Source organism: Bombus terrestris, chromosome 7, assembly GCF_910591885.1.
Source record: "Bombus terrestris chromosome 7, iyBomTerr1.2, whole genome shotgun sequence".
NCBI classification, from domain to species: Eukaryota; Metazoa; Arthropoda; class Insecta; order Hymenoptera; family Apidae; genus Bombus; species Bombus terrestris.
The window spans coordinates 9,800,014-9,872,102 of NC_063275.1; positions in this window are offsets into that span (position 1 = coordinate 9,800,014).

The following is a 72,089-nucleotide window of genomic DNA, read 5'->3' on the forward strand; positions in this document are numbered from 1 at the left end:
GTAATGCTATATAACGTTATAACTTATATCGTAATAATATATAACGTTATACGTTATATCGTAATAGTATATAACGTTATACGTTATATCCTAATACTATGTAACGTTATACGATATAACGTAATACAATATAACATGATACGATATATCCTAATGCTATATAACTTTATACATTGAATCGCAATAGTATATAACGTTATAACTCATATCGTAATAACATATAACGTTATACGTTATATCGTAGTAGTATATAACGTTATACGTTATATCGTAATTCTATATAACGTTGTACGTTTTATCGTACTACTATATAACGTTATACGTTATATGGTAATAGTATATAACATTGTACGATATACGGCAATGCTATATAACGTTATACCTTGTATGGTAGTAGTATATAACGATATACGTTATATCGCAATAGTATATAACGCTATACGCTATATCGTTATACTATATATCGTTATACGTTATATCGTAACAGTATATAACGCTATACGTTATATCGTAATACTATATAACGTTATACGTTGTTACGTAATACTATATAACGTTATACGTTATATCGTAATTGTATATAACATGATACGATATATCCTAATGCTATATAACGTTATTCCCTGTATCGTAATAGTACATATCGTTATACGTTATATCGTAACTGTATATAATGTTATACGTTGTGACGTATTACTATATAACGTGATACGATATATCGTAATGCCATATAACGTTATACCTTATATCGTAATAGTACATAACGTTATACGTTATATGTAATAGTATATAACGTTATACGTTATATCGTAACCATATATAACGTTATACGTTATATCGTAACTGTATATAACGTTATACGTTGTAACGTATTACTATATAACGTGATACGATATATCGTAATGATATATAAGGTTATACCTTGTTTCGTAATAGTATATAACGCTATACGTTATATCGTAATTTTATATAACGTTATTCGTTATATCGCAACAGTATATAACGTTATACGTTATATCGCAATACTCTGTAGCGATATACGTTATAAAGTAATACTATATAACGCTATACGATATAACGCAATACTATATAACATGATACGATATATCCTAATGCTATATTACGTTATTTCCTTTATCGTAATAGTATATATCGTTATACGTTATATCGTAACTGTATATAATGTTATACGTTGTAACGTATTACTATATAACGGGATACGATATATCGTAATGCCATATAACGTTATACCTTATGTTGTAGTAGTATATAACGTTATACGTTATAGCGTAACAGTATATAACGTTATACGTTATATCGTAACTGTATATAACGTTATACGTTGTAACGTATTACTATATAACGTGATACGATATATCGTAATGATATGTAAGGTTATACCTTGTTTCGTAATAGTATATAACGCTATACGTTATATCGTAATTTTATATAACGTTATTCGTTATATCGCAACAGTATATAACGTTATACGTTATATTGCAATACTCTGTAGCGATATACGTTATAACGTAATACTATATAACGCTATACGATATAACGCAATACTATATAACATGATACGATATATCCTAATGCTATATTACGTTATTTCCTTTATCGTAATAGTATATATCGTTATACGTTATATCGTAACTGTATATAATGTTATACGTTGTAACGTATTACTATATAACGGGATACGATATATCGTAATGCCATATAACGTTATACCTTATGTTGTAGTAGTATATAACGTTATACGTTATAGCGTAACAGTATATAACGTTATACGTTATATCGTAATACTATATAACGTTATACGTTGTTACGTAATACTATATAACGTTACACGTTATATCGTAATATTATATAACGTTATACGTTATATCGTAACCATATATAACGTTATACGTTATATCGTAATTTTATATAACGTTATACGTTATAACGTAATACTTTATAACATGATACGGTATATCGTAATGCTATATAACTTTATACCTTGTATCGTAATATTATATAACGCTATGCGTTATATCGTAATTTTATATAACGCTATTCGTTATATCGTAACAGTATATAACGCTATACGTTATATCGTTATACTCTATAGCGATATACGTTATAACGTAATACTATATAACGGTATACGATATAACGCAATACTATATAACATGATACGATATATCCTAATGCTATATAACGTTATTCCCTGTATCGTAATAGTACATATCGTTATACGTTATATCGTAACTGTATATAATGTTATACGTTGTGACGTATTACTATATAACGAGATACGATATAGCGTAATGCTATATATCGTTATAACTTATATCGTAATAATATATAACGTTATACGTTATATCGTAATAGTATATAACGTTATACGTTATATCCTAATACTATGTAACGTTATACGATATCACGTAATACTATATAACATGATACGATATATCCTAATGCTATATAACGTTACACCTTGTATCGTAATAGTATATAACGTTATACGTTATATCGTAACCGTATAACGTTATACGTAATATCGTAATACTATATTACGATATACGTTATAACGTAATACTATATAACGTGATACGATATATCGTAATGCTATATAACGTTATACCATGTATCGTAATAGTATATAACGCTATACGTTATATCGCAATAGAATATAACGTTATACGATATAACGTAATACTATATAACATGATACGATATATCCTAATGCTATATAACGTTATACCTTGAATCGCAATAGTATATAACGTTATACGTTATACCGTAACAGTATATAACGTTATACGTTATATCGTAATACCATATAACGTTATACGTTATATCGTAATAGTATATAACGTTATACGTTATATCGTAATAGTATATAACATGATACGATATATCATAATTTTATATAACGTTACACCTTGTATCGTAATAGTATATAACGTTATATGTTATATCGTAACAGTATTTAACGTTATACGTTATATCGTAATACTATATAACGATATACGTTATAACGTATTACTACATAACGAGATACGATATAGCGTAATGCTATATAACGTTATAACTTATATCGTAATAATATATAACGTTATACGTTATATCGTAATAGTATATAACGTTATACGTTATATCCTAATACTATGTAACGTTATACGATATAACGTAATACAATATAACATGATACGATATATCCTAATGCTATATAACTTTATACATTGAATCGCAATAGTATATAACGTTATAACTCATATCGTAATAACATATAACGTTATACGTTATATCGTAGTAGTATATAACGTTATACGTTATATCGTAATTCTATATAACGTTGTACGTTTTATCGTACTACTATATAACGTTATACGTTATATGGTAATAGTATATAACATTGTACGATATACGGCAATGCTATATAACGTTATACCTTGTATGGTAGTAGTATATAACGATATACGTTATATCGCAATAGTATATAACGCTATACGCTATATCGTTATACTATATATCGTTATACGTTATATCGTAACAGTATATAACGCTATACGTTATATCGTAATACTATATAACGTTATACGTTGTTACGTAATACTATATAACGTTATACGTTATATCGTAATTGTATATAACATGATACGATATATCCTAATGCTATATAACGTTATTCCCTGTATCGTAATAGTACATATCGTTATACGTTATATCGTAACTGTATATAATGTTATACGTTGTGACGTATTACTATATAACGTGATACGATATATCGTAATGCCATATAACGTTATACCTTATATCGTAATAGTACATAACGTTATACGTTATATGTAATAGTATATAACGTTATACGTTATATCGTAACCATATATAACGTTATACGTTATATCGTAACTGTATATAACGTTATACGTTGTAACGTATTACTATATAACGTGATACGATATATCGTAATGATATATAAGGTTATACCTTGTTTCGTAATAGTATATAACGCTATACGTTATATCGTAATTTTATATAACGTTATTCGTTATATCGCAACAGTATATAACGTTATACGTTATATCGCAATACTCTGTAGCGATATACGTTATAAAGTAATACTATATAACGCTATACGATATAACGCAATACTATATAACATGATACGATATATCCTAATGCTATATTACGTTATTTCCTTTATCGTAATAGTATATATCGTTATACGTTATATCGTAACTGTATATAATGTTATACGTTGTAACGTATTACTATATAACGGGATACGATATATCGTAATGCCATATAACGTTATACCTTATGTTGTAGTAGTATATAACGTTATACGTTATAGCGTAACAGTATATAACGTTATACGTTATATCGTAATATTATATAACGTTATACGTTATATCGTAACCATATATAACGTTATACGTTATATCGCAATTGTATATAACGTTATACGTTATAACGTAATACTTTATAACATGATACGGTATATCGTAATGCTATATAACGTTATACCTTGTATCGTAATATTATATAACGCTATGCGTTATATCGTAATTTTATATAACGCTATTCGTTATATCGTAACAGTATATAACGCTATACGTTATATCGTTATACTCTATGGCGATATACGTTATAACGTAATACTATATAACGGTATACGATATAACGCAATACTATATAACATGATACGATATATCCTAATGCTATATAACGTTATTCCCTGTATCGTAATAGTACATATCGTTATACGTTATATCGTAACTGTATATAATGTTATACGTTGTGACGTATTGCTATATAACGGGATACGATATAGCGTAATGCTATATATCGTTATAACTTATATCGTAATAATATATAACGTTATACGTTATATCGTAATAGTATATAACGTTATACGTTATATCCTAATACTATGTAACGTTATACGATATAACGTAATACTATATAACATGATACGATATATCCTAATGCTATATAACGTTACACCTTGTATCGTAATAGTATATAACGTTATACGTTATATCGTAACCGTATTTAACGTTATACGTAATATCGTAATACTATATTACGATATACGTTATAACGTAATACTATATAACGTGATACGATATATCGTAATGCTATATAACGTTATACCACGTATCGTAATAGTATATAACGCTATACGTTATATCGCAATAGAATATAACGTTATACGATATAACGTAATACTATATAACATGATACGATATATCCTAATGCTATATAACGTTATACCTTGAATCGCAATAGTATATAACGTTATACGTTATACCGTAACAGTATATAACGTTATACGTTATATCGTAATACCATATAACGTTATACGTTATATGGTAATAGTATATAATGTTATACGTTATATCGTAATAGTATATAACATGATACGATATATCATAATGCTATATAACGTTACACCTTGTATCGTAATAGTATATAACGTTGTATGTTATATCGTTACAGTATTTAACGTTACACGTTATATCGTAATACTATATAACGATATACGTTATAACGTATTACTATATAACGAGATACTTTATAGCGTAATGCTATATAACGTTATAACTTATATCGTAATAATATATAACGTTATACGTTATACCGTAGTAGTATATAACGTTATACGTTATATCGTAATTCTATATAACGTTGTACGTTTTATCGTAATACTATATAACGTTATACGTTATATGGTAATAGTATATAACGTTGTACGATATACGGCAATGTTATATAACGTTATACCCTGTATGGTAATAGTATATAACGATATACGTTATATCGCAATAGTATATAACGTTATACGTTATATCCTAATACTATGTAACGTTATACGTTATATCGTAATAGTATATAACATGATACGATATATCCTAATGCTATATAACTTTATACATTGAATCGCAATAGTATATAACGTTATAACTTATATCGTAATAATATATAACGTTATACGTTATACCGTAGTAGTATATAACGTTATACGTTATATCGTAATTCTATATAACGTTGTACGTTTTATCGTTATACTATATAACGTTATACGTTATATGGTAATAGTATATAACGTTGTACGATATACGGCAATGTTATATAACGTTATACCTTGTATGGTAATAGTATATAACGATATACGTTATATCGCAATAGTATATAACGTTGTACGTTATAACGTATTACTATATAACATGATACGATATATCGTAATTCTATATAACGTTATAACTTATATCGTAATAGTATATAACGTTATACGTTATATCGTAATTGTATATAACGTTGTACGTTTTATCGTAATACCATACAACGTTATACGTTGTATGGTAATAGTATATAACATGATACGATATATCCTAATGCTATATAACGTTATGCATTGAATCGCAATAGTATATAACGTTATAACTTATATCGTAATAGTATATAACGTTATACGTTATAACGTATTACTATATAACATGATACGATATATCGTAATGCTATATAACGTTATAACTTATATCGTAATAGTATATAACGTTATACGTTATATCGTAATAGTATATAACATGATACGATATAACCTAATCCTATATAACGTTACACCTTGTATGGTAATAGTATATAACGTTATACGTAATATCGGAACAGTATTTAACGTTATGCGTTATATCGTAATAGTATATAACGTTATACGTTATATCGTAATAGTATATAACATGATACGATATCTCGTAATGCTATATAACATGATACGATGTATCCTAATGCTATATAACGTTATAACATATATCGTAATAGTATATAACGTTATACGTTATATCGTAACAGTATATAACGTTGTACGTTATAACGTATTACTATATAACATGATACGATATATCGTAATTCTATATAACGTTATAACTTATATCGTAATAGTATATAACGTTATACGTTATATCGTAATTGTATATAACGTTGTACGTTTTATCGTAATACCATACAACGTTATACGTTGTATGGTAATAGTATATAACATGATACGATATATCCTAATGCTATATAACGTTATGCATTGAATCGCAATAGTATATAACGTTATAACTTATATCGTAATAGTATATAACGTTATACGTTATAACGTATTACTATATAACATGATACGATATATCGTAATGCTATATAACGTTATAACTTATATCGTAATAGTATATAACGTTATACGTTATATCGTAATTGTATATAACGTTGTACGTTTTATCGTAATACCATACAACGTTATACGTTGTATCGTAATAGTATCTAACGTTGTACGATATACGGCAATGCTATATAACGTTATACCTTGTATAGTAATAGTATATAACGATATACGTTATATCGTTATACTATATAACGTTATACGTTATATCGTAACAGTATATAACGTTATAACTTATATCGTAATAGTATATAACGTTATACGTTATAACGTATTACTATATAACATGATACGATATAACGTAATGCTATATAACGTTATACGTTATATCGCAATTGTATATAACGTTGTACGATATAACGTAATACTATATAACATGATACGATATATCCTAATGCTATATAACGTTACACCTTGTATCGTAACAGTATTTAACGTTATGCGTTATACCGTAACAGTATATAACGTTATACGTTATATCGTAATAGCATATAACGCTATACGTTCTATCCTAATACTACATAACGTTATACAATATAACGTAATACTATATAACATGATACGATATATCCTAATGCTATATAACGTTACACCTTGTATCGTAGTAGTACATAACGTTATACGTTATATCCTAATACTATGTAACGTTATACGATATAATGTAATACTATATAACATGATACGATATATCCTAATGCTATATAACGTTATAACTTATATCGTAATAGTATATAACGTTATACGTTATATCGTAACAGTATATAACGTTATACGTTATATCGTAATACTATATAACTTTATACGTTGTGACATAATACTATAAAACGTGATACGATATATCGTAATGCCATATAACGTTATACGTTATATCGCAATAGTATATAACGTTATACGTTATAACGTATTACTATATAACGCGATACGACACAACGTAATACTATATAACATGATACGATATATCCTAATGCTATATACCGTTATACCCTGAATCGCTATAGTATATAACGTTATACGTTATATCGTAATTGTATATAACGTTATACGTTATACCGTAACAGTATATAACGTTATACGTTATAACGTATTACTATATAACGTAATACGATATATCGTAATGCTATATAACGTTATACATTATATCGTAATAGTATATACCGTTATACGTTATATCCTAATACTATGTAACGTTATACGATATAACGTAATACTATATAACATGATACGATATATCCTAATGCTATAAAACGTTATACATTGAATCGCAATAGCATATAACGTTATACGTTATAACGTATTACTATATAACGAGATACGATATAGCGTAATGCTATATAACGTTATAATTTATATCGTAATAATATATAACCTTATACGTTATATCGTAATAGTATATAACATGATACGATATATCGTAATGCTATATAACGTTATAACTTATATCGTAATAGTATATAACCATATACGATATAACGTAATACTATATAACGTTATACGTTATATCGTAATAGTATATAACGTTATACGTCATATCGTAATAGTATATAACATGATACGATATATCATAATGCTATATAACGTTATACCATGTATCGTAGTAGTATATAACGTTATACGTTATATCGCAAAAGTATATAATGTTATACGATATAACGTAATACTATATAACATGATACGATATATCCTAATGCTATATAACGTTATACGTTATATCAGAATTGTATATAACGTTATACGTTATATCGTAATTGTACATAACGTTATACGTTAAATAGCAATAGTATATACCGTTATACGTTACAACGTATTACTATATATCGAGATACGATATATCTTAATGCTATATAACGTTATAACTTATATCGTAATAGTATATAACATTATACGTTATATCGTAACAGTATATAACATTATACGATATAACGTAATACTATATAACATGATACGATATATCCTAATGCTATATAACGTTACACCTTGTATCGTAACAGTATTTAACGTTATACTTTATATCGTAATAGTATATAACATGATACGATATATCATAATGCTATATAACGTTATACCATGTATCGTAATAGTATATAACGTTATACGATATAACGTAATACTATATAACATGATACGATATATCCTAATGCTATATAACGTTTTACCGTAACAGTATATAACGTTATACGTTATATCGTAATAGTATATAACGCTATACGTTCTATCCTAATACTATATAACGTTATACGATATAACGTAATACTATATAACATGATACGATATATCCTAATGCTATATAACGTTACACCTTGTATCGTAATAGTACATAACGTTATACGTTATATCGTAACAGTATTTGACGTTATACGTTATATCGTAATACTATATAATGATATACGTTATAACGTAATACTATAAAACGTGATACGATATATCGTAATGCTATATAATGTTATACGTTATACCGCAATAGTATATAACGTTATACGTTATATCGTAATAGTATATAACATGATACGATCTATCCTAATGCTATATAACGTTACACCTTGTATCGTAACAGTATTTAACGTTATACGTTATATCGTAACAGTATTTGACGTTATACGTTATATCGTAATACTATATAACGTTATACGATATAACGTAATACTATATAACATGATACGATATATCATTATGCTATATAACGTTATACCATGTATCGTAAAAGTATATAACGTTATACGTTATAACGTAACAGTATTTAACGTTATACGTTATATCGTAATACTATGTAACGATATACGTTATAACGTAATACTATATAACGTGATACGATATATCGTAATGCTATATAACGTTATACGTTATATCGTAATAGTATATAACGTTATACGTTATATCCTAATACTATGTAACGTTATTCGATAAAATGTAATAGTATATAACATGATACGATATATCCTAGGGCTATATAACGTTACACCTTGTATCGTAATAGTACATAACGTTATACGTTATATCGTAACAGTATTTAACGTTATACGTTATATCGTAATACTATATTGCGATATACGTCATAACGTAATACTATATGACGTGATGCGATATATCGTAATGCTATATAACGTTATACCATGTATCGTAATAGTATATAACGTTATAACTTATATCGTTATATATAATATATAACGTTGTACGTTATATCGTAACAGTATTTAACGTTATACGTTATATCGTAATACTGTATAACGATATACGTTATAACGTAGTACTATATAACGTGATACGATATATCGTAATGCTATATAACGTTATACGTTATATCGTAATTGTACATACCGTTATACGTTATATCGCAATAGTATATACCGTTATACGTTATAACGTATTACTATATAACGAGATACGATATATCGTAATGTTATATAACGTTATAACTTATATCATAATAGTATATAACGTTATACGTTATATCCTAATACTATATAACGTTATACGATATAACGTAATACTATATAACATGATACGATATATCTTAATGCTACATAACGTTATACCTTGAATCGCAATAGTATATAACGTTATACGTTATATCGTAATTGTATATAACGTTATACGATAAAACGTAATACTATATAACATGATGCGATATCTCGTAATGTTATATAACGTTATACGTTATATCGTAACAGTATAAAACATGATACGATATATCGTAATGCTATATACCGTTATACGTTCTAGCGCAATAGTATATAACGTTATACAGTATAACGTAATACTATATAACATGACGCGATATCTCGTAATGTTATATAACGTTATACGTTGTATAGTAATAGTGTATAACGTTATACGATATATCGTTATACTATATAACGTTATACGTGATATCGTTATACTATATAACGTTATACGTTATATCGTTACAGTATATAACGTTATAACTTATATCGTAATAGTATATAACGTTATACGTTATAACGAATTACTATATAACATGATACGATATTTCGTAATGCTATATAACGTTATACGTTATATCGCAATAGTATATAACGTTATACGATATAACGTATTACTATATAACGAGATATGATATATCGTAATGCTATATAACGTTATAACTTATATCGTAATAATATATAACGTTATACGTTATATCGTAATAGTATAAAACGTTATACGTTATATCCTAATACTATATAACGTTATACGACATAACGTATTACTATGTAACATGATACGATATATCGTAATACTATATAACGTTATACCATGTATCGTAATAGTATATAACGTTATACGTTATATCGCAATAGTATATAACGTTATACGTTATATCGTTGTACTATACAACGTTATACGTTACATCGTTATACTATATAACGTTATGCGTTATATCGTAACAGTATATAACGTTATAACTTATATCGTAATAGTACATAACGTTATACGTTATAACGAATTACTATATAACATGATACGATATATCGTAGTGCTATATAACGTTATACCATGTATCGTAATAGTATATAACGTTATACGTTATATCGCAATAGTATATAACGTTATACGTTATATCGTAACAGTATTTAACGTTATACGTTATATCGTAATAGTATATAACATGATACGATATATCGTATTGCTATATAACGTTATACGTTATATCGCAATAGTATATAACGTTATACGTTATATCGTAATAGTATATAACACGATGCGATATATCCTAATGCTATATAACGTTACACCTTGTATCGTAATAGTGAATAACGTTATACGTAATATCGTAACAGTATTTAACGTTATACGTTATATCGTAATAGTATATAGCGTTATACGTTATATCGTAATAGTATATAACATGATACGATATATCGTAATGCTATATAACATTATACCATGTATCGTAATAGTGTATAACGTTCTACGTTATATCGCAATAGTATATAGCGTATAACGCTATATCGTAACAGTATTTAACGTTATAAGATAGCGTAATACTATATAACGTTATGTGATATAACGTAATACTATATAACATGATACGATATATCTTAATGCTACATAACGTTATACCTTGAATCGCAATAGTATATAACGTTATACGTTATATCGTAATTGTATATAACGTTATACGTTATATCGTAACAGTATTTAACGTTATACATTATAACGTAATACTATATAACGTTATACGTTATATCGTAATAGTATATAACATGATACGATATATCCTAATGCTATATAACGTTACACCTTATATCGTAATAGTATATAACGTTATACGTAATATCGTAACAGTATTTAACGTTATACGTTATATCGTAATACTATATAACGTTATATGATATAACGTAATACTATATAACATGATACGATATATCCTAATGCTACATAACGTTATACCTTGAATCGCAATAGTATATAACGTTACACGTTATATCGTAATAGTATATAACATTATACGTTATATCGTAACAGTATTTAACGTTATACGTTATATCGTAATAGTATATAAGATGATTCGATATATCGTAATGCTATATAACGTTATACGTTATATCGTAATACTATATAACGTTATACGTTGTTACGTAATACTATATAACGTTATACGTTATATCGTAATTGTATATAACATGATACGATATATCCTAATGCTATATAACGTTATTCCCTGTATCGTAATAGTACATATCGTTATACGTTATATCGTAACTGTATATAATGTTATACGTTGTGACGTATTACTATATAACGTGATACGATATATCGTAATGCCATATAACGTTATACCTTATATCGTAATAGTATATAACGTTATACGTTATATGTAATAGTATATAACGTTATACGTTATATCGCAACCATATATAACGTTATACGTTATATCGTAACTGTATATAACGTTATACGTTGTAACGTATTACTATATAACGTGATACGATATATCGTAATGATATATAAGGTTATACCTTGTTTCGTAATAGTATATAACGCTATACGTTATATCGTAATTTTATATAACGTTATTCGTTATATCGCAACAGTATATAACGTTATACGTTATATTGCAATACTCTGTAGCGATATACGTTATAACGTAATACTATATAACGCTATACGATATAACGCAATACTATATAACATGATACGATATATCCTAATGCTATATTACGTTATTTCCTTTATCGTAATAGTATATATCGTTATACGTTATATCGTAACTGTATATAATGTTATACGTTGTAACGTATTACTATATAACGGGATACGATATATCGTAATGCCATATAACGTTATACCTTATGTTGTAGTAGTATATAACGTTATACGTTATAGCGTAACAGTATATAACGTTATACGTTATATCGTAATACTATATAACGTTATACGTTGTTACGTAATACTATATAACGTTACACGTTATATCGTAATATTATATAACGTTATACGTTATATCGTAACCATATATAACGTTATACGTTATATCGTAATTGTATATAACGTTATACGTTATAACGTAATACTTTATAACATGATACGGTATATCGTAATGCTATATAACTTTATACCTTGTATCGTAATATTATATAACGCTATGCGTTATATCGTAATTTTATATAACGCTATTCGTTATATCGTAACAGTATATAACGCTATACGTTATATCGTTATACTCTATAGCGATATACGTTATAACGTAATACTATATAACGGTATACGATATAACGCAATACTATATAACATGATACGATATATCCTAATGCTATATAACGTTATTCCCTGTATCGTAATAGTACATATCGTTATACGTTATATCGTAACTGTATATAATGTTATACGTTGTGACGTATTACTATATAACGAGATACGATATAGCGTAATGCTATATATCGTTATAACTTATATCGTAATAATATATAACGTTATACGTTATATCGTAATAGTATATAACGTTATACGTTATATCCTAATACTATGTAACGTTATACGATATCACGTAATACTATATAACATGATACGATATATCCTAATGCTATATAACGTTACACCTTGTATCGTAATAGTATATAACGTTATACGTTATATCGTAACCGTATTTAACGTTATACGTAATATCGTAATACTATATTACGATATACGTTATAACGTAATACTATATAACGTGATACGATATATCGTAATGCTATATAACGTTATACCATGTATCGTAATAGTATATAACGCTATACGTTATATCGCAATAGAATATAACGTTATACGATATAACGTAATACTATATAACATGATACGATATATCCTAATGCTATATAACGTTATACCTTGAATCGCAATAGTATATAACGTTATACGTTATACCGTAACAGTATATAACGTTATACGTTATATCGTAATACCATATAACGTTATACGTTATATCGTAATAGTATATAACGTTATACGTTATATCGTAATAGTATATAACATGATACGATATATCATAATTTTATATAACGTTACACCTTGTATCGTAATAGTATATAACGTTATATGTTATATCGTAACAGTATTTAACGTTATACGTTATATCGTAATACTATATAACGATATACGTTATAACGTATTACTACATAACGAGATACGATATAGCGTAATGCTATATAACGTTATAACTTATATCGTAATAATATATAACGTTATACGTTATATCGTAATAGTATATAACGTTATACGTTATATCTTAATACTATGTAACGTTATACGATATAACGTAATACAATATAACATGATACGATATATCCTAATGCTATATAACTTTATACATTGAATCGCAATAGTATATAACGTTATAACTCATATCGTAATAACATATAACGTTATACGTTATATCGTAGTAGTATATAACGTTATACGTTATATCGTAATTCTATATAACGTTGTACGTTTTATCGTACTACTATATAACGTTATACGTTATATGGTAATAGTATATAACATTGTACGATATACGGCAATGCTATATAACGTTATACCTTGTATGGTAGTAGTATATAACGATATACGTTATATCGCAATAGTATATAACGCTATACGCTATATCGTTATACTATATATCGTTATACGTTATATCGTAACAGTATATAACGCTATACGTTATATCGTAATACTATATAACGTTATACGTTGTTACGTAATACTATATAACGTTATACGTTATATCGTAATTGTATATAACATGATACGATATATCCTAATGCTATATAACGTTATTCCCTGTATCGTAATAGTACATATCGTTATACGTTATATCGTAACTGTATATAATGTTATACGTTGTGACGTATTACTATATAACGTGATACGATATATCGTAATGCCATATAACGTTATACCTTATATCGTAATAGTACATAACGTTATACGTTATATGTAATAGTATATAACGTTATACGTTATATCGTAACCATATATAACGTTATACGTTATATCGTAACTGTATATAACGTTATACGTTGTAACGTATTACTATATAACGTGATACGATATATCGTAATGATATATAAGGTTATACCTTGTTTCGTAATAGTATATAACGCTATACGTTATATCGTAATTTTATATAACGTTATTCGTTATATCGCAACAGTATATAACGTTATACGTTATATCGCAATACTCTGTAGCGATATACGTTATAAAGTAATACTATATAACGCTATACGATATAACGCAATACTATATAACATGATACGATATATCCTAATGCTATATTACGTTATTTCCTTTATCGTAATAGTATATATCGTTATACGTTATATCGTAACTGTATATAATGTTATACGTTGTAACGTATTACTATATAACGGGATACGATATATCGTAATGCCATATAACGTTATACCTTATGTTGTAGTAGTATATATCGTTATACGTTATAGCGTAACAGTATATAACGTTATACGTTATATCGTAATACTATATAACGTTATACGTTGTTACGTAATACTATATAACGTTACACGTTATATCGTAATTGTATATAACGTTAGACGTTATAACGTAATACTATATAACGTTATACGTTATATCGTAATATTATATAACGTTATACGTTATATCGTAACCATATATAACGTTATACGTTATATCGCAATTGTATATAACGTTATACGTTATAACGTAATACTTTATAACATGATACGGTATATCGTAATGCTATATAACGTTATACCTTGTATCGTAATATTATATAACGCTATGCGTTATATCGTAATTTTATATAACGCTATTCGTTATATCGTAACAGTATATAACGCTATACGTTATATCGTTATACTCTATGGCGATATACGTTATAACGTAATACTATATAACGGTATACGATATAACGCAATACTATATAACATGATACGATATATCCTAATGCTATATAACGTTATTCCCTGTATCGTAATAGTACATATCGTTATACGTTATATCGTAACTGTATATAATGTTATACGTTGTGACGTATTGCTATATAACGAGATACGATATAGCGTAATGCTATATATCGTTATAACTTATATCGTAATAATATATAACGTTATACGTTATATCGTAATAGTATATAACGTTATACGTTATATCCTAATACTATGTAACGTTATACGATATAACGTAATACTATATAACATGATACGATATATCCTAATGCTATATAACGTTACACCTTGTATCGTAATAGTATATAACGTTATACGTTATATCGTAACCGTATTTAACGTTATACGTAATATCGTAATACTATATTACGATATACGTTATAACGTAATACTATATAACGTGATACGATATATCGTAATGCTATATAACGTTATACCACGTATCGTAATAGTATATAACGCTATACGTTATATCGCAATAGAATATAACGTTATACGATATAACGTAATACTATATAACATGATACGATATATCCTAATGCTATATAACGTTATACCTTGAATCGCAATAGTATATAACGTTATACGTTATACCGTAACAGTATATAACGTTATACGTTATATCGTAATACCATATAACGTTATACGTTATATCGTAATAGTATATAACGTTATACGTTATATCGTAATAGTATATAACATGATACGATATATCATAATGCTATATAACGTTACACCTTGTATCGTAATAGTATATAACGTTGTATGTTATATCGTAACAGTATTTAACGTTACACGTTATATCGTAATACTATATAACGATATACGTTATAACGTATTACTATATAACGAGATACTTTATAGCGTAATGCTATATAACGTTATAACTTATATCGTAATAATATATAACGTTATACGTTATACCGTAGTAGTATATAACGTTATACGTTATATCGTAATTCTATATAACGTTGTACGTTTTACCGTAATACTATATAACGTTATACGTTATATGGTAATAGTATATAACGTTGTACGATATACGGCAATGTTATATAACGTTATACCCTGTATGGTAATAGTATATAACGATATACGTTATATCGCAATAGTATATAACGTTATACGTTATATCCTAATACTATGTAACGTTATACGTTATATCGTAATAGTATATAACATGATACGATATATCCTAATGCTATATAACTTTATACATTGAATCGCAATAGTATATAACGTTATAACTTATATCGTAATAATATATAACGTTATACGTTATACCGTAGTAGTATATAACGTTATACGTTATATCGTAATTCTATATAACGTTGTACGTTTTATCGTTATACTATATAACGTTATACGTTATATGGTAATAGTATATAACGTTGTACGATATACGGCAATGTTATATAACGTTATACCTTGTATGGTAATAGTATATAACGATATACGTTATATCGCAATAGTATATAACGTTATACGCTATGTCGTTATACTATATATCGTTATACGTTATATCGTAACAGTATATAACATTATAACTTATATCGTAATAGTATATAACGTTATACGTTATATCGTAATAGTATATAACATGATACGATATAACCTAATCCTATATAACGTTACACCTTGTATGGTAATAGTATATAACGTTATACGTAATATCGGAACAGTATTTAACGTTATGCGTTATATCGTAATAGTATATAACGTTATACGCTATATCGTAATAGTATATAACATGATACGATATCTCGTAATGCTATATAACATGATACGATGTATCCTAATGCTATATAACGTTATAACATATATCGTAATAGTATATAACGTTATACGTTATATCGTAACAGTATATAACGTTGTACGTTATAACGTATTACTATATAACATGATACGATATATCGTAATGCTATATAACGTTATAACTTATATCGTAATAGTATATAACGTTATACGTTATATCGTAATTGTATATAACGTTGTACGTTTTATCGTAATACCATACAACGTTATACGTTGTATGGTAATAGTATCTAACGTTGTACGATATACGGCAATGCTATATAACGTTATACCTTGTATAGTAATAGTATATAACGATATACGTTATATCGTTATACTATATAACGTTATACGTTATATCGTAACAGTATATAACGTTATAACTTATATCGTAATAGTATATAACGTTATACGTTATAACGTATTACTATATAACATGATACGATATAACGTAATGCTATATAACGTTATACGTTATATCGCAATAGTATATAACGTTGTACGATATAACGTAATACTATATAACATGATACGATATATCCTAATGCTATATAACGTTACACCTTGTATCGTAGTAGTACATAACGTTATACGTTATATCCTAATACTATGTAACGTTATACGATATAATGTAATACTATATAACATGATACGATATATCCTAATGCTATATAACGTTATAACTTATATCGTAATAGTATATAACGTTATACATTATATCGTAACAGTATATAACGTTATACGTTATATCGGAATACTATATAACTTTATACGTTGTGACATAATACTATAAAACGTGATACGATATATCGTAATGCCATATAACGTTATACGTTATATCGCAATAGTATATAACGTTATACGTTATAACGTATTACTATATAACGCGATACGACACAACGTAATACTATATAACATGATACGATATATCCTAATGCTATATAACGTTATACCCTGAATCGCTATAGTATATAACGTTATACGTTATATCGTAATTGTATATAACGTTATACGTTATACCGTAACAGTATATAACGTTATACGTTATAACGTATTACTATATAACGTAATACGATATATCGTAATGCTATATAACGTTATACATTATATCGTAATAGTATATACCGTTATACGTTATATCCTAATACTATGTAACGTTATACGATATAACGTAATACTATATAACATGATACGATATATCCTCATGCTATAAAACGTTATACATTGAATCGCAATAGCATATAACGTTATACGTTATAACGTATTACTATATAACGAGATACGATATAGCGTAATGCTATATAACGTTATAATTTATATCGTAATAATATATAACCTTATACGTTATATCGTAATAGTATATAACATGATACGATATATCGTAATGCTATATAACGTTATAACTTATATCGTAATAGTATATAACCATATACGATATAACGTAATACTATATAACGTTATACGTTATATCGTAATAGTATATAACGTTATACGTCATATCGTAATAGTATATAACATGATACGATATATCATAATGCTATATAACGTTATACCATGTATCGTAGTAGTATATAACGTTATACGTTATATCGCAAAAGTATATAATGTTATACGATATAACGTAATACTATATAACATGATACGATATATCCTAATGCTATATAACGTTATACGTTATATCAGAATTGTATATAACGTTATACGTTATATCGTAATTGTACATAACGTTATACGTTAAATAGCAATAGTATATACCGTTATACGTTATAACGTATTACTATAAATCGAGATACGATATATCTTAATGCTATATAACGTTATAACTTATATCGTAATAGTATATAACATTATACGTTATATCGTAACAGTATATAACATTATACGATATAACGTAATACTATATAACATGATACGATATATCCTAATGCTATATAACGTTACACCTTGTATCGTAACAGTATTTAACGTTATACTTTATATCGTAATAGTATATAACATGATACGATATATCATAATGCTATATAACGTTATACCATGTATCGTAATAGTATATAACGTTATACGTTATATCGCAATAGTATATAACGTTATACGATATAACGTAATACTATATAACATGATACGATATATCCTAATGCTATATAACGTTTTACCGTAACAGTATATAACGTTATACTTTATATCGTAATAGTATATAACATGATACGATATATCATAATGCTATATAACGTTATACCATGTATCGTAATAGTATATAACGTTATACGTTATATCGCAATAGTATATAACGTTATACGATATAACGTAATACTATATAACATGATACGATATATCCTAATGCTATATAACGTTTTACCGTAACAGTATATAACGTTATACGTTATATCGTAACAGTATTTGACGTTATACGTTATATCGTAATACTATATAATGATATACGTTATAACGTAATACTATAAAACGTGATACGATATATCGTAATGCTATATAATGTTATACGTTATACCGCAATAGTATATAACGTTATACGTTATATCGTAATAGTATATAACATGATACGATCTATCCTAATGCTATATAACGTTACACCTTGTATCGTAACAGTATTTAACGTTATACGTTATATCGTAACAGTATTTGACGTTATACGTTATATCGTAATACTGCATAACGTTATACGATATAACGTAATACTATATAACATGATACGATATATCATTATGCTATATAACGTTATACCATGTATCGTAAAAGTATATAACGTTATACGTTATAACGTAACAGTATTTAACGTTATACGTTATATCGTAATACTATGTAACGATATACGTTATAACGTAATACTATATAACGTGATACGATATATCGTAATGCTATATAACGTTATACGTTATATCGTAATAGTATATAACGTTATACGTTATATCCTAATACTATGTAACGTTATTCGATAAAATGTAATAGTATATAACATGATACGATATATCCTAAGGCTATATAACGTTACACCTTGTATCGTAATAGTACATAACGTTATACGTTATATCGTAACAGTATTTAACGTTATACGTTATATCGTAATACTATATTGCGATATACGTCATAACGTAATACTATATGACGTGATACGATATATCGTAATGCTATATAACGTTATACCATGTATCGTAATAGTATATAACGTTATAACTTATATCGTTATAATATATAACGTTGTACGTTATATCGTAACAGTATTTAACGTTATACGTTATATCGTAATACTGTATAACGATATACGTTATAACGTAGTACTATATAACGTGATACGATATATCGTAATGCTATATAACGTTATACGTTATATCGTAATTGTACATACCGTTATACGTTATATCGCAATAGTATATACCGTTATACGTTATAACGTATTACTATATAACGAGATACGATATATCGAAATGTTATATAACGTTATAACTTATATCATAATAGTATATAACGTTATACGTTATATCGTAATAGTATATAACATGATACGATATACCCTAATCCTATATAACGTTACACCTTGTACGGTAATAGTATATAACGTTATACGTAATATCGTAACAGTATATAACGTTATACGTTATATCGTAATAGTATATAACGTTATACGTTATATCGTAATAGTATATAACACGATACGATATATCGTAATGCTATATAACGTTATAACTTATACCGTAATAGTATATAACCTTATACGATATAACGTAATACTATATAACGTTATACGTTGTATCGTAATAGTATATAACGTTATACGTCATATCGTAATAGTATATAACATGATACGATATATCATAATGCTATATAACGTTATACCATGTATCGTAATAGTATATAATGTTATTCGTTACATCGCAATAGTATATAATGTTATACGATATAACGCAATACTATATAACATGATACGATATATCCTAATGCTATATAACGTTATACCGTAAAAGTATATAACGTTATACGTTATATCGTAATAGTATATAACGTTATACGTTATATCCTAATACTATATAACGTTATACGATATAACGTAATACTATATAACATGATACGGTATATCTTAATGCTATATAACGTTATACTTTGAATCGCAATAGTATATAACATGATACGACATATCCTAATGCTATATAACGTTACACATTATATCGTAATAGTATATAACGTTATACGTAATATCGTAACAGTATTTAACGTTATACGTTATATCGTAATACTCTGTAACGTCGTACGATATAACGTAATACTATATAACGTTATATGATATAACGTAATACTATATAACATGATACGATATATCTTAATGCTACATAACGTTATACCTTGAATCGCAATAGTATATAACGTTATACGTTATATCGTAATTGTATATAACGTTATACGATATAACGTAATACTATATAGCATGATGCGATATCTCGTAATGTTATATAACGTTATACGTTGTATAGTAATAGTGTATAACGTTATACGTTATATCGTAACAGTATAAAACATGATACGATATATCGTAATGCTATATACCGTTATTCCTTCTAGCGCAATAGTATATAACGTTATACAGTATAACGTAATACTATATAACATGACGCGATATCTGGTAATGTTATATAACGTTATACGTTGTATAGTAATAGTGTATAACGTTATACGATATATCGTTATACTATATAACGTTATACGTGATATCGTTATACTATATAACGTTATACGTTATATCGTAACAGTATATAACGTTATAACTTATATCGTAATAGTATATAACGTTATACGTTATAACGAATTACTATATAACATGATACGATATTTCGTAATGCTATATAACGTTATACGTTATATCGCAATAGTATATAACGTTATACGACATAACGTAATACTATGTAACATGATACGATATATCGTAATACTATATAACGTTATACCATGTATCGTAATAGTATATAACGTTATACGTTATATCGCAATAGTATATAACGTTATACGTTATATCGTTGTACTATACAACGTTATACGTTAAATCGTTATACTATATAACGTTATGCGTTATATCGTAACAGTATATAACGTTATAACTTATATCGTAATAGTACATAACGTTATACGTTATAACGAATTACTATATAACATGATACGATATATCGTAGTGCTATATAACGTTATACCATGTATCGTAATAGTATATAACGTTGTACGTTATATCGCAATAGTATATAACGTTATACGTTATATCGTAACAGTATTTAACGTTATACGTTATATCGTAATAGTATATAACATGATACGATATATCGTATTGCTATATAACGTTATACGTTATATCGCAATAGTATATAACGTTATACGTTATATCGTAATAGTATATAACACGATGCGATATATCCTAATGCTATATAACGTTACACCTTGTATCGTAATAGTGAATAACGCTATACGTAATATCGTAACAGTATTTAACGTTATACGTTATATCGTAATAGTATATAGCGTTATACGTTATATCGTAATAGTATATAACATGATACGATATATCGTAATGCTATATAACATTATACCATGTATCGTAATAGTGTATAACGTTCTACGTTATATCGCAATAGTATATAGCGTTATACGCTATATCGTAACAGTATTTAACGTTATAAGATAGCGTAACACTATATAACGTTATGTGATATAACGTAATACTATATAACATGATACGATATATCTTAATGCTACATAACGTTATACCTTGAATCGCAATAGTATATAACGTTATACGTTATATCGTAATTGTATATAACGTTATACGTTATATCGTAACAGTATTTAACGTTATACGTTATAACGTAATACTATATAACGTTATACGTTATATCGTAATAGTATATAACATGATACGATATATCCTAATGCTATATAACGTTACACCTTATATCGTAATAGTATATAACGTTATACGTAATATCGTAACAGTATTTAACGTTATACGTTATATCGTAATACTATATAACGTTATATGATATAACGTAATACTATATAACATGATACGATATATCCTAATGCTACATAACGTTATACCTTGAATCGCAATAGTATATAACGTTACACGTTATATCGTAATAGTATATAACATTATACGTTATATCGTAACAGTATTTAACGTTATACGTTATATCGTAATAGTATATAAGATGATTCGATATATCGTAATGCTATATAACGTTATACGTTATATCGCAATAGTATATAACGTTATACGATATAACGTAATACTATATAACGTTATACGTTATATCGTAATAGTATATAACATGATACGATATATCCTAATGCTATATAACGTTACAGCTTATATCGTAATAGTATATAACGTTATACGTAATATCGTAACAGTATTTAACGTTATACGTTATATCGTAATACTATATAACGTTATACGATATAACGTAATACTATATAACGTTATACGATATAACGTAATACTATGTAACATGATACGATATATCCTAATGCTATATAACGTTATAACTTATATCGTAATAGTATATAACGTTATACGTTATATCGTAACAGTATATAACGTTATACGTTATATCGTATTACTATATAACTTTCTACGTTGTGACCTAATACTATAAAACGTGATACGATATATCGTAATGCCATATAACGTTATACCCTGAATCGCTATAGTATATAACGTTATACGTTATATCGTAATTGTATATAACGTTATACGTTATACCGTAACAGTATATAACGTTATACGTTATAACGTAGTACTATATAACGTAATAGGATATATCGTAATGCTATATAACGTTATACGTTATATCGTAATTGTACATACCGTTATACGTTATATCGCAATAGTATATACCGTTATACGTTATAACGTATTACTATATAACGAGATACGATATATCGTAATGTTATATAACGTTATAACTTATATCATAATAGTATATAACGTTATACGTTATATCGTAATAGTATATAACATGATACGATATACCCTAATTCTATATAACGTTACACCTTGTATGGTAATAGTATATAACGTTATACGTAATATCGTAACAGTATTTAACGTTATACGTTATATCGTAATAGTATATAACGTTATACGTTATATCGTAATAGTAAATAACACGATACGATATATCGTAATGCTATATAACGTTATAACTTATATCGTAATAGTATATAACCTTATACGATATAACGTAATACTATATAACGTTATACGTTGTATCGTAATAGTATATAACGTTATACGTCATATCGTAATAGTATATAACATGATACGATATATCATAATTCTACATAACGTTATACCATGTAGCGTAATAGTATATAATGTTATTCGTTACATCGCAATAGTATATAATGTTATACGATATAACGCAATACTATATAACATGATACGATATATCCTAATGCTATATAACGTTATACCGTAAAAGTATATAACGTTATACGTTATATCGTAATAGTATATAACGTTATACGTTATATCCTAATACTATATAACGTTATACGATACAACGTAATACTATATAACATGATACGGTATATCTTAATGCTATATAACGTTATACTTTGAATCGCAATAGTATATAACGTTATAACTTATATCGTAATAGTATATAACGTTATAGGTTATAACGAATTACTATATAACATGATACGATATTTCGTAATGCTATATAACGTTATACGTTATATCGCAATAGTATATAACGTTATACGATATAACGTATTACTATATAACGAGATATGATATATCGTAATGCTATATAACGTTATAACTTATATCGTAATAATATATAACGTTATACGTTATATCCTAATACTATATAACGTTATACGACATAACGTAATACTATGTAACATGATACGATATATCGTAATACTATATAACGTTATACCATGTATCGTAATAGTATATAACGTTATACGTTATATCGCAATAGTATATAACGTTATACGTTATATCGTTGTACTATACAACGTTATACGTTAAATCGTTATACTATATAACGTTATGCGTTATATCGTAACAGTATATAACGTTATAACTTATATCGTAATAGTACATAACGTTATACGTTATAACGAATTACTATATAACATGATACGATATATCGTAGTGCTATATAACGTTATACCATGTATCGTAATAGTATATAACGTTATACGTTATATCGCAATAGTATATAACGTTATACGTTATATCGTAACAGTATTTAACGTTATACGTTATATCGTAATAGTATATAACATGATACGATATATCGTATTGCTATATAACGTTATACGTTATATCGCAATAGTATATAACGTTATACGTTATATCGTAATAGTATATAACATGATGCGATATATCCTAATGCTATATAACGTTACACCTTGTATCGTAATAGTGAATAACGTTATACGTAATATCGTAACAGTATTTAACGTTATACGTTATATCGTAATAGTATATAGCGTTATACGTTATATCGTAATAGTATATAACATGATACGATATATCGTAATGCTATATAACATTATACCATGTATCGTAATAGTGTATAACGTTCTACGTTATATCGCAATAGTATATAGCGTTATACGCTATATCGTAACAGTATTTAACGTTATAAGATAGCGTAATACTATATAACGTTATGTGATATAACGTAGTACTATATAACATGATACGATATATCTTAATGCTACATAACGTTATACCTTGAATCGCAATAGTATATAACGTTATACGTTATATCGTAACAGTATTTAACGTTATACGTTATAACGTAATACTATATAACGTTATACGTTATATCGTAATAGTATATAACATGATAGGATATATCCTAATGCTATATAACGTTACACCTTATATCGTAATAGTATATAACGTTATACGTAATATCGTAAGAGTATTTAACGTTATACGTTATATCGTAATAGTATATAACGTTATACGATATAACGTAATAGTATATAACGTTATACGATATAACGTAATACTATATAACGTTATATGATATAACGTAATACTATATAACATGATACGATATATCCTAATGCTACATAACGTTATACCTTGAATCGCAATAGTATATAACGTTACACGTTATATCGTAATAGTATATAACATTATACGTTATATCGTAACAGTATTTAACGTTATACGTTATATCGTAATAGTATATAAGATGATTCGATATATCGTAATGCTATATAACGTTATACGTTATATCGCAATAGTATATAACGTTATACGATATAACGTAATACTATATAACGTTATACGTTATATCGTAATAGTATATAACATGATACGATATATCCTAATGCTATATAACGTTACACCTTATATCGTAATAGTATATAACGTTATACGTAATATCGTAACAGTATTTAACGTTATACGTTATATCGTAATACTATATAACGTTATACGATATAACGTAATACTATATAACGTTATACGATATAACGTAATACTATGTAACATGATACGATATATCCTAATGCTATATAACGTTATAACTTATATCGTAATAGTATATAACGTTATACGATATAACGTAATACTATATAACGTTATACGTTATATCGTATTACTATATAACTTTCTACGTTGTGACGTAATACTATAAAACGTGATACGATATATCGTAATGCCATATAACGTTATACGTTATATCGCAATAGTATATAACGTTATACGTTATAACGTATTACTATATAACGCGATACGACATAACGTAATACTATATAACATGATACGATATATCGTAATGCTATATAACGTTATACCCTGAATCGCTATAGTATATAACGTTATACGTTATATCGTAATTGTATATAACGTTATACGTTATACCGTAACAGTATATAACGTTATACGTTATAACGTAGTACTATATAACGTAATAGGATATATCGTAATGCTATATAACGTTATACATTATATCGTAATAGTATATACCGTTATACGTTATATCCTAATACTATGTAACGTTATACGATATAACGTAATACTATATAACATGATACGATATATCCTAATGCTATAAAACGTTATACATTGAATCGCAATAGCATATAACGATATACGTTATAACGTATTACTATATAACGAGAAACGATATAGCGTAATGCTATATAACGTTATAATTTATATCGTAATAATATATAACCTTATACGTTATATCGTAATAGTATATAACATGATACGATATATCGTAATGCTATATAACGTTATAACTTATATCGTAATAGTATATAACCATATACGATATAACGTAATACTATATAACGTTATACGTTATATCGTAATAGTATATAACGTTATACGTCATATCGTAATAGTATATAACATGATACGATATATCCTAATGCTATATAACGTTACACCTTGTATCGTAATAGTATATAACGTTATACGTTATATCGTAACAGTATTTAACGTTATACGTTATATCGTAATACTATATTACGATATACGTTATAACGTAATACTATATAACGTGATACGATATATCGTAATACTGTATAACATGATACGATATATGCTAATGCTATATAACGTTATACGTTATATCGTAATAGTATATAACGTTATACGTTATATCGTAACAGTATTTAACGTTATACGTTATATCGTAATAGTATATAACAGGATACGATATATCATAATGCTATATAACGATACACCTTGTATCGTAATAGTATATAACGTTATATGTTATATCGTAACAGTATTTAACGTTATACGTTATATCGTAATAGTATATAACATGATACGATATACCCTAATCCTATATAACGTTACACCTTGTATGGTAATAGTATATAACGTTATACCTAATATCGTAACAGTATTTAACGTTATACGTTATATCGTAATAGTATATAACCTTATACGATATAACGTAATACTATATAACGTTATACGTTGTATCGTAATAGTATATAACGTTATACGTCATATCGTAATAGTATATAACATGATACGATATATCATAATGCTATATAACGTTATACCATGTAGCGTAATAGTATATAATGTTATTCGTTACATCGCAATAGTATATAATGTTATAAGATATAACGCAATACTATATAACATGATACGATATATCCTAATGCTATATAACTTTATACCGTAAAAGTATATAACGTTATACGTTATATCGTAATAGTATATAACGTTATACGTTATATCCTAATACTATATAACGTTATACGATATAACGTAATACTATATAACATGATACGGTATATCTTAATGCTATATAACGTTATACTTTGAATCGCAATAGTATATAACATGATACGACATATCCTAATGCTATATAACGTTATACGTTATATCGTAATAGTATATAACATTATACGTTATATCGTAACAGTATTTAACGTTATACGTTATATCGTAATAGTATATAAGATGATTCGATATATCGTAATGCTACATAACGTTATACCTTGAATCGCAATAGTATATAACGTTATACGTTATATCGTAATTGTATATAACGTTATACGATATAACGTAATACTATATAACATGATGCGATATCTCGTAATGTTATATAACGTTATACGTTGTATAGTAATAGTGTATAACGTTATACGTTATATCGTAACAGTATATAACATGATACGATATATCGTAATGCTATATACCGTTATACGTTCTAGCGCAATAGTATATAACGTTATACGGTATAACGTAATACTATATAACATGACGCGATATCTCGTAATGTTATATAACGTTATACGTTGTATAGTAATAGTGTATAACGTTATACGATATATCGTTATACTATATAACGTTATACGTGATATCGTTATACTATATAACGTTATACGTTATATCGTAACAGTATATAACGTTATAACTTATATCGTAATAGTATATAACGTTATACGTTATAACGAATTACTATATAACATGATACGATATTTCGTAATGCTATATAACGTTATACGTTATATCGCAATAGTATATAACGTTATACGATATAACGTATTACTATATAACGAGATATGATATATCGTAATGCTATATAACGTTATAACTTATATCGTAATAATATATAACGTTATACGTTATATCCTAATACTATATAACGTTATACGACATAACGTAATACTATGTAACATGATACGATATATCGTAATACTATATAACGTTATACCATGTATCGTAATAGTATATAACGTTATACGTTATATCGCAATAGTATATAACGTTATACGTTATATCGTTGTACTATACAACGTTATACGTTAAATCGTTATACTATATAACGTTATGCGTTATATCGTAACAGTATATAACGTTATAACTTATATCGTAATAGTACATAACGTTATACGTTACAACGAATTACTATATAACATGATACGATATATCGTAGTGCTATATAACGTTATACCATGTATCGTAATAGTATATAACGTTATACGTTATATCGCAATAGTATATAACGTTATACGTTATATCGTAACAGTATTTAACGTTATACGTTATATCGTAATAGTATATAACATGATACGATATATCGTATTGCTATATAACGTTATACGTTATATCGCAATAGTATGTAACGTTATACGTTATATCGTAATAGTATATAACATGATGCGATATATCCTAATGCTATATAACGTTACACCTTGTATCGTAATAGTGAATAACGTTATACGTAATATCGTAACAGTATTTAACGTTATACGTTATATCGTAATAGTATATAGCGTTATACGTTATATCGTAATAGTATATAACATGATACGATATATCGTAATGCTATATAACATTATACCATGTATCGTAATAGTGTATAACGTTCTACGTTATATCGCAATAGTATATAGCGTTATACGCTATATCGTAACAGTATTTAACGTTATAAGATAGCGTAATACTATATAACGTTATGTGATATAACGTAATACTATATAACATGATACGATATATCTTAATGCTACATAACGTTATACCTTGAATCGCAATAGTATATAACGTTATACGTTATATCGTAACAGTATTTAACGTTATACGTTATAACGTAATACTATATAACGTTATACGTTATATCGTAATAGTATATAACATGATACGATATATCCTAATGCTATATAACGTTACACCTTATATCGTAATAGTATATAACGTTATACGTAATATCGTAAGAGTATTTAACGTTATACGTTATATCGTAATAGTATATAACGTTATACGATATAACGTAATACTATATAACGTTATATGATATAACGTAATACTATATAACATGATACGATATATCCTAGTGCTACATAACGTTATACCTTGAATCGCAATAGTATATAACGTTATACGTTATATCGTAATAGTATATAACATTATACGTTATATCGTAACAGTACTTAACGTTATACGTTATATCGTAATAGTATATAAGATGATTCGATATATCGTAATGCTATATAACGTTATACGTTATATCGCAATAGTATATAACGTTATACGATATAACGTAATACTATATAACGTTATACGTTATATCGTAATAGTATATAACATGATACGATATATCCTAATGCTATATAACGTTACACCTTATATCGTAATAGTATATAACGTTATACGTAATATCGTAACAGTATTTAACGTTATACGTTATATCGTAATACTATATAACGTTATACGATATAACGTAATACTATATAACGCGATACGACATAACGTAACACTATATAACATGATACGATATATCGTAATGCTATATAACGGTATACCCTGAATCGCTATAGTATATAACGTTATACGTTATATCGTAATTGTATATAACGTTATACGTTATACCGTAACAGTATATAACGTTATACGTTATAACGTAGTACTATATAACGTAATAGGATATATCGTAATGCTATATAACGTTATACATTATATCGTAATAGTATATACCGTTATACGTTATATCCTGATACTATGTAACGTTATACGATATAACGTAATACTATATAACATGATACGATATATCCTAATGCTATAAAACGTTATACATTGAATCGCAATAGCATATAACGATATACGTTATAACGTATTACTATATAACGAGATACGATATAGCGTAATGCTATATAACGTTATAATTTATATCGTAATAATATATAACCTTATACGTTATATCGTAATAGTATATAACATGATACGATATATCGTAATGCTATATAACGTTATAACTTATATCGTAATAGTATATAACCATATACGATATAACGTAATACTATATAACGTTATACGTTATATCGTAATAGTATATAACGTTATACGTCATATCGTAATAGTATATAACATGATACGATATATCCTAATGCTATATAACGTTACACCTTGTATCGTAATAGTATATAACGTTATACGTTATATCGTAACAGTCTTTAACGTTATACGTTATATCGTAATAGTATATAACAGGATACGATATATCATAATGCTATATAACGTTACACCTTGTATCGTAATAGTATATAACGTTATATGTTATATCGTAACAGTATTTAACGTTATACGTTATATCGTAATACTATATAACGATATACGTTATAACGTTTTACTATATAACGAGATACGATATAGCGTAATGCTATATAACGTTATAACTTATATCGTAATATTATATAACGTTATACGTCATATCGCAATAGTATATAACGTTATACGTTATATCCCAATACTATGTAACGTTATACGATATAACGTAATACTATATAACATGATACGATATATCCTAATGCTATATAACGTTATACATTGAATCGCAATAGTAAATGAGGTTATAACTTATATCGTAATAATATATAACGTTATACGTTATACCGTAACAGTATATAACGTTATATGTCATAACGTATTACTATATAACGTAATACGATATATCGTAATGCTATATAACGTTACACCTTGTATCGTAATAGTATATAACGTTATACGTTATATCGTAACAGTATTTAACGTTATACGTTATATCGTAATACTATATAACGATATACGTTATAACGTAATACTACATAACGAGATACGATATATCGTAATGCTATATAACGTTATAACTTATATCGTAATAGTATATAACGTTATACGTTATATCGTAATAGTATATAACATGATACGATATACCCTAATCCTATATAACGTTACACCTTGTATGGTAATAGTATATAACGTTATACGTAATATCGTAACAGTATTTAACGTTATACGTTATATCGTAATAGTATATAACGTTATACGTTATATCGTAATAGTATATAACATGATAAGATATATCGTAATGCTATATAACGTTATAACTTATATCGTAATAATATATAACCTTATACGATATAACGTAATACTATATAACGTTATACGTTATATCGTAATAGTATATAACGTTATACGTCATATCGCAATAGTATATAACATGATACGATATATCCTAATGCTATAAAACGTTATAACTTATATCGTAATAGTATATAACCATATACGATATAACGTAATACTATATAACGTTATACGTTATATCGTAATAGTATATAACGTTATACGTCATATCGTAATAGTATATAACATGATACGATATATCATAATGCTATATAACGTTATACCATGTATCGTAATAGTATAAAACGTTATACGTTATATCGCAATAGTATATAATGTTATACGATATAACGTAATACTATATAACATGATACGATATATCCTAATGCTATATAACGTTATACCGTAAAAGTATATAACGTTATACGTTATATCGTAATAGTATATAACATGATAAGATATATCGTAATGCTATATAACGTTATAACTTATATCGTAATAGTATATAACCTTATACGATATAACGTAATACTATATAACGTTATACGTTATATCGTAATAGTATATAACGTTATACGTCATATCGTAATAGTATATAACATGGTACGATATATCATAATGCTATATAACGTTATACCATGTATCGTAATAGTATATAATGTTATTCGTTATATCGCAATAGTATATAATGTTATACGATATAACGTAATACTATATAACATGATACGATATATCCTAATGCTATATAACGTTATACCGTAAAAGTATATAACGTTATACGTTATATCGTAATAGTATATGACGTTATACGTTATATCCTAATACTATATAACGTTATACGATATAACGTAATACTATATAACATGATACGATATATCTTAATGCTATATAACGTTATACCTTGAATCGCAATAGTATATAACGTTATACGATATATCGTAATTGTACATACCGTTATACGTTAAATAGCAATAGTATATACCGTTATACGTTATAACGTATTACTGTCTATCGAGATTCGATATATCGTAATGCTATATAACGTTATAACCTATATCGTAATAGTATATAACGTTATACGTTATATCGTAACAGTATATAACGTTATACGTTATATCGTAATACTATATAACTTTATACGTTGTGACGTATTACTATAAAACGTGATACGATATATCGTAATGCCATATTACGTTATACGTTATATCGCAATAGTATATAACGTTATACGTTATAACGTATTACTATATAACGCGATACGACATAACGTAATACTATATAACATGATACGATATATCCTTATGCTATATAATGTTATACCCTGAATCGCTATAGTATATAACGTTATACGTTATATCGTAATTGTATATAACGTTATACGTTATACCGTAACAGTGTATAACGTTATACGTTATAACGTATTACTATATAACGTAATACGATATATCGTAATGCTATATAACGTTATACATTATATAGTAATAGTATATACCGTTATACATTATATCCTAATACTATGTAACGTTATACGATATAACGTAATACTATATAACATGATACGATATATCCTAATGCTATAAAACGTTATACATTGAATCGCAATAGCATATAACGTTATACGTTATAACGTATTACTATATAACGAGATATGATATAGCGTAATGCTATATGACGTTATACGTTATATCGTTATACTATATAACGTTATACGTTATATCGTAACAGTATATAACGTTATAACTTATATCGTAATAGTATATAACGTTATACGTTATAACGAATTACTATATAACATGATACGATATTTCGTAATGCTATATAACGTTATACGTTATATCGCAATAGTATATAACGTTATACGATATAACGTATTACTATATAACGAGATATGATATATCGTAATGCTATATAACGTTATTACTTATATCGTAATAATATATAACGTTATACGTTATATCGTAATAGTATATAACATGATACGATATATCCTAATGCTATATAACGTTACACCTTGTATCGTAATAGTGAATAACGTTATACGTAATATCGTAACAGTATTTAACGTTATACGATATAACGTAATACTATATAACGTTATATGATATAACGTAATACTATATAACATGATACGATATATCCTAATGCTACATAACGTTATTCCTTGAATCGCAATAGTATATAACGTTATACGTTATATCGTAATTGTATATAACATTATACGTTATATCGTAACAGTATTTAACGTTATACGTTATATCGTAATAGTATATAACATGATACGATATATCGTAATGCTATATAATGTTATACGTTATATCGCAATAGTATATAACGTTATACGATATAACGTAATACTATATAACGTTATACGTTATATCGTAATAGTATATAACATGATACGATATATCCTAATGCTATATAACGTTACACCTTATATCGTAATAGTATATAACGTTATACGTAATATCGTAACAGTATTTAACGTTATACGTTATATCGTAATACTATATAACGTTATTCGATATATCGTAATAGTATATAACTTTATACGTTATAACGAATTACTATATAACATGATACGATATTTCGTAATGCTATATAACGTTATACGTTATATCGCAATAGTATATAACGTTATACGATATAACGTATTACTATATAACGAGATATGATATATCGTAATGCTATATAACGTTATAACTTATATCGTAATAATATATAACGTTATACGTTATATCGTAATAGTATATAAAATGATACGATATATCCTAATGCTATATAACGTTACACCTTGTATCGTAATAGTGAATAACGTTATACGTAATATCGTAACAGTATTTAACGTTATACGTTATATCGCAATAGTATATAACGTTATACGTTATATCGTAATAGTATATAACATGATACGATATATCGTAATGCTATATAACGTTATACCATGTATCGTAATAGTGTATAACGTTCTACGTTATATCGCAATAGTATATAACGTTATACGCTATATCGTAACAGTATTTAACGTTATACGATATAACGTAATACTATATAACGTTATGTGATATAACGTAATACTATATAACATGATACGATATATCTTAATGCTACATAACGTTATACCTTGAATCGCAATAGTATATAACGTTATACGTTATATCGTAATTGTATATAACGTTGTACGTTATATCGTAACAGTATTTAACGTTATACGTTATAACGTAATACTATATAACGTTATACGTTATATCGTGATAGTATATAACATGATACGATATATCCTAATGCTATATAACGTTACACCTTATATCGTAATAGTATATAACGTTATACGTAATATCGTAAGAGTATTTAACGTTATACGTTATATCGTAATAGTATATAACGTTATACGATATAACGTAATACTATATAACGTTATATGATATAACGTAATACTATATAACATGATACGATATATCCTAATGCTACATAACGTTATTCCTTGAATCGCAATAGTATATAACGTTATACGATATAACGTAATACTATATAACGTTATACGTTATATCGTAATAGTATATAACATGATACGATATATCCTAATGCTATATAACGTTACACCTTATATCGTAATAGTATATAACGTTATACGTAATATCGTAACAGTATTTAACGTTATACGTTATATCGTAATACTATATAACGTTATTCGATATAACGTAATACTATATAACGTTATACGATATAACGTAATACTATATAACATGATACGATATATCCTAATGCTATATAACGTTACACCCTGTATCGTAATGGTATATAACGTTATACGCAATATCGTAACAGTATTTAACGTTATACGTTGTATCGTAATAGTATATAACGTTATACGTTATATCGTAATAGTATATAACATGATACGATATATCGTAATGCTATATAACGTTATACCATGTATCGTAATAGTATATAACGTTATACGTTATATCTCAATAGTATATAACGTTATACGATATAACGTAACAGTATTTAACGTTATACGTTATATCGTAATACTATATAACGATTTACGTTCTAACGTAATACTATATAACGTGATACGATATATCGTAAAGCTATATAACGTTATACCATGTATCGTAGTAGTATATAACGTTATACGTAATATCGCAATAGTATATAACGTTATACGTTATACCGTAACAGTATATAACGTTATACGTTATATCGTAATACCATATAACGTTATACGTTATAACGTAATACTATATAACGTGATGCGATATATCGTAATGCTATATAACGTTATACGTAATATCGTAACAGTATTTAACGTTATACGTTATATCGTAATACTATATAACGATTTACGATATAACGTAATACTATATAACATGATACGATATATCATAATGCTATATAACGATACACCTTGTATCGTAATAGTACATAACGTTATACGTTATATCGTAACAGTATTTGACGTTATACGTTATATCGTAATACTATATAATGATATACGTTATAACGTAATACTATAAAACGTGATACGATATATCGTAATGCTATATAATGTTATACGTTATACCGCAATAGTATATAACGTTATACGTTATATCGTAATAGTATATAACATTATACGATATATCCTAATGCTATATAACGTTACACCTTGTATCGTAACAGTATTTAACGTTATACGTTATATCGTAACAGTATTTGACGTTATCCGTTATATCGTAATACTATATAACGTTATACGATATAACGTAATACTATATAACATGATACGATATATCATAATGCTATATAACGTTATACCATGTATCGTAGAAGTATATAACGTTATACGTTATAACGTAACAGTATTTAACGTTATAACTTATATCGTAATAATATATATCCTTATACGATATAACGTAATACTATATAACGTTATACGTTATATCGTAATAGTATATAACGTTATACGTCATATCGCAATAGTATATAACATGATACGATATATCCTAATGCTATAAAACGTTATAACTTATATCGTAATAGTATATAACCATATACGATATAACGTAATACTATATAACGTTATACGTTATATCGTAATAGTATATAACGTTATACATCATATCGTAATAGTATATAACATGATACGATATATCATAATGCTATATAACGTTATACCATGTATCGTAATAGTATATAACGTTATACGTTATATCGCAATAGTATATAATGTTATACGATATAACGTAATACTATATAACATGATACGATATATCCTAATGCTATATAACGTTATACGTTATATCAGAATTGTATATAACGTTATACGTTATATCGTAATTGTACATACCGTTATACGTTAAATAGCAATAGTATATACCGTTATACGTTATAACGTATTACTATATATCGAGATACGATATATCTTAATGCTATATAACGTTATAACTTATATCGTAATAGTATATAACATTATACGTTATATCGTAACAGTATATAACGTTATACGATATAACGTAATACTATATAACGTGATACGATATATCCTAATGCTATATAACGTTATACCGTAACAGTATATAACGTTATACGTTATATCGTAATAGTATATAACGCTATACGTTCTATCCTAATACTATATAACGTTATACGATGTAACGTAATACTATATAACATGATACGATATATCCTAATGCTATATAACGTTACACCTTGTATCGTAATAGTACATAACGTTATACGTTATATCGTAACAGTATTTGACGTTATACGTTATATCGTAATACTATATAATGATATACGTTATAACGTAATACTATAAAACGTGATACAATATATCGTAATGCTATATAATGATATACGTTATACCGCAATAGTATATAACGTTATACGTTATATCGTAATAGTATATAACATTATACGATATATCCTAATGCTATATAACGTTACACCTTGTATCGTAAGAGTTTTTAACGTTATACGTTATATCGTAACAGTATTTGACGTTATACGTTATATCGTAATACTATATAACGTTATACGATATAACGTAATACTATATAACATGATACGATATATCATAATGCTATATAACGTTATACCATGTATCGTAAAAGTATATAACGTTATACGTTATAACGTAACAGTATTTAACGTTATACGTTATATCGTAATACTATATAACGATATACGTTATAACGTAATACTATATAACGTGATACGATATATCGTAATGCTATATAACGCTATACGTTATATCGTAATAGTATATAACGTTATACGTTATATCCTAATACTATGTAACGTTATACGATATAATGTAATACTATATAACATGATGCGATATATCCTAATGCTATATAACGTTATAACTTATATCGTAATAGTATATAACGTTATACGTTATATCGTAATACTATATAACGTGATAGGATATATCGTAATGCTATATAACGTTATAACTTATATCGTAATAGTATATAACATGATACGATATACCCTAATCCTATATAACGTTACACTTTGTATGGTAATAGTATATAACGTTATACGTAATATCGTAACAGTATTTAACGTTATACGTTATATCGTAATAGTATATAACGTTATACGTTATATCGTAATAGTATATAACATGATAAGATATATCGTAATGCTATATAACGTTATAACTTATATCGTAATAGTATATAACCTTATACGATATAACGTAATACTATATAACGTTATACGTTATATCGTAATAGTATATAACGTTATACGTCATATCGTAATAGTATATAACATGGTACGATATATCATAATGCTATATAACGTTATACCATGTATCGTAATAGTATATAATGTTATTCGTTATATCGCAATAGTATATAATGTTATACGATATAACGTAATACTATATAACATGATACGATATATCCTAATGCTATATAACGTTATACCGTAAAAGTATATAACGTTATACGTTATATCGTAATAGTATATGACGTTATACGTTATATCCTAATACTATATAACGTTATACGATATAACGTAATACTATATAACATGATACGATATATCTTAATGCTATATAACGTTATACTTTGAATCGCAATAGTATATAACGTTATACGTTATATCGTAATTGTACATACCGTTATACGTTAAATAGCAATAGTATATACCGTTATACGTTATAACGTATTACTATCTATCGAGATTCGATATATCGTAATGCTATATAACGTTATAACCTATATCGTAATAGTATATAACGTTATACGTTATATCGTAACAGTATATAACGTTATACGTTATATCGTAACAGTATATAACGTTATACGTTATATCGTAATACTATATAACTTTATACGTTGTGACGTATTACTATAAAACGTGATACGATATATCGTAATGCCATATTACGTTATACGTTATATCGCAATAGTATATAACGTTATACGTTATAACGTATTACTATATAACGCGATACGACATAACGTAATACTATATAACATGATACGATATATCCTTATGCTATATAATGTTATACCCTGAATCGCTATAGTATATAACGTTATACGTTATATCGTAATTGTATATAACGTTATACGTTATACCGTAACAGTGTATAACGTTATACGTTATAACGTATTACTATATAACGTAATACGATATATCGTAATGCTATATAACGTTATACATTATATAGTAATAGTATATACCGTTATACATTATATCCTAATACTATGTAACGTTATACGATATAACGTAATACTATATAACATGATACGATATATCCTAATGCTATAAAACGTTATACATTGAATCGCAATAGCATATAACGTTATACGTTATAACGTATTACTATATAACGAGATATGATATAGCGTAATGCTATATAACGTTATACGTTATATCGTTATACTATATAACGTTATACGTTATATCGTAACAGTGTATAACGTTATAACTTATATGGTAATAGTATATAACGTTATACGTTATAACGAATTACTATATAACATGATACGATATTTCGTAATGCTATATAACGTTATACGTTATATCGCAATAGTATATAACGTTATACGATATAACGTATTACTATATAACGAGATATGATATATCGTAATGCTATATAACGTTATAACTTATATCGTAATAATATATAACGTTATACGTTATATCGTAATAGTATATAACATGATACGATATATCCTAATGCTATATAACGTTACACCTTGTATCGTAATAGTGAATAACGTTATACGTAATATCGTAACAGTATTTAACGTTATACGATATAACGTAATACTATATAACGTTATATGATATAACGTAATACTATATAACATGATACGATATATCCTAATGCTACATAACGTTATTCCTTGAATCGCAATAGTATATAACGTTATACGTTATATCGTAATTGTATATAACATTATACGTTATATCGTAACAGTATTTAACGTTATACGTTATATCGTAATAGTATATAACATGATACGATATATCGTTATGCTATATAACGTTATACGTTATATCGCAATAGTATATAACGTTATACGATATAACGTAATACTATATAACGTTATACGTTATATCGTAATAGTATATAACATGATACGATATATCCTAATGCTATATAACGTTACACCTTATATCGTAATAGTATATAACGTTATACGTAATATCGTAACAGTATTTAACGTTATACGTTATATCGTAATACTATATAACGTTATTCGATATATCGTAATAGTATATAACTTTATACGTTATAACGAATTACTATATAACATGATACGATATTTCGTAATGCTATATAACGTTATACGTTATATCGCAATAGTATATAACGTTATACGCTATATCGTAACAGTATTTAACGTTATACGATATAACGTAATACTATATAACGTTATGTGATATAACGTAATACTATATAACATGATACGATATATCTTAATGCTACATAACGTTATACCTTGAATCGCAATAGTATATAACGTTATACGTTATATCGTAATTGTATATAACGTTATACGTTATATCGTAACAGTATTTAACGTTATACGTTATAACGTAATACTATATAACGTTATACGTTATATCGTAATAGTATATAACATGATACGATATATCCTAATGCTATATAACGTTACACCTTATATCGTAATAGTATATAACGTTATACGTAATATCGTAAGAGTATTTAACGTTATACGTTATATCGTAATAGTATATAACGTTATACGATATAACGTAATACTATATAACGTTATATGATATAACGTAATACTATATAACATGATACGATATATCCTAATGCTACATAACGTTATTCCTTGAATCGCAATAGTATATAACGTTATACGATATAACGTAATACTATATAACGTTATACGTTATATCGTAATAGTATATAACATGATACGATATATCCTAATGCTATATAACGTTACACCTTATATCGTAATAGTATATAACGTTATACGTAATATCGTAACAGTATTTAACGTTATACGTTATATCGTAATACTATATAACGTTATTCGATATAACGTAATACTATATAACGTTATACGATATAACGTAATACTATATAACATGATACGATATATCCTAATGCTATATGACGTTACACCCTGTATCGTATTAGTATATAACGTTATACGTTATATCGCAATAGTATATAACGTTATACGATATATCCTAATGCTATATAACGTTACACCTTGTATCGCAATAGTATATAACGTTATACGTTATATCGCAATAGTATATAACGTTATACGATATATCCTAATGCTATATAACGTTACACCTTGTATCGCAATAGTATATAACGTTATACGTTATATCGTAACAGTATTTAACGTTATACGTTATATCGTAATACTATATAACGATTTACGTTCTAACGTAATACTATATAACGTGATACGATATATCGTAAAGCTATATAACGTTATACCATGTATCGTAGTAGTATATAACGTTATACGTAATATCGCAATAGTATACAACGTTATACGTTATACCGTAACAGTATATAACGTTATACGTTATATCGTAATACCATATAACGTTATACGTTATAACGTAATACTATATAACGTGATGCGATATATCGTAATGCTATATAACGTTATACGTAATATCGTAACAGTATTTAACGTTATACGTTATATCGTAATACTATATAACGATTTACGATATAACCTAATACTATATAACATGATACGATATATCATAATGCTATATAACGATACACCTTGTATCGTAATAGTATATAACGTTATACGTTATATCGTAACAGTATTTAACGTTATACGTTATATCGTAATACTATATAACGATTTACGTTCTAACGTAATACTATATAACGATATACGTTATAACGTAATACTATATAACGTGATACGATATATCCTAATGCTACATAACGTTATACCTTGAATCGCAATAGTATATAACGTTATACGTTATATCGTAATTGTATATAACGTTATACGATATAACGTAATACTATATAACATGATGCGATATCTCGTAATGTTATATAACGTTATACGTTGTATAGTAATAGTGTATAACGTTATACGATATATCGTTATACTATATAACGTTATACGTTATATCGTTATACTATATAACGTTATACGTTATATCGTTATACTATATAACGTTATACGTTATATCGTAACAGTATATAACGTTATAACTTATATCGTAATAGTATATAACGTTATACGTTATAACGAATTACTATATAACATGATACGATATTTCGTAATGCTATATAACGTTATATGTTATATCGCAATAGTATATAACGTTATACGATATAACGTATTACTATATAACGAGATATGATATATCGTAATCCTATATAACGTTATAACTTATATCGTAATAATATATAACGTTATACGTTATATCGTAATAGTAGAAAACGTTACACGTTATATCCTAATACTGTATAACGCTATACGACATAACGTAATACTATGTAACATGATACGATATATCGTAATGCTATATAACGTTATACCATGTATCGTAATAGTATATAACGTTATACGTAATATCGCAATAGTATATAACGTTATACGTTATACCGTAACAGTATATAACGTTATACGTTATATCGTAATACCATATAACGTTATACGTTATAACGTAATACTATATAACGTGATGCGATATATCGTAAAGCTATATAACGTTATACCATGTATCGTAGTAGTATATAACGTCATACGTAATATCGTAACAGTATTTAACGTTATACGTTATATCGTAATACTATATAACGATTTACGTTCTAACGTAATACTATATAACGTGATACGATATATCGTAAAGCTATATAACGTTATACCATGTATCGTAGTAGTATATAACGTTATACGTAATATCGCAATAGTATATAACGTTATACGTTATACCGTAACAGTATATAACGTTATACGTTATATCGTAATACCATATAACGTTATACGTTATAACGTAATACTATATAACGTGATGCGATATATCGTAATGCTATATAACGTTATACGTAATATCGTAACAGTATTTAACGTTATACGTTATATCGTAATACTATATAACGATTTACGGTCTAACGTAATACTATATAACGATATACGTTATAACGTAATACTATATAACGTGATACGATATATCCTAATGCTATATAACGTTACACCTTGTATCGTAATAGTATATAACGTTATACGTTATATCGTAACAGTATTTAACGTTATACGTTATATCGTAATACTATATAACGATTTACGTTCTAACGTAATACTATATAACGATATACGTTATAACGTAATGCTATATGACGTGATACGATATATCCTAATGCTACATAACGTTATACCTTGAATCGCAATAGTATATAACGTTATACGTTATATCGTAATTGTATATAACGTTATACGATATAACGTATTACTATATAACGAGATATGATATATCGTAATCCTATATATCGTTATAACTTATATCGTAATAATATATAACGTTATACGTTATATCGTCATAGTATAAAACGTTATACGTTATATCCTAATACTATATAACGCTATACGACATAACGTAATACTATGTAACATGATACGATATATCGTAATGCTATATAACGTTATACCATGTATCGTAATAGTATATAACGTTATACGCTATATCGTAACAGTATTTAACGTTATACGATATAACGTAATACTATATAACGTTATGTGATATAACGTAATACTATATAACATGATACGATATATCTTAATGCTACATAACGTTATACCTTGAATCGCAATAGTATATAGCGTTATACGGTATATAGTAATTGTATATAACGTTATACGTTATATCGTAATTGTATATAACGTTATACGTTATATCGTAACAGTATTTAACGTTATACGTTTTAACGTAATACTATATAACGTTATACGTTATATCGTAATAGTATATAACATGATACGATATATCCTAATGATATATAACGTTACACCTTGTATCGTAATAGTGAATAACGTTATACGTAATATCGTAACAGTATTTAACGTTATACGTTATATCGTAATAGTATATAACGTTATGCGTTATATCGTAATAGTATATAACGTTATACGTTATATCGTAATAGTATATAACATGATACGATATATCGTAATGCTATATAACGTTATACGTTATATCGCAATAGTATATAACGTTATACGATATAACGTAATACTACATAACTTTATACGTTATATCGTAATAGTATATAACATGATACGATATATCCTAATGCTATATAACGTTACACCTTATATCGTAATAGTATATAACGTTATACGTAATATCGTAACAGTATTTAACGTTATACGTTATATCGTAATACTATATAACGTTATTCGATATAACGTAATACTATATAACGTTATACGATATAACGTAATACTATATAACATGATACGATATATCCTAATGCTATATAACGTTACACCCTGTATCGTATTAGTATATAACGTTATACGTTATATCGCAATAGTATATAACGTTATACGATATATCCTAATGCTATATAACGTTACACCTTGTATCGCAATAGTATATAACGTTATACGTTATATCGCAATAGTATATAACGTTATACGATATATCCTAATGCTATATAACGTTACACCTTGTATCGCAATAGTATATAACGTTATACGTTATATCGTAACAGTATTTAACGTTATACGTTATATCGTAATACTATATAACGATTTACGTTCTAACGTAATACTATATAACGATATACGTTATAACGTAATACTATATGACGTGATACGATATATCCTAATGCTACATAACGTTATATCTTGAATCGCAATAGTATATAACGTTATACGTTATATCGTAATTGTATATAACGTTATACGATATAACGTATTACTATATAACGAGATATGATATATCGTAATCCTATATAACGTTATAACTTATATCGTAATAATATATAACGTTATACGTTATATCGTAATAGTATAAAACGTTATACGTTATATCCTAATACTATATAACGCTATACGACATAACGTAATACTATGTAACATGATACGATATATCGTAATGCTATATAACGTTATACCATGTATCGTAATAGTATATAACGTTATACGCTATATCGTAACAGTATTTAACGTTATACGATATAACGCAATACTATATAACGTTATGTGATATAACGTAATACTATATAACATGATACGATATATCTTAATGCTACATAACGTTATACCTTGAATCGCAATAGTATATAGCGTTATACGTTATATAGTAATTGTATATAACGTTATACGTTGTATCGTAATTGTATATAACGTTATACGTTATATCGTAACAGTATTTAACGTTATAGGTTATAACGTAATACTATATAACGTTATACGTTATATCGTAATAGTATATAACATGATACGATATATCCTAATGATATATAACGTTACACCTTGTATCGTAATAGTGAATAACGTTATACGTAATATCGTAACAGTATTTAACGTTATACGTTATATCGTAATAGTATATAACGTTATGCGTTATATCGTAATAGTATATAACGTTATACGTTATATCGTAATAGTATATAACATGATACGATATATCCTAATGCTATATAACGTTACACCTTATATCGTAATAGTATATAACGTTATACGTAATATCGTAATAGTATTTAACGTTATACGTTATATCGTAATACTATATAACGTTATTCGATATAACGTAATACTATATAACGTTATACGATATAACGTAATACTATATAACATGATACGATATATCCTAATGCTATATAACGTTACACCCTGTATCGTATTAGTATATAACGTTATACGTTATATCGCAATAGTATATAACGTTATACGATATATCCTAATGCTATATAACGTTACACCTTGTATCGCAATAGTATATAACGTTATACGTTATATCGCAATAGTATATAACGTTATACGATATATCCTAATGCTATATAACGTTACACCTTGTATCGCAATAGTATATAACGTTATACGTTATATCGTAACAGTATTTAACTTTATACGTTACATCGTAATACTATATAACGATTTACGTTCTAACGTAATACTATATAACGTGATACGATATATCGTAAAGCTATATAACGTTATACCATGTATCGTAGTATATAACGTTATACGTAATATCGCAATAGTATATAACGTTATACGTTATACCGTAACAGTATATAACGTTATACGTTATATCGTAATACCATATAACGTTATACGTTATAACGTAATACTATATAACGTGATGCGATATATCGTAATGCTATATAACGTTATACGTAATATCGTAACAGTATTTAACGTTATGCGTTATATCGTAATACTATATAACGATTTACGTTCTAACGTAATACTATATAACGATATACGTTATAACGTGATACTATATAGCGTGATACGATATATCCTAATGCTATATAACGTTACACCTTGTATCGTAATAGTATATAACGTTATACGTTATATCGTAACAGTATTTAACGTTATACGTTATATCGTAATACTATATAACGATTTACGTTCTAACGTAATACTATATAACGATATACGTTATAACGTAATACTATATAACGTGATACGATATATCCTAATGCTACATAACGTTATACCTTGAATCGCAATAGTATATAACGTTATACGTTATATCGCAATAGTATATAACGTTATACGATATAACGTATTACTATATAAAGAGATATGATATATCGTAATGCTATATAACGTTATAACTTATATCGTAATAATATATAACGTTATACGTTATATCGTAATAGTATATAACATGATACGATATATCCTAATGCTATATAACGTTACACCTTGTATCGTAATAGTGAATAACGTTATACGTAATATCGTAACAGTATTTAACGTTATACGTTATATCGCAATAGTATATAACGTTATACGTTATATCGTAATAGTATATAACATGATACGATATATCGTAATGCTATATAACGTTATACCATGTATCGTAATAGTGTATAACGTTCTACGTTATATCGCAATAGTATATGACGTTATACGCTATATCGTAACAGTATTTAACGTTACACGATATAACGTAATACTATATAACGTTATGTGATATAACGTAATACTATATAACATGATACGATATATCTTAATGCTACATAACGTTATACCTTGAATCGCAATAGTATATAACGTTATACGTTATATCGTAATTGTATATAACGTTATACGTTATATCGTAACAGTATTTAACGTTATACGTTATAACGTAATACTATATAACGTTATACGTTATATCGTAATAGTATATAACATGATACGATATATCCTAATGCTATATAACGTTACACCTTATATCGTAATAGTATATAACGTTATACGTAATATCGTAAGAGTATTTAACGTTATACGTTATATCGTAATAGTATATAACGTTATACGATATAACGTAATACTATATAACGTTATATGATATAACGTAATACTATATAACATGATACGATATATCCTAATGCTACATAACGTTATTCCTTGAATCGCAATAGTATATAACGTTATACGTTATATCGTAATTGTATATAACATTATACGTTATATCGTAACAGTATTTAACGTTATACGTTATATCGTAATAGTATATAACATGATACGATATATCGTAATGCTATATAACGTTATACGTTATATCGCAATAGTATATAACGTTATACGATATAACGTAATACTATATAACGTTATACGTTATATCGTAATAGTATATAACATGATACGATATATCCTAATGCTATATAACGTTACACCTTATATCGTAATAGTATATAACGTTATACGTAATATCGTAACAGTATTTAACGTTATACGTTATATCGTAATACTATATAACCTTATTCGATATAACGTAATACTATATAACGTTATACGATATAACGTAATACTATATAACATGATACGATATATCCTAATGCTATATAACGTTACACCCTGTATCGTAATGGTATATAACGTTATACGCAATATCGTAACAGTATTTAACGTTATACGTTGTATCGTAATAGTATATAACGTTATACGTTATATCGTAATAGTATATAACATGATACGATATATCGTAATGCTATATAACGTTATACCATGTATCGTAATAGTATATAACGTTATACGTTATATCGCAATAGTATATAACGTTATACGATATAACGTAACAGTATTTAACGTTATACGTTATATCGTAATACCATATAACGTTATACGTTATAACGTAATACTATATAACGTGATGCGATATATCGTAATGCTATATAACGTTATACGTAATATCGTAACAGTATTTAACGTTATACGTTATATCGTAATACTATATAACGATTTACGTTCTAACGTAATACTATATAACGATATACGTTCTAACGTAATACTATATAACGATTTACGTTCTAACGTAATACTATATAACGTGATACGATATATCGTAAAGCTATATAACGTTATACCATGTATCGTAGTAGTATATAACGTTATACGTAATATCGCAATAGTATATAACGTTATACGTTATACCGTAACAGTATATAACGTTATACGTTATATCGTAATACCATATAACGTTATACGTTATAACGTAATACTATATAACGTGATGCGATATATCGTAATGCTATATAACGTTATACGTAATATCGTAACAGTATTTAACGTTATACGTTATATCGTAATACTATATAACGATTTACGTTCTAACGTAATACTATATAACGATATACGTTATAACGTAATACTATATAACGTGATACGATATATCCTAATGCTATATAACGTTACACCTTGTATCGTAATAGTATATAACGTTATACGTTATATCGTAACAGTATTTAACGTTATACGTTATATCGTAATACTATATAACGATTTACGTTCTAACGTAATACTATATAACGATATACGTTATAACGTAATACTATATAACGTTATACCATGTATCGTAATAGTATATAACGTTATACGCTATATCGTAACAGTATTTAACGTTATACGATATAACGTAATACTATATAACGTTATGTGATATAACGTAATACTATATAACATGATACGATATATCTTAATGCTACATAACGTTATACCTTGAATCGCAATAGTATATAGCGTTATACGTTATATAGTAATTGTATATAACGTTATACGTTATATCGTAATTGTATATAACGTTATACGTTATATCGTAACAGTATTTAACGTTATACGTTATAACGTAATACTATATAACGTTATACGTTATATCGTAATAGTATATAACATGATACGATATATCCTAATGATATATAACGTTACACCTTGTATCGTAATAGTGAATAACGTTATACGTAATATCGTAACAGTATTTAACGTTATACGTTATATCGTAATAGTATATAACGTTATGCGTTATATCGTAATAGTATATAACGTTATACGTTATATCGTAATAGTATATAACATGATACGATATATCGTAATGCTATATAACGTTATACGTTATATCGCAATAGTATATAACGTTATACGATATAACGTAATACTATATAACGTTATACGTTATATCGTAATAGTATATAACATGATACGATATATCCTAATGCTATATAACGTTACACCTTATATCGTAATAGTATATAACGTTATACGTAATATCGTAACAGTATTTAACGTTATACGTTATATCGTAATACTATATAACGTTATTCGATATAACGTAATACTATATAACGTTATACGATATAACGTAATACTATATAACATGATACGATATATCCTAATGCTATATAACGTTACACCCTGTATCGTATTAGTATATAACGTTATACGTTATATCGCAATAGTATATAACGTTATACGATATATCCTAATGCTATATAACGTTACACCTTGTATCGCAATAGTATATAACGTTATACGTTATATCGCAATAGTATATAACGTTATACGATATATCCTAATGCTATATAACGCTACACCTTGTATCGCAATAGTATATAACGTTATACGTTATATCGTAACAGTATTTAACGTTATACGTTATATCGTAATACTATATAACGATTTACGTTCTAACGTAATACTATATAACGTGATACGATATATCGTAAAGCTATATAACGTTATACCATGTATCGTAGTAGTATATAACGTTATACGTAATATCGCAATAGTATATAACGTTATACGTTATACCGTAACAGTATATAACGTTATACGTTATATCGTAATACCATATAACGTTATACGTTATAACGTAATACTATATAGCGTGATGCGATATATCGTAATGCTATATAACGTTATACGTAATATCGTAACAGTATTTAACGTTATGCGTTATATCGTAATACTATATAACGATTTACGTTCTAACGTAATACTATATAACGATATACGTTATAACGTAATACTATATAACGTGATACGATATATCCTAATGCTATATAACGTTACACCTTGTATCGTAATAGTATATAACGTTATACGTTATATCGTAACAGTATTTAACGTTATACGTTATATCGTAATACTATATAACGATTTACGTTCTAACGTAATACTATATAACGATATACGTTATAACATAATACTATATAACGTGATACGATATATCCTAATGCTACATAACGTTATACCTTGAATCGCAATAGTATATAACGTTATACGTTATATCGTAATTGTATATAACGTTATACGATATAACGTAATACTATATAACATGATGCGATATCTCGTAATGTTATATAACTTTATACGTTGTATAGTAATAGTGTATAACGTTATACGTTACATCGTAACAGTATATAACATGATACGATATATCGTAATGCTATATACCGTTATACGTTCTAGCGCAATAGTATATAACGTTATACGATATAACGTAATACTATATAACATGATGCGATATCTCGTAATGTTATATAACGTTATACGTTGTATAGTAATAGTGTATAACGTTATACGATATATCGTTATACTATATAACGTTATACGTTATATCGTTATACTATATAACGTTATACGTTATATCGTTATACTATATAACGTTATACGTTATATCGTAACAGTATATAACGTTATAACTTATATCGTAATAGTATATAACGTTATACGTTATAACGAATTACTATATAACATGATACGATATTTCGTAATGCTATATAACGTTATACGTTATATCGCAATAGTATATAACGTTATACGATATAACGTATTACTATATAACGAGATATGATATATCGTAATCCTATATAACGTTATAACTTATATCGTAATAATATATAACGTTATACGTTATATCGTAATAGTATAAAACGTTACACGTTATATCCTAATACTCTATAACGCTATACGACATAACGTAATACTATGTAACATGATACGATATATCGTAATGCTATATAACGTTACACCTTGTATCGTAATAGTATATAACGTTATACGTTATATCGTAACAGTATTTAACGTTATACGTTATATCGTAATACTATATAACGATTTACGTTCTAACGTAATACTATATAACGATATACGTTATAACGTAATACTATATAACGTGATACGATATATCCTAATGCTACATAACGTTATACCTTGAATCGCAATAGTATATAACGTTATACTTTATATCGTAATTGTATATAACGTTATACGATATAACGTAATACTATATAACATGATGCGATATCTCGTAATGTTATATAACGTTATACGTTGTATAGTAATAGTGTATAACGTTATACGTTATGTCGTAACAGTATATATCATGATACGATATATCGCAATGCTATATACCGTTATACGTTCTAGCGCAATAGTATATAACGTTATACGATATAACGTAATACTATATAACATGATGCGATATCTCGTAATGTTATATAACGTTATACGTTGTATAGTAATAGTGTATAACGTTATACGATATATCGTTATACTATATAACGATATACGTTATATCGTTATACTATATAACGTTATACGTTATATCGTAACAGTATTTAACGTTATACGTTATATCGTAATAGTATATAACATGATACGATATATCGTATTGCTATATAACGTTATACGTTATATCGCAATAGTATATAACGTTATACGTTATATCGTAATAGTATATAACATGATACGATATATCCTAATGCTATATAACGTTACACCTTGTATCGTAACAGTGAATAACGTTATACGTAATATCGTAACAGTATTTAACGTTATACGTTATATCGTAATAGTATATAACGTTATACGTTATATCGTGATAGTATATAACATGATACGATATATCGTAATGCTATATAACGTTATACCATGTATCGTAATAGTGTATAACGTTCTACGTTATATCGCAATAGTATATAACGTTATACGCTATATCGGAACAGTATTTAACGTTATACGATATAACGTAATACTATATAACGTTATGTGATATAACGTAATAATATATAACATGATACGATATATCTTAATGCTACATAACGTTATACCTTGAATCGCAATAGTATATAACGTTATACGTTATATCGTAATTGTATATAACGTTATACGTTATATCGTAACAGTATTTAACGTTATACGTTATAACGTAATACTATATAACGTTATACGTTATATCGTAATAGTATATAACATGATACGATATATCCTAATGCTACATAACGTTATACCTTGAATCGCAATAGTATATAACGTTATACGTTATATCGTAATTGTATATAACATTATACGTTATATCGTAACAGTATTTAACGTTATACGTTATATCGTAATAGTATATAACATGATACGATATATCGTAATGATATATAACGTTATACGTTATATCGCAATAGTATATAACGTTATACGATATAACGTAATACTATATAACGTTATATGATATAACGTAATACTATATAACATGATACGATATATCCTAATGCTACATAACGTTATACCTTGAATCGCAATAGTATATAACGTTATACGTTATATCGTAATTGTATATAACATTATACGTTATATCGTAACAGTATTTAACGTTATACGTTATATCGCAATAGTATATATCATGATACGATATATCGTAATGCTATATAACGTTATACGTTATATCGCAATAGTATATAACGTTATACGATATAACGTAATACTATATAACGTTATACGTTATATCGTAATAGTATATAACATGATACGATATATCCTAATGCTATATAACGTTACACCTTATATCGTAATAGTATATAACGTTATACGTAATATCGTAACAGTATTTAACGTTATACGTTATATCGTAATACTATATAACGATTTACGTTCTAACGTAATACTATATAACGATATACGTTATAACGTAATACTATATAACGTGATACGATATATCCTAATGCTACATAACGTTATACCTTGAATCGCAATAGTATATAACGTTATACTTTATATCGTAATTGTATATAACGTTATACGATATAACGTAATACTATATAACATGATGCGATATCTCGTAATGTTATATAACTTTATACGTTGTATAGTAATAGTGTATAACGTTATACGTTACATCGTAACAGTATATAACATGATACGATATATCGTAATGCTATATACCGTTATACGTTCTAGCGCAATAGTATATAACGTTATACGATATAACGTAATACTATATAACATGATGCGATATCTCGTAATGTTATATAACGTTATACGTTGTATAGTAATAGTGTATAACGTTATACGATATATCGTTATACTATATAACGTTATACGTTATATCGTTATACTATATAACGTTATACGTTATATCGTAATAGTATAAAACGTTACACGTTATATCCTAATACTGTATAACGCTATACGACATAACGTAATACTATGTAACATGATACGATATATCGTAATGCTATATAACGTTACACCTTGTATCGTAATAGTATATAACGTTATACGTTATATCGTAACAGTATTTAACGTTATACGTTATATCGTAATACTATATAACGATTTACGTTCTAACGTAATACTATATAACGATATACGTTATAACGTAATACTATATAACGTGATACGATATATCCTAATGCTACATAACGTTATACCTTGAATCGCAATAGTATATAACGTTATACTTTATATCGTAATTGTATATAACGTTATACGATATAACGTAATACTATATAACGTTATATGATATAACGTAATACTATATAACATGATACGATATATCCTAATGCTACATAACGTTATACCTTGAATCGCAATAGTATATGACGTTATACGTTATATCGTAATTGTATATAACATTATACGTTATATCGTAACAGTATTTAACGTTATACGTTATATCGTAATAGTATATATCATGATACGATATATCGTAATGCTATATAACGTTATACGTTATATCGCAATAGTATATAACGTTATACGATATAACGTAATACTATATAACGTTATACGTTATATCGTAATAGTATATAACATGATACGATATATCCTAATGCTATATAACGTTACACCTTATATCGTAATAGTATATAACGTTATACGTAATATCGTAACAGTATTTAACGTTATACGTTATATCGTAATACTATATAACGTTATTCGATATAACGTAATACTATATAACGTTATACGATATAACGTAATACTATATAACATGATACGATATATCCTAATGCTATATAGCGTTACACCCTGTATCGTAATGGTATATAACGTTATACGCAATATCGTAACAGTATTTAACGTTATACGTTGTATCGTAATAGTATATAACGTTATACGTTATACCGTAACAGTATATAACGTTATACGTTATATCGTAATACTATATAACGTTATACGTTATAACGTAATACTATATAACGTGATGCGATATATCGTAATGCTATATAACGTTGTACGTAATATCGTAACAGTATTTAACGTTATACGTTATATCGTAATACTATATAACGATTTACGTTCTAACGTAATACTATATAACGATATACGTTATAACGTAATACTATATAACGTGATACGATATATCCTAATGCTATATAACGTTACACCTTGTATCGTAATAGTATATAACGTTATACGTTATATCGTAACAGTATTTAACGTTATACGTTATATCGTAATACTATATAACGATTTACGTTCTAACGTAATACTATATAACGATATACGTTATAACGTAATATTATATAACGTGATACGATATATCCTAATGCTACATAACGTTATACCTTGAATCGCAATAGTATATAACGTTATACGTTATATCGTAATTGTATATAACGTTATACGATATAACGTAATACTATATAACATGATGCGATATCTCGTAATGTTATATAACGTTATACGTTGTATAGTAATTGTGTATAACGTTATACGTTGTATCGTAACAGTATATAACATGATACGATATATCGTAATGCTATATACCGTTATACGTTCTAGCGCAATAGTATATAACGTTATACGATATAACGTAATACTATATAACATGATGCGATATCTCGTAATGTTATATAACGTTATACGTTGTATAGTAATAGTGTAAAACGTTATACGATATATCGTTATACTATATAACGTTATACGTTATATCGTTATACTATATAACGTTATACGTTATATCGTAACAGTATATAACGTTATAACTTATATCGTAATAGTATATAACGTTATACGTTATAACGAATTACTATATAACATGATACGATATTTCCTAATGCTATATAACGTTATACGTTATATCGCAATAGTATATAACGTTATACGATATAACGTATTACTATATAACGAGATATGATATATCGTAATCCTATATAACGTTATAACTTATATCGTAATAATATATAACGTTATACGTTATATCGTAATAGTATAAAACGTTATACGTTATATCCTAATACTATATAACGCTATACGACATAACGTAATACTATGTAACATGATACGATATATCGTAATGCTATATAACGTTATACCATGTATCGTAATAGTATATAACGTTATACGTTATATCGCAATAGTATATAACGTTATACGTTATATCGTTATACTATATAACGTTATACGTTATATCGTTATACTATATAACGTTATACGTTATATCGTAACAGTATATAACGTTATAACTTATATCGTAATAGTATATAACGTTATAAGTTATAACGAATTACTATATAACATGATACGATATATCGTAATGCTATATAACGTTACACGTTATATCGCAATAGTATATAACGTTATACGATATAACGTAATACTATATAACATGATACGATACATCCTAATGGTATATAACGTTTCACCTTGTATCGTAATAGTATATAACGTCATACGTAATATCGTAACAGTATTTAACGTTATACGTTATATCGTAATACTATATAACGATTTACGTTCTAACGTAATACTATATAACGTGATACGATATATCGTAAAGCTATATAACGTTATACCATGTATCGCAATAGTATATAACGTTATACGTTATATCGCAATAGTATATAACGTTATACGTTATATCGTAACAGTATTTAACGTTATACGTTATATCGTAATAGTATATAACATGATACGATATATCGTATTGCTATATAACGTTATACGTTATATCGCAATAGTATATAACGTCGTACGTAATATCGTAACGGTATTTAACGTTATACGTTATATCGTAATACTATATAACGATTTACGTTCTAACGTAATACTATATAACGTGATACGATATATCGTAAAGCTATATAACGTTATACCATGTATCGTAGTAGTATATAACGTTATACGTAATATCGCAATAGTATATAACGTTATACGTTATACCGTAACAGTATATAACGTTATACGTTATATCGTAATACCATATAACGTTATACGATACAACGTAATACTATATAGCATGATACGATATATCCTAATGCTATATAACGTTACACCTTGTATCGTAATAGTATATAACGTTATACGTTATATCGTAACAGTATTTAACGTTATACGTTATATCGTAATACTATATAACGATTTACGTTCTAACGTAATACTATATAACGATATACGTTATAGCGTAATACTATATAACGTGATACGATATATCCTAATGCTACATAACGTTATACCTTCAATCATTATAGTATATAACGTTATACTTTATATCGTAATTGTATTTAACGTTATACGTTATAACGTAATACTATATAACGTTATACGTTATATCGTAATAGTATATAACATGATACGATATATCCTAATGCTACATAACGTTATACCTTGAATCGCAATAGTATATAACGTTATACGTTATATCGTAATTGTATATAACATTATACGTTATATCGTAACAGTATTTAACGTTATACGTTATATCGTAATAGTATATAACATGATACGATATATCGTAATGCTATATAACGTTATACGTTATATCGCAATAGTATATAACGTTATACGATATAACGTAATACTATATAACGTTATATGATATAACGTAATACTATATAACATGATACGATATATCCTAATGCTACATAACGTTATACCTTGAATCGCAAAAGTATATAACGTTATACGTTATATCGTAATTGTATATAACATTATACGTTATATCGTAACAGTATTTAACGTTATACGTTATATCGCAATAGTATATATCATGATACGATATATCGTAATGCTATATAACGTTATACGTTATATCGCAATAGTATATAACGTTATACGATATAACGTAATACTATATAACGTTATACGTTATATCGTAATAGTATATAACATGATACGATATATCCTAATGCTATATAACGTTACACCTTATATCGTAATAGTATATAACGTTATACGTAATATCGTAACAGTATTTAACGTTATACGTTATATCGTAATACTATATAACGATTTACGTTCTAACGTAATACTATATAACGATATACGTTATAACGTAATACTATATAACGTGATACGATATATCCTAATGCTACATAACGTTATACCTTGAATCGCAATAGTATATAACGTTATACTTTATATCGTAATTGTATATAACGTTATACGATATAACGTAATACTATATGACATGATGCGATATCTCGTAATGTTATATAACTTTATACGTTGTATAGTAATAGTGTATAACGTTATACGTTACATCGTAACAGTATATAACATGATACGATATATCGTAATGCTATATACCGTTATACGTTCTAGCGCAATAGTATATAACGTTATACGATATAACGTAATACTATATAACGTTATACGTTATATCGTAATAGTATATAACATGATACGATATATCCTAATGCTATATAACGTTACACCTTATATCGTAATAGTATATAACGTTATACGTAATATCGTAACAGTATTTAACGTTATACGTTATATCGTAATACTATATAACGATTTACGTTCTAACGTAATACTATATAACGATATACGTTATAACGTAATACTATATAACGTGATACGATATATCCTAATGCTACATAACGTTATACCTTGAATCGCAATAGTATATAACGTTATACGTTATATCGTAATTGTATATAACGTTATACGTTATATCGTAACAGTATTTAACGTTATACGTTATAACGTAATACTATATAACGTTATACGTTATATCGTAATAGTATATAACATGATACGATATATCCTAATGCTATATAACGTTACACCTTATATCGTAATAGTATATAACGTTATACGTAATATCGTAAGAGTATTTAACGTTATACGTTATATCGTAATAGTATATAACGTTATACGATATAACGTAATACTATATAACGTTATATGATATAACGTAATACTATATAACATGATACGATATATCCTAATGCTACATAACGTTATTCCTTGAATCGCAATAGTATATAACGTTATACGTTATATCGTAATTGTATATAACATTATACGTTATATCGTAACAGTATTTAACGTTATACGTTATATCGTAATAGTATATAACATGATACGATATATCGTAATGCTATATAACGTTATACGTTATATCGCAATAGTATATAACGTTATACGATATAACGTAATACTATATAACGTTATACGTTATATCGTAATAGTATATAACATGATACGATATATCCTAATGCTATATAACGTTACACCTTATATCGTAATAGTATATAACGTTATACGTAATATCGTAACAGTATTTAACGTTATACGTTATATCGTAATACTATATAACCTTATTCGATATAACGTAATACTATATAACGTTATACGATATAACGTAATACTATATAACATGATACGATATATCCTAATGCTATATAACGTTACACCCTGTATCGTAATGGTATATAACGTTATACGCAATATCGTAACAGTATTTAACGTTATACGTTGTATCGTAATAGTATATAACGTTATACGTTATATCGTAATAGTATATAACATGATACGATATATCGTAATGCTATATAACGTTATACCATGTATCGTAATAGTATATAACGTTATACGTTATATCGCAATAGTATATAACGTTATACGATATAACGTAACAGTATTTAACGTTATACGTTATATCGTAATACCATATAACGTTATACGTTATAACGTAATACTATATAACGTGATGCGATATATCGTAATGCTATATAACGTTATACGTAATATCGTAACAGTATTTAACGTTATACGTTATATCGTAATACTATATAACGATTTACGTTCTAACGTAATACTATATAACGATATACGTTCTAACGTAATACTATATAACGATTTACGTTCTAACGTAATACTATATAACGTGATACGATATATCGTAAAGCTATATAACGTTATACCATGTATCGTAGTAGTATATAACGTTATACGTAATATCGCAATAGTATATAACGTTATACGTTATACCGTAACAGTATATAACGTTATACGTTATATCGTAATACCATATAACGTTATACGTTATAACGTAATACTATATAACGTGATGCGATATATCGTAATGCTATATAACGTTATACGTAATATCGTAACAGTATTTAACGTTATACGTTATATCGTAATACTATATAACGATTTACGTTCTAACGTAATACTATATAACGATATACGTTATAACGTAATACTATATAACGTGATACGATATATCCTAATGCTATATAACGTTACACCTTGTATCGTAATAGTATATAACGTTATACGTTATATCGTAACAGTATTTAACGTTATACGTTATATCGTAATACTATATAACGATTTACGTTCTAACGTAATACTATATAACGATATACGTTATAACGTAATACTATATAACGTTATACCATGTATCGTAATAGTATATAACGTTATACGCTATATCGTAACAGTATTTAACGTTATACGATATAACGTAATACTATATAACGTTATGTGATATAACGTAATACTATATAACATGATACGATATATCTTAATGCTACATAACGTTATACCTTGAATCGCAATAGTATATAGCGTTATACGTTATATAGTAATTGTATATAACGTTATACGTTATATCGTAATTGTATATAACGTTATACGTTATATCGTAACAGTATTTAACGTTATACGTTATAACGTAATACTATATAACGTTATACGTTATATCGTAATAGTATATAACATGATACGATATATCCTAATGATATATAACGTTACACCTTGTATCGTAATAGTGAATAACGTTATACGTAATATCGTAACAGTATTTAACGTTATACGTTATATCGTAATAGTATATAACGTTATGCGTTATATCGTAATAGTATATAACGTTATACGTTATATCGTAATAGTATATAACATGATACGATATATCGTAATGCTATATAACGTTATACGTTATATCGCAATAGTATATAACGTTATACGATATAACGTAATACTATATAACGTTATACGTTATATCGTAATAGTATATAACATGATACGATATATCCTAATGCTATATAACGTTACACCTTATATCGTAATAGTATATAACGTTATACGTAATATCGTAACAGTATTTAACGTTATACGTTATATCGTAATACTATATAACGTTATTCGATATAACGTAATACTATATAACGTTATACGATATAACGTAATACTATATAACATGATACGATATATCCTAATGCTATATAACGTTACACCCTGTATCGTATTAGTATATAACGTTATACGTTATATCGCAATAGTATATAACGTTATACGATATATCCTAATGCTATATAACGTTACACCTTGTATCGCAATAGTATATAACGTTATACGTTATATCGCAATAGTATATAACGTTATACGATATATCCTAATGCTATATAACGCTACACCTTGTATCGCAATAGTATATAACGTTATACGTTATATCGTAACAGTATTTAACGTTATACGTTATATCGTAATACTATATAACGATTTACGTTCTAACGTAATACTATATAACGTGATACGATATATCGTAAAGCTATATAACGTTATACCATGTATCGTAGTAGTATATAACGTTATACGTAATATCGCAATAGTATATAACGTTATACGTTATACCGTAACAGTATATAACGTTATACGTTATATCGTAATACCATATAACGTTATACGTTATAACGTAATACTATATAGCGTGATGCGATATATCGTAATGCTATATAACGTTATACGTAATATCGTAACAGTATTTAACGTTATGCGTTATATCGTAATACTATATAACGATTTACGTTCTAACGTAATACTATATAACGATATACGTTATAACGTAATACTATATAACGTGATACGATATATCCTAATGCTATATAACGTTACACCTTGTATCGTAATAGTATATAACGTTATACGTTATATCGTAACAGTATTTAACGTTATACGTTATATCGTAATACTATATAACGATTTACGTTCTAACGTAATACTATATAACGATATACGTTATAACATAATACTATATAACGTGATACGATATATCCTAATGCTACATAACGTTATACCTTGAATCGCAATAGTATATAACGTTATACGTTATATCGTAATTGTATATAACGTTATACGATATAACGTAATACTATATAACATGATGCGATATCTCGTAATGTTATATAACTTTATACGTTGTATAGTAATAGTGTATAACGTTATACGTTACATCGTAACAGTATATAACATGATACGATATATCGTAATGCTATATACCGTTATACGTTCTAGCGCAATAGTATATAACGTTATACGATATAACGTAATACTATATAACATGATGCGATATCTCGTAATGTTATATAACGTTATACGTTGTATAGTAATAGTGTATAACGTTATACGATATATCGTTATACTATATAACGTTATACGTTATATCGTTATACTATATAACGTTATACGTTATATCGTTATACTATATAACGTTATACGTTATATCGTAACAGTATATAACGTTATAACTTATATCGTAATAGTATATAACGTTATACGTTATAACGAATTACTATATAACATGATACGATATTTCGTAATGCTATATAACGTTATACGTTATATCGCAATAGTATATAACGTTATACGATATAACGTATTACTATATAACGAGATATGATATATCGTAATCCTATATAACGTTATAACTTATATCGTAATAATATATAACGTTATACGTTATATCGTAATAGTATAAAACGTTACACGTTATATCCTAATACTCTATAACGCTATACGACATAACGTAATACTATGTAACATGATACGATATATCGTAATGCTATATAACGTTACACCTTGTATCGTAATAGTATATAACGTTATACGTTATATCGTAACAGTATTTAACGTTATACGTTATATCGTAATACTATATAACGATTTACGTTCTAACGTAATACTATATAACGATATACGTTATAACGTAATACTATATAACGTGATACGATATATCCTAATGCTACATAACGTTATACCTTGAATCGCAATAGTATATAACGTTATACTTTATATCGTAATTGTATATAACGTTATACGATATAACGTAATACTATATAACATGATGCGATATCTCGTAATGTTATATAACGTTATACGTTGTATAGTAATAGTGTATAACGTTATACGTTATATCGTAACAGTATATATCATGATACGATATATCGCAATGCTATATACCGTTATACGTTCTAGCGCAATAGTATATAACGTTATACGATATAACGTAATACTATATAACATGATGCGATATCTCGTAATGTTATATAACGTTATACGTTGTATAGTAATAGTGTATAACGTTATACGATATATCGTTATACTATATAACGATATACGTTATATCGTTATACTATATAACGTTATACGTTATATCGTAACAGTATTTAACGTTATACGTTATATCGTAATAGTATATAACATGATACGATATATCGTATTGCTATATAACGTTATACGTTATATCGCAATAGTATATAACGTTATACGTTATATCGTAATAGTATATAACATGATACGATATATCCTAATGCTATATAACGTTACACCTTGTATCGTAACAGTGAATAACGTTATACGTTATATCGTAACAGTATTTAACGTTATACGTTATATCCTAATAGTATATAACGTTATACGTTATATCGTGATAGTATATAACATGATACGATATATCGTAATGCTATATAACGTTATACCATGTATCGTAATAGTGTATAACGTTCTACGTTATATCGCAATAGTATATAACGTTATACGCTATATCGGAACAGTATTTAACGTTATACGATATAACGTAATACTATATAACGTTATGTGATATAACGTAATAATATATAACATGATACGATATATCTTAATGCTACATAACGTTATACCTTGAATCGCAATAGTATATAACGTTATACGTTATATCGTAATTGTATATAACGTTATACGTTATATCGTAACAGTATTTAACGTTATACGTTATAACGTAATACTATATAACGTTATACGTTATATCGTAATAGTATATAACATGATACGATATATCCTAATGCTACATAACGTTATACCTTGAATCGCAATAGTATATAACGTTATACGTTATATCGTAATTGTATATAACATTATACGTTATATCGTAACAGTATTTAACGTTATACGTTATATCGTAATAGTATATAACATGATACGATATATCGTAATGATATATAACGTTATACGTTATATCGCAATAGTATATAACGTTATACGATATAACGTAATACTATATAACGTTATATGATATAACGTAATACTATATAACATGATACGATATATCCTAATGCTACATAACGTTATACCTTGAATCGCAATAGTATATAACGTTATACGTTATATCGTAATTGTATATAACATTATACGTTATATCGTAACAGTATTTAACGTTATACGTTATATCGCAATAGTATATATCATGATACGATATATCGTAATGCTATATAACGTTATACGTTATATCGCAATAGTATATAACGTTATACGATATAACGTAATACTATATAACGTTATACGTTATATCGTAATAGTATATAACATGATACGATATATCCTAATGCTATATAACGTTACACCTTATATCGTAATAGTATATAACGTTATACGTAATATCGTAACAGTATTTAACGTTATACGTTATATCGTAATACTATATAACGATTTACGTTCTAACGTAATACTATATAACGATATACGTTATAACGTAATACTATATAACGTGATACGATATATCCTAATGCTACATAACGTTATACCTTGAATCGCAATAGTATATAACGTTATACTTTATATCGTAATTGTATATAACGTTATACGATATAACGTAATACTATATAACATGATGCGATATCTCGTAATGTTATATAACTTTATACGTTGTATAGTAATAGTGTATAACGTTATACGTTACATCGTAACAGTATATAACATGATACGATATATCGTAATGCTATATACCGTTATACGTTCTAGCGCAATAGTATATAACGTTATACGATATAACGTAATACTATATAACATGATGCGATATCTCGTAATGTTATATAACGTTATACGTTGTATAGTAATAGTGTATAACGTTATACGATATATCGTTATACTATATAACGTTATACGTTATATCGTTATACTATATAACGTTATACGTTATATCGTAATAGTATAAAACGTTACACGTTATATCCTAATACTGTATAACGCTATACGACATAACGTAATACTATGTAACATGATACGATATATCGTAATGCTATATAACGTTACACCTTGTATCGTAATAGTATATAACGTTATACGTTATATCGTAACAGTATTTAACGTTATACGTTATATCGTAATACTATATAACGATTTACGTTCTAACGTAATACTATATAACGATATACGTTATAACGTAATACTATATAACGTGATACGATATATCCTAATGCTACATAACGTTATACCTTGAATCGCAATAGTATATAACGTTATACTTTATATCGTAATTGTATATAACGTTATACGATATAACGTAATACTATATAACGTTATATGATATAACGTAATACTATATAACATGATACGATATATCCTAATGCTACATAACGTTATACCTTGAATCGCAATAGTATATGACGTTATACGTTATATCGTAATTGTATATAACATTATACGTTATATCGTAACAGTATTTAACGTTATACGTTATATCGTAATAGTATATATCATGATACGATATATCGTAATGCTATATAACGTTATACGTTATATCGCAATAGTATATAACGTTATACGATATAACGTAATACTATATAACGTTATACGTTATATCGTAATAGTATATAACATGATACGATATATCCTAATGCTATATAACGTTACACCTTATATCGTAATAGTATATAACGTTATACGTAATATCGTAACAGTATTTAACGTTATACGTTATATCGTAATACTATATAACGTTATTCGATATAACGTAATACTATATAACGTTATACGATATAACGTAATACTATATAACATGATACGATATATCCTAATGCTATATAGCGTTACACCCTGTATCGTAATGGTATATAACGTTATACGCAATATCGTAACAGTATTTAACGTTATACGTTGTATCGTAATAGTATATAACGTTATACGTTATACCGTAACAGTATATAACGTTATACGTTATATCGTAATACTATATAACGTTATACGTTATAACGTAATACTATATAACGTGATGCGATATATCGTAATGCTATATAACGTTATACGTAATATCGTAACAGTATTTAACGTTATACGTTATATCGTAATACTATATAACGATTTACGTTCTAACGTAATACTATATAACGATATACGTTATAACGTAATACTATATAACGTGATACGATATATCCTAATGCTATATAACGTTACACCTTGTATCGTAATAGTATATAACGTTATACGTTATATCGTAACAGTATTTAACGTTATACGTTATATCGTAATACTATATAACGATTTACGTTCTAACGTAATACTATATAACGATATACGTTATAACGTAATATTATATAACGTGATACGATATATCCTAATGCTACATAACGTTATACCTTGAATCGCAATAGTATATAACGTTATACGTTATATCGTAATTGTATATAACGTTATACGATATAACGTAATACTATATAACATGATGCGATATCTCGTAATGTTATATAACGTTATACGTTGTATAGTAATTGTGTATAACGTTATACGTTGTATCGTAACAGTATATAACATGATACGATATATCGTAATGCTATATACCGTTATACGTTCTAGCGCAATAGTATATAACGTTATACGATATAACGTAATACTATATAACATGATGCGATATCTCGTAATGTTATATAACGTTATACGTTGTATAGTAATAGTGTAAAACGTTATACGATATATCGTTATACTATATAACGTTATACGTTATATCGTTATACTATATAACGTTATACGTTATATCGTAACAGTATATAACGTTATAACTTATATCGTAATAGTATATAACGTTATACGTTATAACGAATTACTATATAACATGATACGATATTTCCTAATGCTATATAACGTTATACGTTATATCGCAATAGTATATAACGTTATACGATATAACGTATTACTATATAACGAGATATGATATATCGTAATCCTATATAACGTTATAACTTATATCGTAATAATATATAACGTTATACGTTATATCGTAATAGTATAAAACGTTATACGTTATATCCTAATACTATATAACGCTATACGACATAACGTAATACTATGTAACATGATACGATATATCGTAATGCTATATAACGTTATACCATGTATCGTAATAGTATATAACGTTATTCGTTATATCGCAATAGTATATAACGTTATACGTTATATCGTTATACTATATAACGTTATACGTTATATCGTTATACTATATAACGTTATACGTTATATCGTAACAGTATATAACGTTATAACTTATATCGTAATAGTATATAACGTTATACGTTATAACGAATTACTATATAACATGATACGATATATCGTAATGCTATATAACGTTACACGTTATATCGCAATAGTATATAACGTTATACGATATAACGTAATACTATATAACATGATACGATACATCCTAATGGTATATAACGTTTCACCTTGTATCGTAATAGTATATAACGTCATACGTAATATCGTAACAGTATTTAACGTTATACGTTATATCGTAATACTATATAACGATTTACGTTCTAACGTAATACTATATAACGTGATACGATATATCGTAAAGCTATATAACGTTATACCATGTATCGCAATAGTATATAACGTTATACGTTATATCGCAATAGTATATAACGTTATACGTTATATCGTAACAGTATTTAACGTTATACGTTATATCGTAATAGTATATAACATGATACGATATATCGTATTGCTATATAACGTTATACGTTATATCGCAATAGTATATAACGTCGTACGTAATATCGTAACGGTATTTAACGTTATACGTTATATCGTAATACTATATAACGATTTACGTTCTAACGTAATACTATATAACGTGATACGATATATCGTAAAGCTATATAACGTTATACCATGTATCGTAGTAGTATATAACGTTATACGTAATATCGCAATAGTATATAACGTTATACGTTATACCGTAACAGTATATAACGTTATACGTTATATCGTAATACCATATAACGTTATACGTTATAACGTAATACTATATAACGTGATACGATATATCCTAATGCTATATAACGTTACACCTTGTATCGTAATAGTATATAACGTTATACGTTATATCGTAACAGTATTTAACGTTATACGTTATATCGTAATACTATATAACGATTTACGTTCTAACGTAATACTATATAACGATATACGTTATAGCGTAATACTATATAACGTGATACGATATATCCTAATGCTACATAACGTTATACCTTCAATCATTATAGTATATAACGTTATACTTTATATCGTAATTGTATTTAACGTTATACGTTATAACGTAATACTATATAACGTTATACGTTATATCGTAATAGTATATAACATGATACGATATATCCTAATGCTACATAACGTTATACCTTGAATCGCAATAGTATATAACGTTATACGTTATATCGTAATTGTATATAACATTATACGTTATATCGTAACAGTATTTAACGTTATACGTTATATCGTAATAGTATATAACATGATACGATATATCGTAATGCTATATAACGTTATACGTTATATCGCAATAGTATATAACGTTATACGATATAACGTAATACTATATAACGTTATATGATATAACGTAATACTATATAACATGATACGATATATCCTAATGCTACATAACGTTATACCTTGAATCGCAATAGTATATAACGTTATACGTTATATCGTAATTGTATATAACATTATACGTTATATCGTAACAGTATTTAACGTTATACGTTATATCGCAATAGTATATATCATGATACGATATATCGTAATGCTATATAACGTTATACGTTATATCGCAATAGTATATAACGTTATACGATATAACGTAATACTATATAACGTTATACGTTATATCGTAATAGTATATAACATGATACGATATATCCTAATGCTATATAACGTTACACCTTATATCGTAATAGTATATAACGTTATACGTAATATCGTAACAGTATTTAACGTTATACGTTATATCGTAATACTATATAACGATTTACGTTCTAACGTAATACTATATAACGATATACGTTATAACGTAATACTATATAACGTGATACGATATATCCTAATGCTACATAACGTTATACCTTGAATCGCAATAGTATATAACGTTATACTTTATATCGTAATTGTATATAACGTTATACGATATAACGTAATACTATATGACATGATGCGATATCTCGTAATGTTATATAACTTTATACGTTGTATAGTAATAGTGTATAACGTTATACGTTACATCGTAACAGTATATAACATGATACGATATATCGTAATGCTATATACCGTTATACGTTCTAGCGCAATAGTATATAACGTTATACGATATAACGTAATACTATATAACATGATGCGATATCTCGTAATGTTATATAACGTTATACGTTGTATAGTAATAGTGTATAACGTTATACGATATATCGTTATACTATATAACGTTATACGTTATATCGTTATACTATATAACGTTATACGTTATATCGTTATACTATATAACGTTATACGTTATATCGTAACAGTATATAACGTTATAA